At 40.7% G+C, this 72089-nt stretch overlaps 1 protein-coding gene across 1 annotated transcript; it reads left to right on the top strand.

Moving 5' to 3' along the window:
- Positions 1 to 33380: 33380 nt before the first annotated feature.
- LOC131248946 (protein POLLEN DEFECTIVE IN GUIDANCE 1) lies at positions 33381 to 65385 on the top strand. The gene is made up of 12 exons (XM_058249476.1): positions 33381 to 33679; positions 33747 to 34362; positions 38306 to 38457; positions 39271 to 39374; positions 48985 to 49073; positions 49233 to 49306; positions 49417 to 49567; positions 50084 to 50251; positions 62868 to 62965; positions 63078 to 63200; positions 64393 to 64461; positions 64764 to 65385. The coding sequence occupies exons 2-12, from the start codon at positions 33804 to 33806 to the stop codon at positions 64968 to 64970; spliced, it is 1794 nt and encodes a 597-aa protein (XP_058105459.1). The 5' UTR covers positions 33381 to 33679; positions 33747 to 33803; the 3' UTR covers positions 64971 to 65385.
- The last annotated feature ends 6704 nt before the right edge of the window (positions 65386 to 72089 follow it).

Here is a 72089-nt window from a genome sequence, read left to right as displayed (position 1 = left end):
TACTATGTGATTTATGGATGAAATGCCTATGTATAATAACATGTACACTATGTGTGTTGTTGAAAAGCTTAAATGAGTTTAATACTAAAATTGGTTGTCACATGCTGTATTTGATTATCACATGTGAATGCTATTATTTGGAGTGTGATTGGGGCTATGATGTAGTCCAGGCAATCGGTATTGGTTTACTGTCGGTGGCTGAACTGTTTTAGCCATGACGAACGCGTTCGATGAATCCGAGTTGTACAAAGATTATCGATAGTTGTTAGGCCACAAGGAGTGCGTATGCGCTCCATGTCGATTAATTCAACATGCGCTCATACCAGTCAAGCTTATTAAGTAACCCGATTGACCAAATATATGTTCACCATGTATGGACACTACTGCTTGAATCTAAGGTACCAACTTACCAGTGAAAAGCCCGTTTAACCTTGGAACCTCGATCCGCTAAGACTCATGAGCCGGGCATGGTAGTATGAGACACTGTGGTCGAGCTGTCGGCCTACGCTGGGGCAACGAGCCTCCCGGTAGTGTCCAGTGAGCAAACTCGTGTCGGATCGAGGAGATAGTACGTCTGCATGGAGTGCCTATGGAGATCATGTCGGATCGAGACACGCGATTCACATTTATCTTTTGGACACGTATTCAGGAAGTAATGGGTGTGAAATTGAAGTTCAGTACTGTGTTCCCTCCACAGACGGATAGACAGACAGAACGGGTGAATCAAGTGTTGGAAGACATGTTGCGGGCATGTGTGCTTGACTTCAAAGACAGTTGGGATGACTGTCTTCCCTATACTGAGTTCGCTTATAACAGCAACTTTCATGCGAGTATTGGCATGGCTTCCTACGAAGCATTATATGGGCGTCCGTGTAGAGCACTGCATTGCTGGGCAGAGGTTGACGAGAAGAGTTTGATTGGCCCAGAGTTAGTACAGGTGACCTCAGAGAAGGTCGACATTATCAGGCGTCGACTTCTTGCAGCACAAAGTAAACAGAAGAGTTACGCCAATACGAGAGGATGACGGCTGGAGTTTAAGGTCAGGGACCATGTATTTCTTAAAGTTTCCCCCATGAAGGGAGTCCTTCGATTTGGCAAGAAAGGGAAGCTCACGCCACGATTTATTGGTCCATTCCAGATTCTAGATCGAGTGGGTGTGGTAGCGTACCGCCTTGCTTTGCCCATACCACTTGCAGGTGTGCACAATGTATTTTATGTATTGCTGCTGAAGAAATACGTTCCTAATCCTTCCCACATTATCAAATGGGAGTAGGTACAGTTGAGTGAAGATGTTACTTATGTATTGCGACAGACGCGGATTCTAGATAGGAAGGAGTAGGTGCTGCGCAGTAAGGTTATCCTGCTTGTGAAGATACTATGGACACATCACACTGAAGAAGAGGCTACTTAGGAGACAGAAGCCGAAGTCCGTAAGAACTACCCTCAGATTTTCTAGGAGTACGAAAATGTACTAATTTCGAGGGTAATTTTTCTTTAAGGGGGTAGATTGTAACGTCTCAGAAAAATTCGTACAAAGACTCAAGTATCACCTCAGGCAGAAATCGCTAAGGATCAAATTAGGTAGAAATTAGATGAAAATTAATTGAGTACTAAACTGAATTAATCAGCAGATTAGTTCGAATCGCTTTCTTTATGAACTGCAATACCTAAAACTAGTAGAATCGCTAACTCTACATTATCTAAAAACATAGGATCAATCTCAAAACCCAGTTGCTCTTGAGAGCATCTTGAAACTTTCTATCAGACCTGGACCACGTATCGAAAGTCCGATTACCACAAAACTATACAGTTATGACCGCCTTACTGGATTTAACAATCATCTTGGGAATCACGTCCAAATAGCATCCAGAAACGTACAACTTGAGCCCGGAGCAAAGTGTGAGAGAAACGCGAATATCTTTAGAAAATAGACTCAAACTTATGTGAATTGGGCCGTTCGCTTGTAGACCAAACATAAGATTTCAGACCATCAGATTTTGACCCAACTACACCCTTAGATCAAGAAAATTTCCTAACACAGGTCAGTGTACTTGTGGCCCCGATCGAGTGATGATAGCCATTAAACTGAAATTGGTCCTCCACAGTTGATTCACAAATCCGATCGGACTGAAATCTTAACATGATGTAGATCCATTGTCAGAGAACTTTTCCCAGACCGTATGCAGGCAATGGACCTCCATATGAGCTCCGTTGGCCCGAAACAGCCGCTTTTTGGCTATAACCTAAGTATTTCATGGCCTTGGGGCCATTGACTTCACTTATGGGCCTATATAAAGCCCTAAACCCACCCCTCTCTCATTCCATACGAATTTCCTAAACCCTAGGAGAGAGAAGAGAGAAAAGAGAAGGAGAAAGTGAGGAGAAGTGAGAGAGAGTTGTGGTTTGTCGCTGGGATTCATTCCCGCCACTCCACGTATTAAATCACCTCTTCCGTCTCGCTACACTGACGAATCTGAATCCATTTTTGGGTAAGAAATCCTAACCCTAATCTGTTTTAGGAATTCAGATAGGTAAAATGGTGAAATAGCTAACCTATTTCATGTTATAGGTTACCGTTGTGTCATAGACAAAAGCATAAGATTCAAACTGAGTTCGATACGAGTATATCGGCGAAAGGTGTGGACTATAAATGTTTAGGTTATGGTTTTCAAGGCTTTCAATGTCAGTTAATGATTTATGAGTGACTTAATTGCTGTCATATGTACTTAGATGTGATATTTTTCGTGTATTACACATATATATGAACTGTGTTAAATATAATGCATCCCATGTGTTTGTTGAAATGTCTGAATAAATATGGAATTATGATTTGTGTTTGCCATGATTATTGATTGAGAGTACATGATTGTTCTATGTGTGGCAACTCCTTTGTGAAAGGATTTGCGATAATATAGGTTATAACTAATTTATTACGTGTATGTTGATGTGTAGTCTAAGTGTTTAATAAAATGTCTGAATGAGAAATTATTTGCTGGATTGCTTTTAATAAGGGTGTTTAGGCAGGATTCTCAATTCTCGTATCTATAGTTACAGTTTTCTTCATGTAACCTATACCGCTATTACGTGCTTTATGGATGAAATGCCTATGTATGATAACATGTGCACTATGTGTTTGTTAAAATGCTCAAATGAAATTTATATTTGAATTGGTTGTCACATGTTGTTTGTCCATTACATATGAATGCCTATTGTGTTTGATTATGATTGGGGACTAATACGTAGTCCAGGCAATCGGTAACGGCTTACGATTAGTGGCCGAACTAGTTTCGCCATAGTGGTTACGTTCGATGAATTTGAGTCTTGCGGTGATTATCGACAGTGGTTAAGCCACAAGGAGTGCATATGTGCTCCATGTCGATTAATGTAACGTACACTCATACCAATCAAGCTTTTCAAGGAACCCGATTGGCATAATATGTGTTTACCATATATAGACACAAATGCTTGAATCTAAGGTACCACCAGTGTAAGCCCGTTTAACCTTGGTACCACGATCCGCTAAGACTCATGAGCCGGGCATGGTGGTGTATGGGACACCGTGGTCGAGCTGTCGGCCTACGTTGGGGTGACGAGCTTCCCTGTAGTGACCAGTGAGCAATACAAACTCGTGAGCCGAATGTGGTGGTGTATGGGACAACGTATTCGAGTTGTCGGCCTACGCTAAGGTAACGAGCCTTCCCGTAGTGACCTCGAGTATAAAATAGGCCTACGCTGAGGTGACGAGCCTCTTGTAGTAACCTCGAGTGTGAATTAAGCCTATGCTGAGGTGACGAGCCTCCCATAGCGACCTATAGTGTAAACTCGCGAACTTGCCTATCGTATGTGATTAACTAGGATTGACGACCTTAGATGGATCATTGTTTGGGTCAATGATATAAAGAGAGGTACCTTAGCTTCCCAAACTTGCTGTATGAATAAGTCTAAGAACTTGGTTAACACGATCATGCACCGCATTGCATGTGCCTATGGCATGGGTGTTGAGCACAGTGGGAGTTTAGTATGCGCAACTGTAAGATGATGTCGCAGAGGGAGTGCAGGCGAGGGCATGCATCATTAGTGCATACTATTCTTACATTAATAAGAGTATTTAGGACATAATTGTTATACTGCTTTATTATTACTACTTGATTGAATTGATAACATGTTAACCTTTGCCTTATAGCTTCACTGAGTTAATCACTCACTCCCACTCTGGGACGGTGTTTTAAAACACCAACCAGACTCTGTTGTAGTTTCAGATGATGGCGAGGCTTACGAGTTGGAGCCGGCCTTTTATGACGACGAGGATAAGTTCTCCTACCTGCAACTCTCTGCGGGTTTATGTAGACCTAGAGTTGCGTCACCACGGCTACAGGGATATGGATTAGATGACATTACACTTTATCATTTTGTATATTTTGAAACTATACATGTAATTATTCAGCCTGGTGATATGATCATACTCCGGGGTTCATATCCACTTATACACTTTATATATCTATCACAGTCTTCCACTTGCTTAATTTAATCACCTCTGGAGTATGATATATTAATTTAGTATAATCTTATTCATGATCAAATGCACTAACTTGGACAACATTAAATCATCATTATGTATATTGCATAAGTGATGCGATGGATCTCAGGAGTTGGGCCTTTGCTCGACCCTCGAAATTTGGGGCGTTACACAAGGGTAAAGTACATGAAGGAATTTATGGAGCACACTAAGTCGAGAGGAAGATGAGACTTATGCTTCAATGCTATGGGTATTTTTGGTCAAGCATGTCTGTTGATTGTGATCAATATGTTAAAGGATGCAAAGCATGTCCGAAATATAGGCCGATACAACATGTGCCCATGATTGAATTACATTATATTATCAAACCTTAGCCATTTTGAGAATGGGCTATTGATTTGATATAGAATATTTATCATTCATCTTCTAAGGGACACAATTTTATTATTGTGGCGACTAATTATTTCACCGAGTGGGTAGAAGCAAGGCCGATGTTAGGAACAAATCATTAAAAATTTATTGAGTTTATTCAGACTCATATAATTCATCGTTTTGGAATTCCTGAATTGATCACGATGGATCAAGGAGTAGCATTTTCATACAAACATGTCAAGGCGATGGTCGATGAGTATAGGATTAAGTTGATGCATTCATCACCTTATTATGCTCAGACCAACGACCAGGCTGAACCTAGTAACAATGTTATTAAGAATATTTTAATGAAATATAATTTACAGGAATCCTAAACAATGACATGTTAAGTTATCAAAGACTTTTTAGGCATATCGTAATTCATTCAGAAGAAGTATAGGGATGAGTCCATTTAGATTGGTATATGGATAAGATGTTGTGTTGCCATTAGAAGTGACAGTCCCATCATTGCAGGTAGCATATCAAGTGAATTTGACTTCGACCAAATTCACAGAAGCTATGTTGGTTAAACTTGAGGACTTAGATGGAACTCGATTGAAGGCTTTGGATTCCATTACAACAAACAAAGCCAAAGTTGCTGGAGCGTACAACAAAAAGGTGAAAAAGAAAGCTTTTGGAGAAGGAGATATGGTTTGAAAAGTAATATTACTTGTCGGAACTAAAGATGATGCATTTCGTAAATGGTCACCTACATTAAATGGACCATGCACTATGGTAAAAGTTCTTCATGGAGGAGCTTATATTCTTCGTGACATAGATGGTAAGATGGTTAAAAATCCGATCAATGGTTTATTCCTAAAAGCATATTATATCAGCTTTTGAAAAGTATGAAAATATCAAGTTAATAATGGTTAGAATAATCTGTAACACCCCGTACTTTCGGTACTTGGGTGCTACCGAGTAACCTTACTTAGTGTAAGTACGAACCTAGCTCAAGTGATGTTCACATGCATTCCAGTCAAAATCCAACCGTTGAAAACAGTTCCTATCCATATATCATGCTATCCATCCATTATTCTTCGAGATGGACCATCACGTCGTTAAATAGCCTATCCTTAGGATTCAAAATTCATTGATAAATAGATCCAACCACTCATTGTAGGTTTAAATCTAGGGACCACAAGATCCACCGTTTGTCAAGTCGCAACTTCCTGAGGGATGATTTGACGCTTACCTACATGGTATAACCACCCAAGTCTAAAAGGAACAGTTAAGGTCGATCCATGTTAGCATGGGGACACTTAGAAGCATCAACGAATAACATACTTCAAGTAATTTAACAACTTATATAAAATTTAAAGCATAGCACACGTATAACCATACAAATAATATACATATAATATACGTTAATCTTCACTTACTAATATTCATATAATTTATATATATTAACAAGCTGTGATAATATAAAGTATATATGACAAAATATATAAATGATGATAATAATAATAATAACAATAATAATAATAATAATAATAATAATCATAATAAATTAATGTTGAGATTATTCTAATAATAGCATTTAGTGTTCTAAATTCATAGAACAGGGGTCCTAGTCGTCTAAATGAATCCTTGGACCTTTTTAACCATTGGCGTTCAGTTTCGGGAAGATCCAACCATTAGATTGACGAGAATCCCCAAGAAGGACCCTAAACCAAGATGTATGGCCCACCCAAAACCTTGGATCTGTCCCACCTTTGGTAAAAGGCTATGGAAGGGCCCACCAAATAGAATAGACGGTGTGGATTTATCATAAACATCATGGCGGACCCCACTTAGTGGTGTGCATGCGCACAGCGGGTGCACACTCGAGGTGCACCGGGCATGTTAGGCTGGTCGCTGACCCGTGCTTCTCAAAAAAGGAGAATTTCCTCCTTTCTTTCGGCATCAGCAGCAGACGGACATGCGTCTACTGTTTTTTATCACGGCCCACCATTTGGGCCCCACCTTGATGATCCAGATCGTCCATCGTGCGCGCGATGTGGGCCTGACCAAAACCCCAGATATTTCACACAAAGACGAGTACGCGTGTGACCACAAATCCAGTCGCTTATGGGCTGTTAAAAACCAGCTTTCCAAAAATGGGAAAACACCTTACTGCTACCACAAGGGCAATCCTCGTGAACTTAGCTCCCAAAAATCTCGGCCCTCTGAAATTGCGGTAATGACCACTTTAGTTGAAGTGGGAATATGCCAATATGTCCTAGAGGGGGGTGAATAGGACTTTTTAATATTTTATATTAATTAAAAATTCTTTCAAACTTATCTTGAGAAAATATGCATATATCAGAATTTCTTTAAAGTAACTCTAATGGCTTCCAAGCCAAATAGAGGATCCAGTCATAACACTATTTAAAAGATGAACAAGATGCAAATCCTAGTTTATGATGGATGTAACTATGTGTGAGGTGTGATCTCAGATAAATAAATTCAAAAGTATTTATGGAAATCACACAAGTAATCAAAGAAAATATCAATCTCAAACACAACTATTTTTATAGTGGTTCGACTACTTGTTTACTCCACTTCTGGCGGACACACGTAACCCTTGAGTGTATCGGATCTCACTAAAGGAGGTTTCACAACAGGTTCACCTCAAACCAGAAGTTTTAAATCAGGTTCACCTCTAACCAGTACAACCTACACTAGGCTGATACAATGTGTCTACATGACACAAGTTTATGCTCCCATGAGCAAGGGTCAACACACAGCACCCGACTTTTAGGCCACACAGGCTAAGTATCCACTCAAGGAGCCTCACCAGTTTATGCTCCCATGAGCAAGGGTCAACTTAAAGCACCCAAGTTTTAGACCACATAGGTCAAGGACCTGAGAGTTTATGCTCTCCACAGAGCAAGGGTCAACACAAAGCACCCCCACGTACACTCCCGCCGGAGGCCTCCTATAAGGACTTGCAAGGGGTGAGAAACACCTTAGACCCAATCCTACACAAGGAATGATCACAAGGGTCCTCTGAACTCTAATAATTTACAGATAAGTAGATGAGCCCCATTCAGTGCGTTGTCGAAGATCTCCTCCTTTGATGACGAAGAATCTTCAGCTCCCTTAAACGCAACTCAGAAGATGTACCAATACAAGGCGACGGGTTGGGTCAAGGTTATGATAGAATCCTACTCTATTAAATGTTTTCCTATAAAGGACATAGAGCGATTCTAATCATCTATACATTCAAGGCATCCCAGCTTAATGATTTACCATTAAGGTAGTAGCTGTAGGATCCTTGAATGCGGAAGTTCATTGCCTAATTCACTCTATTGAATGTCAATGATGAGGGTGGATTGGAGGATGAACTTCCATGAGAGAAAAGGCACAAAAGAACTCTCTATTTTCTCTACCAACAACCAAGGGCAAGCTCTCATTAAATAAGTAAAAGGTTCCAACGGATATAAAACGGTCACATTTATGACAGAGTTCGATATCATCGAGCAAGGTTGATATCATCGAGCGCATACTCTCGGTAGCATTGACCGGCCGCTTGATAACACAAACTCAACTGTTAAACGCTTTTGAAACTTTTTGCCAACTGGTCGAGGAAATCGAACGTGCATCGATGTCATCAGATTTCGAACTCCGATTTCATCGACACGAGGTTCAATTCCTCGACATTTGAAAATGTGAGAGCACTTGCCTTTAAAATATTTTAGGTAGATGATATGATCGAGCATCACTCGATATCATCGAAATTTGAATATCGATAATATCGAGGGTAGTGTCGATTCATCGATAATTCTAAGGAATTTTCTTATAAGCTTGCTGGACAGTTTATGTCCACTTTTGATGACATCGACCTTGCTTTAATATGATCGATATTTGAATATCGATTTTATCGAGTGACTCTCGATCCAAGAAAAAATAACCTGAAAAATTGCTAGATAGATTTGTGTCTTAATCCGATATCATCAAAGGGCTTTCGATATCATTGAGATTTGAATTCCGAGGATATCGAGGAGCACTTCGATATATCGAGGATTACATGATTTGCCTTAGTAGTACTTTGGACACAACAGACCAGATGTCAATTTTATCGAGTCGGCTCGATGGACTCAAGATTCAAACTTCGATGATATCGATGAGTCCATCGATCCATCGATAATTTAGTCAAGATATCTTTGTGGTTGCTGGACATCTTAGGTCCTCATTTCGATAAGATCGAGTGAGCTTCGAGGACATCGGCAACAGGGTTCGATTTCATCAAACCACTTGTCGATAAATCGACAAAGGTAGAAAACTTAAAGATTTTCCTGGAGTTTGAAAAAGTTTTCTAGCTAAAAAACCTAGGGTGTTCTATTCAATTTTAAGGGTTTTAATTACCTGATGTTTTGGGACATGGGGATGTGATGCTAAGACTTACTTGTGGCGAGTTCGGGCACACGTCTAGCTGAGGCAGACGCTTGATCAATCTTCCTATGGGGATCCTTTGTCTAGCTAACTTAACACTCATGCTAATTGACAAACCATGGCACTTTCACCCTCCAGTCTGAAAAATCCTAGCCATTCATCCCATTCACGAGGATTATGGTTTTCTTAAGAAAACCAGAAGCCGAAACCACTCTTCTTGGGTCGTTTTTAGAAACCGAACACCGGGGTGAGATCCTAGCCATTAGTCGAGCATCCAACAGCTCTAGCGAGTTAGGGTGTGAATAAAACACATGAGGAGATCGAGCAACAGGAGCTCACTCTCCATTTTTATAGTCGCACTTGAGAAACGACCGTTCTCTCCTTCCCTTCGAACTCACCACTCTAACCTTCCTTAATCTTTGAAAAAGCTTATTTACAAGCTTCCTAAGGTCCATACGGGCCATCTAAATGAAGCGGATTTAAGGCAGGAGAGGTAGTTTTCAAGACGCCATTAATGGCCGTCTTCTTCTTCTCCGTTCGAACCGCGCTGAGTCACGCCGATTGAGGGCTATTTCTGGTCAAATTTGGAGCTCCCTCTGGCCAGAGATGGAAGAAGGAAAGAAAGGAAGAAAATAGAAAGAAAAGAAGAAGAAAGAGGAAGGAGGCTGGTGCAGCTGTTGCACCGCACCACCACACCTGGACTTGGTTCGAGTTCAGGACAGGTTCAGGTCGAGTTACGTCCGATTCAGGCCAGCAATGGAGCCTGTTTGGGACTGGTTCAAGTGCTGCTGGCTTTTAGCAGAACAGAGTAGAAAGAAGAAAGGAAGATGAAGGTTTGGTGCAGCCAGGTGCACGTCCTCCTCTCCAGCAACGTCGGTTGAGTCTAGACAGATCCGAATGAGTCCTGACTCGTTCGGTCAGACTCAGTTCTGTCTGAGTGCTGTTGGGTTTGAGCAGCTCCTGTGCGTGGGTATGGTCGTGGCTTGCCACTTTCACCTCACTCTCTTCCCTCCATTTTCATTTCCTTTAGAGGAGAAACCCATTCACGTTATATCCATGCACGTGAAATCCAGTCTTATCTTTCTAGCCATGCATGAGGAGGCCCACGCCATGAAGATCACTAGGTCAAAAAAAAAAACAGGCTGTTTCACTCATCAGGAGCCGTACCATCGAAATCAGGGGTAGAGATGATGGTCTGACTTAATGTAGTGATGTTCAGGTGTGGCCCACCTAAGTTTCTACTCAGGCCCACCTAACGTTGAGAGACCCACCTCATGGATGGGTTGGATCTGATTTACATGTGTGGCCCACCTGATTTTCAACATCCATATGTATGATTGATTAAATGAATAGTTGTCCATTATTTTGAATGGGGTGGCCAAGGTCTGAACAAGATTGATTCTTGTATCATGTGTTCTACATGTTAGGACCAACCTTTTGGATGGACTGGATGTTGCTCTTAAGACCCCATAAATTTGAAGATTATATATGATGTTGTGGTACATGCATGTGGAGGTACCACTGGACCAATCATTAATAGTGGACCATAGCATTTATTAGCATCATGATGATGATTATTATTAATATATTAGCTGATATTAATTATAACACTAATGTTGATAAATATTTTATAATTATTAAAGTAACATTAAAATTAAGTGCACACCAACTAGGGTTCAAACCCTAAAAATCTAGCCTAGACCTAAGTAATCTAATCCATAAGTTATGATCCTAACCGTCAGTAGGTTATCCATGCTAATAGCTGTTATTACAAATAAAGTTACTGTTACTAAATACTAGTATTTTATTATGTACAATCATTGATTGTAGATCATACTATTTACCATATCACAAGGATTATTAATGTCGCATAGCTAACTTAATCATATCATTAAGGATAATGGTTATATTGTGATTCTACTTCAATTAACGTTCAAATCCTAAATATCTAAGCATAGAATTAAACTTTAAGATAAGACCCTAAAACCTTAAGTAGTCTAAACCCTAGGTCAATACTTCGAACATAAATAATGAGTTAAGTCTAGATCTAATAGTACAATTTCATACCTTATGATAGGATCTGAGCCTAACGGCGTGTGCACTTCCTAATAACTTTAACAGGCAAGTCGACAAACAAGGTAATAATTTCTTCCCCTTGAGCTTTCCATTTTCCCATTAGCTTAAGTATAATTTTATTTCAATTTAAATTGATAATTGATATCTCCATCTTAGAATCATATGTGAAATTGTTGGAATCAAATTGCAAGGTTTCATGCTTAATATTTATCCTGCATATTATCTCATGCTTGTGGATTATTTGTGGATTGCTTATGGAACTTAAACAAGTACATCAGTGGAAAACCCCCACCTATAAATGTACACCCATACTTGGGATGTAACCTGACTGGTTGTGATTGTAATGGACCTTCGTCTTAGTGGTTATCAAGTGGTGGTTTAAATTAATCAATGATGTGGGCCTACCATCTAGGGTTGTTGTGTCTAATGGTTTTAAGGATGGTTTTTTATTGCATGGTTTCGATATTGGCTCTACGTGGCTTAGTTTTACTAATCACCCTATGTGGCTTAGTTTTGATATTCGCCTTATGTGGTTTTATTTTGGTACTTGCCCTAGATGGGTTTGATGTTTTATTCTATACAACTCTGTGGTGGTAAGCCCCATATACTGTAATACGATTGGTCATTAGTCGACGGGTTTCCATTAAACATTCTAAGATGGTAGTCTCATTAGCCGGGGATGATGCTATGGGACCTATGCCCGAGCTGTCGGTCCATGTTAGTGACAAGCCCCCGTAGTAATTTTTAAGCTTATTTAAATTAACTGGTTGTAATTAGACTAATAATGAGTTGTCTAATCATGCATATATACCACAAACCAACATCTATTACTATCGTACGTGATGTATACATTTGTCCGACTGGATGCTTTTCCCAGGTCGATGATTGCATGGGTGACGAGTCCAAATTCTGCACGAATGAGCATCCTCGGGGCGATGATTGCATTCACGCATCCATACATCTAATAAGACCTGCATCATGTATTATTTTATATGCTTTGCTTTATAACTATGCGTACCCAATGCGGCGGTGTGTAATCTTGAGGGGAATTCACACTGAGTTGGCTACTCATCCATCAAATATATAACCGTACAAATCACACAGGTGGCTTAATTGAGTTTCAGGTTTAGACTGATAAGGAATAGAGTACCACTATTGAAGATGCATGATTGTATTGTCAAGAGTTACTACATGGTTTTACAGTTCCAGATTTGTTATACTTTGCTTTAGTTACATGTAATATCATTTCACTTGTAATTATAAGTTTAGGACATTTGTATGTATAAGTCATTATGGGCAACCTCTTATACATTCTAAATAAAATACAAATTTTCCTTTATGCTGACTTGTCCATTCTTTGCTTATCTATTAACATTGATAAAGAAAAAAATATTATATTTGGGATTTGGCTCTTTATAAGTTAACACTCGGGTTTTTGGGAAGCGAGTCGTATACTCGGGTCCTGAAAAGTCGGGGCGTTACATAATCACAAATAAAAAAGAGTCCAAAATTCGTTAGAAAACAAGAGTAAATAAAAATATAAATATAATATTCATGGCCGAACATTATTAAAAACACGACCAACTGGCTGATTAAATCTAAAAACCATACACAAAGGGAAAAAGAAAGAAAAATAAAAGGTAAAGGCTCGACTGGAGAACGAATTAGGCATGTGCAACCTTTATCTCCTCGAATTCCTTAACAGCGCGTTCTTTAATGAGTTGTGTTGTTTTTCATTGAGCCTTTCAGGATTCTGTGCTTTTCGAACTCGATCGAGAAAATGCAAGACTTGGTCGATTCGACAACCATTGACATCGGCCTTGTGCTCTACTTCTCTCCTCCATTCACCGCTTTCATGTGATCGAGCCTGGTAGAGATCAACCTGAGATTTAATGAAGTTCAAGAGGGTCTGGGGGTATTTTGGACATCTTACAGGATAGAGACGTTTAGTCTCCTGGAGATCATAGCTTATCTTTGTACGTTAAACTTGCAGAGTTCTTAACATCACCTTGTAATCTTATTGTTGTTGACTTTAGTGCATGCAGTGGTACCAAGCCAAGTCATATTAATCAGAAAGAATGTTCGTTTCCCTATGAATGGTGGTATGTTCATTCGAACGAGCGTCAAGATCTTCCAGATCTTTCTCAGATCCAAAATATGTGTCACCAATATTATAGAGCTTGGTCAAAGCATCTAGAAGTTCAGTTAAGGGAGCATTATCCCTTACAGTAAATCGAAGGTCATGAACGAATGAGTAAATGTTATATTGAAGAGTGTAGTGGCAAATTGTTTCAATATCCATGGTCATGACTTCTCTTAGAAATTTATAAGCCCGATTGAAAGCAAACCTGGGAGTAACAACCATTAAAGAATGGAAGAAATGTTTGAAGATAAGAAAAGTGAAATTGGATATGCAGTGGAATAGGCACCGATGATTCCTTTAAATAGGCATTTAGGATGAACAATCACGCCCGAAGACGAGGCTTCATGTTGGTTGAAGTGCCTCATTAATGGTGTTAAACGTTTCCTAGGGAGAGAAAAAAAACAGGAGCATGACTTCTCATGAGTAGCTTGTCATCAATACAGTTATGCACAAAAAATGCAAAGTGCCAGATAATATAATATAGATAAGAAGCTTTTCTGGTCGATTGCATTAAAGATTATACAAGTTGCATGGCTGATAGAATACAAGCACAAAGGAAATAAAATATTGAAAAACGAAAAATATGTAATTTCTTCCTAAAGCTTTGACCGCTTAACTTCTTATCGATGGAAACCAACTTTGGTTTTGACTTTAGAATGTGCAATCTCACTAATCAATGAAGTCTACTCTTGCATGAAGGCACCCAATTGATTAATTTTAGCTTTATGACCCTGTCGGCGCACAATTAAAAATTTTCATTCTTCCTTCAAGAATCTTAGTTTATCTTTTGTAACTGACATTTGAGCCTCTAGATCTGTCAATGATGCGTTCGACTCCTTCAGGTTCCCTTGTGCCGCAACAAGTTTCTCTTTAGCGACTATGATCATGGTTATCTTGAGGGAGGCGATCGAATATTCAACTTTAAGTCTGTCGATCGTAGCGATTGTGTCCTAGTGTTCGCGAATCAAACTTAGGATTCATACAATGTAGGTAGCTTGGCTGACAAAGTTTCATCCAACCTAGTAAGAGTTTGGTATCAATGAATGAGGAAGTTCAATCTCTCGATCGATCTTGATATGATTATGTCAGCAGTACCAGACCAAATAGTATTCGTAATTCTTCTTACAATTGCTAATTTTTTATTGAAGGTGTGGGAGACTCGGTCACCAAGATGTCATGTGAAAAGGCTTGGTCGAAGGAAGATAGTATGTCTTCTATAGGAAGTAATTCTTATGAAGAAGACAAGGTATGAGTATCATCGGCAGATGGGATCAGTGGACTGAAGGCGTCGACCGTTGTAATCTCTGTACTTCAAACATGAGCGGTTTTCAGCTGGTTGAGGTATCTCTTGCCCAAATGTTTTTACTTCATCTAGAGGAGCAATATGTTGTTCATCTACCGAAGCAATTGGTTGATCAGTCGGTTCTAGGGGAAAAGTAGACTGAATGGAAGGTAAGGCCAATTGCGCAACTGATTCTATTGATTTTTTATCTTGATCAAATATAAGTGATGTAGTTATGAATTGCAAAATGATAATAAAAGACTCCACGGATGATATACTATTACCTCCACTTAGCCTTCAATTTGATCTGATGGTTGTTGAATGTCACTTGTAGTCCTTTTTGAGTTAGACACTTAAAATATTTTGGCCTGGTATTAGGCAACGTCGGCAGGAGTGCTTGGAGTAGTTACCTCGGCCTGAATAGTCAATGTAACAATTGATTTTTCAGTGACCGAGAGTTCTCTGGTTACTGTGAAGGAAAACAAAAGGAAGTTAACAAATGGAACTACATCATTATAGGAAAAAGAGAAGGCATCATGTTGAAATAACATCCACCTACATCTGATCGAACAACAATAGTAATGTATCGGTCGTCCGGTGGTGAACTTTTGGTAGGATCAATGACCAAAGCTAGATCAATTGGAGCGCAAAAAAGTAGGAGGATTATGTGGATATGGTTTGAGATATCGGTCGAAAGGAAGATTAGGATCATTTAATCTTCCCTTTTCACGCTGCCATTTATTAAATGCCTTGTTAAAATGAGCATCTTTGTGTGTCTTATACACCTCTTCCATCTTCTAAGAGTATTTAATAAGAGATACACCCGACTAGAACTTAGTTATGTAATACTTATCAAAATCCACAATAACTTTGGTTGATGAGGAAATACTTGAAGTAGCTCGACCAAAAGTTGCAAGCAAAGTGGTATGATGGGCCTAAGCTCTGAGATCTTTAAAATGGTCAAAGGAATTGAGGGCGCTGAGATCGGAGTAGTTAGAACCATCATGGCTAAATCTACCATTGTGCTCTTCCGATGCTTCAGCTCGGGTTAAGCTAGTTCGATCGTTTTTATTAAAGAAAAAGAAGGGGTGATCATCTTTATTGGTGTTAGAGATAGGACAACCAATGTGATTGAGGTTGCCTTCCTTGATTGTGTTTTTATCTAGACAGGAGAATGTATGGCCGATTGAGTGGTTGACTTCTTGGTGCTTTCTTTATTCTTCTTTTTCTCAGCCACGAGTTTCTCCATCTTTGATGAAGAAGAAAGCTAGCCGATTATTAATTCATGAGACCCGTTGATTAGAGTCCCATAATAATTTTTTCACCAGGAGTGGAATAACTCTAGTTGCTGTGGACAATTGATAAAAAGAGGGAGCGTGAAGGATGAACCGAGGGTCTCAAATCCTTTATGGAGAGTTTGAAAATTGGTGACCAAGTCTGCAATAGGCTGATGAGTTGGAGGTTGGTTACAAGTCCAGTGCATGTAAGGGAAAGAGATACTTTGGGCCAAATGAAAATGGCGCACAAGAAGATTATGTCAATATTATTTAATGTGAGCCTTGCCATTAATGCCTGTGTTTATGGTGCTATCATATGGTAAGTCTCCGCATATTAAATTACTTTTTCAATCCGCCATAAGGTTTGTCATTTCAGTGTTGGTCGATTTGTATTCTTCTGTGAACCAGATTGGACCGAACTCCTTATCCTTGAAGGGGTAGAAGTTATGACTGGACTTGTTGAGGTTGAAAGAAAGAAAGAAATTCATATATTCAACAAAAAGAATAATTGATCTTTGAGCAAAGAAATTTGTGGTGGCCAAAGGAAGTAAATTCGATATCTGTTGGGGTGGATTTGACAAGTTTTGCTCCAAAATACTCGTAAAACCACATTTAGACAAGTCAGATAGGCCCACTAGATTGGTAGAATTCTTTAATGGTTGCTTCATACATGTTATGGTAAAGGTGACCGAACACGGAAGGGGCAAGGGAAAACTAACGTCCCTGAGCAAGCGCCTCGACCAAATGAATATATTCCTTAGTGATTTGTAGAGCGCTTAAACATAAGAGAAAATGACACATCCACATCAGTAGGAATGCCACATGTTCTTGTTCATCTGCTTCATTCTGAAACTTGCGTTGAAGAGCCATAAAGGTAGAATATGCCTTACTGGTCTTGTCTGGGAGGGTGAAGGGATGAGGATTCTTCAGAGCGAAGCTCGGATAAACAGGCTCCTCAAAAGGGAGCAGGTGAGTGAATGCACATATATCTGTGACCGACTTATAGGGCCACATCCAAAATGAAATGTATTAGTCGACCATCTCCACAAGGTCGATGTTGCTGTAAGAGAAAGTTTAACGCAGAGAAAGTTTAACGCTATTATAAATTCCTGCTTGCTTTCATGTATCACCATGTTGTGCTTCAATGCGAGCAAACCATTCAACCCAACCATTCATCGATTTCGGCCATGCTCGTGGAGTTTTGAATGTATTGGAGGGATGTGGAAGACCGTCCAATTAAACAAGTAACACTTCATTAGGGCATATTTGGAAAGTTGTGTTCAATTTCACGAAGGTGTTCATGGGCAGTGTTTAAATTATCGACAACAATATCGAATTATCACCAATAATATCGGTATCGCTGAGCCAGCAATACTGAAAACCCATTTATTTGAATCGCTGCCAGATATCACCAATAATGTCATCAATAATATCGGTTTGTTGATATTTTCAAAATATCACTGATATTTCACTGTTCCCACCAACCACGGGTGGGAACTGTAGCCAACTACCCACTTCTATCGATAAAATGGAGATGTTGTCGGCAATAAAATCGTCAAAATCGAAAACAAAAAACACAAGAAAATACCTGTTTTTCACCCGGATTTGTTTAAAGACGCGAATTTCAAGAGCTTCACAGCTGTTGAGTGTAGATCGACAACCTTTCTGGTAAGATTCAACCCCAAAAAAATTGGTTTTTCCGTCGAAAAATCCTCCGACAACTTCTCCAAAAAAGAATCGGCTTGCGGGCTATGAAAATCTCGAGATCTTGTTGGAAAATAGAGTTTTTTTTTAAAAAAAATTGGGATGAGGGAGAGGGATTTTTGAGTTGAAAATCTAGATATTTTGGTGGTAAGGAGAGGATTTTCAGGGTTTATACAAAAATTGGGGATCAGATTTCAATTTTAAGGGGGGTTTTGGCTTTGACGGTGCAGGTTGGTGCTTCGTGGGCCCCACCATGATGCATCTGTTGTATCCATGTTGTCTATTCATTTTTAAATATCATTTTAGAGCTTGATCCAAAAAAATGAGGTTGATTTAAAACTCAGGTGGACCACACCACGGGAAAACATTAGTGATTAATTGTCCACCATTTAAAACCTCCTGGGGCCCGCTGTAATGTTTATTTGATATCCAAGCTGTTGATTAGGTCTTATGTACCTGGGTGAAGGGAAAAAAGAAATATCAGCTTGATCCAAAACTTTCGTAGCCCGCAAGAAGTTTTTAATGGTAGACCGTAAATGTTCAATCAACATTGTGTGGTCCACTTGAGATTTTGATCCATCTCATTTTTGGACTGTTATCATAAAATGATCTAGAAAAATGGACTGATGGAATAGATGAAACAGATGCATCATGGTGGGACCACAGAGCATGGACCACTAGCGACGTTTTTTAACATAAAATGATTTAGAAACATCGGATTGCGTACTGAGTTACTCAGTATGCTTTTATTGTACTGAGTCAACTCATTTGGGCCCACTGTTAATGTATGTTATTTATCCACACCTTCTATCCATTTTTTCTACTAATTTTAGTGGTTCATCCCAAAATTTAAGTAAATCCAAAGATCAAATGGACCATACCATTGGAAACAGTGTGGAATAATGATTTCCACCGTTGAAACCTTCTTAGGGCCCACAATTATGCTTATTTGTCATCCAACCTATTCATAAGGTCGAACAAACCTCGATGAAGCAAAAACACAAATATCAGTTTGATGAAAAGCTTCTGTGGCCTCCACGAATTTTTCAATGGTAGAGGTTCAATCACACTGTTTCCTGTGGCGTGGTCTACTTGAGTTTTTTTATATTCTTCCGTTTTACGGTAAAGCCATAAAATTATGTGTTAAAATGAATGAACGGAGTGGATGAAATAAATAAATAACAGTGAACCCCACAGTGTTTACTCAGCACGCTAACGGTACTGAGTAACTCAGTACGCAATCTGCTTCCTACCGGAACCGGATTGGCTAGTGTACCTCACGCCAGCTATATAGCTGGTGTATTGACGTCAGCAAGTTCTATGGGTCTGATCATGAGGTATGTGTTATATCCAAATCGTCCATCCATTTTGCGTGCTCGTCTTAAGGCTTGAGACGAAAAATAAGATAGATCTAACTATCAAGTAGACCACTAAAAAAAAAAAAAGCAGTGGGAGATTGAACGTCTACCATTGAAACCCTTTTTAGGGTCACAGAAGTTTTAGATCAATATGAAATTTGTTTTTCCTCTTTATTATGGCCTTTGTGACCTTATGAACAAATTAGATGGAAAATAAACGTTATGGCGGGCCTTACGAATTGTTTAACAGTGAAAATCATTATCTCTATTGTTATTTGTGGTGTGGTCCAGATGATCTTTGGATATGATTCATTTTTTGCATAATGCTTTAAAATGATCTATAAAAATAGATGAATGGTATAGATATAATAAATACATCATTGTAGGGCCCATGTAACTTTGATCTCCTTTGAACTGTTCGTACAACTTGGAGCTCGAGGAATGTCAGTGCTCGTCTTGACACGACACGTACCTACAGGCTACAACAGCTATATAGCTGGTGTGTGGTACACCAGCCAATCCACTTTCCTTCCTACTAGCCCACCTTAGTGCGTACGCAGGGACGCAGTTTAGCTAGTGACACTGATCGATGCTCCATGGGCCCATTATGATATATGTCTTTAATCCACATTGTCCATCCATTTTTACACATCATTTTAATATTAAATCTAATAAAATAGGTAGATCAAAATCTTAGGTGGACCACACCATGGGAAAACAATAGTGATTGAATTTCTACCATTAAAAACCTCCTAGGGGTTAAGGCCCACTGTAATGTTTATTTGACATCTAACTTATGGTATGATCCACTTGAGATTTGGATATGGTTCAACTTTGGGCTCAACCCCTTAAATGAGCTGAAAAACGTATGGACGGTGTGGATAAACCACTTATTTTCACGGTGGGCCCAACTAAGTTTAATTAATACGATAAGAGCGTACTGAGTAACTCAGTACGCAATCCGATTCCTGAGCAGCGAGATGCTCCTGAAGCGACATCACCAAGTTCTGTAGGCCCCACCACGATGTATGTGTTGACTCTCACCATTAAAACATTTGTGGGGCCCACCATAACGGTTTGGATATAATAAGTGGACCCCACCATAGGAAACATTTGGGACATTGACACCCACCATTGAAACCTTCTTAGGGCCCACCATTGAACTATGGATCTGCCTCATTATTTACTTCGTGACATGAAATGATCTCTCCAAATGGATGGACAGTTTAGATATATAGCACATATTATGATGGGTCCACATAACTTGGTGACATCCGTAGCTAGTTAACTTTGATCATTCCAATGTTTCCATAGTTAAGATAACCTTGATCCGTAGTTAGCTAATAAAGTACATAAATCACCTTAGGTCTATGGAATTTACTCAATACGCAATCTGCAGACTCTTTCCTCAATTGTAAGTTACATGAAATTTTGATTTGATTTAACATCCTAACCCTTTAACTGATCTGGGCTTGTTACACCGAATATCAGTCGACGCTCTTTTTTGTCAATTATTTACAAATTTATATGCTATTAGGGAGCAAAATGTTGTCTGGATAGGGAAAAGGAGGAGCAAGAGACATTGGGTGGAAGCATGGACGGCCAGTGGAGGGGAATAAATATGGAGACATGCAACTATTGTGGCCAAGTGATACGGAGTGGGGGAGTGTCTAGGCTAAAGGAACATTTGACAGGGGGATACAAGAATGTGAAAGACTATCCAAGTGTAATAAGGCCAGTGAGAGAGTAGATGAGAAGAGTGTTGACTGAAGTGAAGTCACACAAGCTGCAACGGAAGGATTGGGAGAGGGATCTGAGGGAGGAGCTACGAAGCACTGGATGGGGACTAGGTGCTATCGACGAGCAAGATGACGACGACGATGAGAGGATTGTATATCCCGATGACTGTGTTACGGCCCGAGAAAGGAGGGATTTTAGACAAGTGATTCGTGAGTCTTGGGCTTCAGAGTGGGAAGGGGAGTAAAAAAGACGATTTGATGAGATTAGGTCGTTGTTTGGGATGTCTCGACATGAGGCTAGTGGGAGTAGCAAACGATTTGAGGGAGGCAGCGGGCATGACCTACAACGCATGCAAAGCACTCATGTCCCAGATGCACCCATTGTAGGTGTTAATCAAAAGAGATTAAAAAATATGTGGAGCAAAGGGCTCAGGGAGAAAGTGGGGGGCGATATATCTAGGTGGTTCATTTCGAGCCATATACCATCAAATGCAGCAGCTAGTCTTCACACTCAAAAATATGATTGAGGAGGTGTAGCATGTCGGGCCCGGCGTAAAGCCTCCCACGCCACAGGAGATTCTTGACGTCTACCTCGATCGGGAGCATGAGGAGATGTAAGCTTAGGTACGTGGATTCAAGCCAAAGTGGAAGTAGTACATGATGACAATCATGTGTGATGGGTGGACGGGGCTCACAAAATTGTTCATTATCAATTTCATGATGTACTGTAGAGGGCAGCTTGTTTTCCTCAAATCCATTGATGCATTAGCCAAAATAAAAGATCATGATTACATATATGATCTCCTAAAAGGAGTGATTAGAGATGTTGGGTCCTAGAATGTTGTCCAAGTTGTGACGAACAATGGCAATGCGTTTGTTAAGGCGGGGAATAAATTGATGAGGAAGTACAATCTCTATTGGACCCCGTGTGTCGCATACTGCATTGATTTAATGCTCGATAAGATAGGCCAGAGGGATTCTATCAAGAGGACCATCCAAGATGTGACGAGAGTGACAAACTTTATATACAATCACTCATGGTTATTGGCTGCAATGCGTGAGTGTTGTGGAGGGGACATTTTTAGACCAGGCGCAATACGGTTTGTCACAAACTTCATTGCACTCGACAGCTTATACAGGCACCGCGTGGGTCTCAGAAATTTGTTTAGATCCGAGAGATACTTTGAGTGGAATCAGAGGAAGACTAAGGGTGCAAAGAATGTTTCGAAGATAGTGCTTTTCGATTCCTTCTAAGATAAAGTTCATAACATTGTTTCCTTCCTATATCCGATCTATAAGGTCCTGCGAGCTGTAGATAATAAGATGTGGCCTACGATGAGGTCAATGTATGAGCTTATGAGAATTATGAGAGAGGGGATAATGACTGCAATCCCCAGTTCGTATTAGTGGGTGATCAATATCATCGATTATCGATGGACTGAGACTCCTGAGCATTCACTCCACCAAGATGGTAAGTTCGTTACGTTTACCTATCTTTTTTACCACTTGCACTTGCACTTTAAGCATCACTTCTGTTTGCATGTTAATACAACTGAGTAACTAATATTTAGGTTTCAACATACTACCCGAATCCTAAGTTTCATTATAAATGTCGGCTTCACGAGAATAGTGATTTGACGATGACTGTTCACGAAGTGTTCGAACGATTGTTCCCAGAATCGATAGCGCAAGCAAATTTTGGTAACCAGGTAATGCAATAAATTTTCTTCCTTATAGCCTCTAGAAATATGGGTGATTAAAAATAATGACCTGTGAATCTGTGTTTACAATTGTTGCGGCTTAGGAATGCGAGGGGTACGTTCTCATCTGCACAAGCAAAAGCATCGATTGAAATTACGATGATGCCGTGTGAGTATAATAACATAATTAAGTAATTGCATTTTTAGTTTAAACTTCAAAATAAAATAAGCGCCTCATGGATATATGATGAGTGGTGGGCAATGTACGAAGTCGACACGCCCGCACTGCAGTTATTGACAATCCGTGTTCTCACACAGACTGTATCCTCTTCACTATGTGAGAGGAATTGGAGCACATAGTCACTTATACATACCAGCAAAAGGAACATGTTGGCATATGAGAAGTTGTAGAAGCTCGTTTATTGCCACTACAATATAAAGTTAAGAGAAAAGCAGTTACGGGTAGACTGAGACATGGAGGAAAATCTGGACACACTGGACCTGTTGTCTATCGGTACCATGGCATAGATAGGTGATGATGATGAGGACCTACTTTATGAGTGGGTAAAATTAGCTGATTTAGATGATGCGGAGGGAGGCCCTGCTCCACATGTAGCCAAGGGAGTAGCCTCTCTAGGTATCGATGTCGATCAGGTAGTAATCCAACAGAAAGTGGATACAGACTCCTTTGATCCTTTAGTGAAGAGTTCGGCACGTTCCAATGAGGGTGATGAAGCATCTTAATGACCCCCTCCCCATCATCAAGTCGTAGTGAGTAATGATGATGATGATGAGACTCAAACCCCACTCGACACTGGTCCTGGGGACGTCGACGATGACGACGGTGATGAGGGAGGGGATGAAGGCACCGACACTAGTATAGGTGGTACTAGTGGGGGTGGGGGTGGTAGTGGTGGGGGATACACGATGGCTCAGAGCCAACAATCTCTTGGCCAGTTCACTGAGGAGCGGAGCTTTGACCATGCCACTCAGGACGAGGATCATGGATCTCATCCACCATCCAGTGTGAGAGCATCAGATCTCATATATATGTTCGAGCGTCATTTAAAGAAGAAAGCCGGACGCGCCGCGGCTGATGCTCTCACATGCTACTTGTCATCTATAGACATAAGTTCAGATCAGGGGAGCTCCACCTCTGTCCCACCTTATGCTCATGGGGGATATCATGGGTATGGCCATGACAGCTCTGACATTCAATCACGCTCATCTACCCATGGGTACAGGCAGCCAGAAGATAGTTCTTTGAGTCATGACTCTTTGACATAAGGATATTGGGGGTACCCATATGACTGACAATAATACTATCAAAGTGTCGGGGTTGGACTTGATCTGTTCCCTCAGCACCTTTCTCAGCAAATGCCGTTGATGTATGTCACACAATACCCACGTCTACGGGTACTCGTACAGTTTGGGGAGGATGATTATCAGAGGTACATAAGAGAGTTCCTCAATTGGTATGAGTAGAGGTTGACCCGGGAACAGTACTGTCAACATGTTGGGCAACAGTACTACTCTCAACTGCCACGAGATCTGGACAATGATTACGAGCCACCTCGTCACTCTATGTGGGGATGAAATATGGCAAAAAATGTGTATTTTTTTTAAATTCATTTACTTTTGCATGTCTTAATTATTATAAGTTTGCATTTGTATTATATAAACTCATTTTGGTTACTATTTGAGTGATTTCTTACAACAACGCATGCCTTTTAGCCCTAACTAAATGGAAGCTTATTATTTAATGTATTCTTTTTACAATTTTTTCATTCATGAATATGTAAATATGTGTATTTAGGCATGTCCTGAAGTTTCATTGAAAAATTTCAGCATTTTCTCCATGTTTTCCCTTTTTTCCCTGCATTTCTGGTTATCGGCGATCACGATATTATATATTTATCTCCGTCTAACGAAACTTGTAGCGATACCGACAATTCGAACACTATTCATGAGTGATTGCCGAATGAAAAGTAGGACCAAGTGGCAACACTGTAGTATCTGGGTTAGTTGGAGTATTGATGAAGAGATCAATAATCACACAAGATGATAAAGACATCAAGGTCATTAATGAATGATCCAAGTGGAAAGCCGAAGTAGAGGAAGAAGAGAATGCAACTATGGTGATGATTTGAAGAAAAGAAATTGGGAAGTGTTTATGTCAAAGAAAAGAAAGAGTAAGAGGGGTGAAGCATCGACTTTACAATTATTTATGTATCGACCGTGGTATGTGTGCATTAATGAAGATATGATCATGACTTCTTGTACGATATGCTTTTATGCTACGTGTCGCATGGACAACCTAAAAGTGTAAGGTAAAGAATATATCTTGATATAGTATTGGTCGAGTAGAATTAATGATGAAATAACATGTGGATTAACGATCGATTGCATTTATGGTAGCAGACAATGGAACAACGTCACTGTCACCTTTTTACCAAAGGCAAAGCGACATAGGGGGCAATGTTGTACCATATTTGTGGCAATTCAATAAAAGCCTATCAGAGGGTGACATGTGACATTGTATGAAAGATAAGAAATTGAAAAAAAAATCTTCAAAGATTTGGAGTGCTTTTTGCGGGTGTCACGCCCCAAACTCGGAAACCGGGCTCACAAAATTCTCGATCGCCGAATCCGGCGCCGACAGCCTCCGTAGTACCCCATTCTCGGCTCCCAGCGCCCATACGCCAGATTCCGATCCTGGGATCCTACAAGGAGGATTTTCAGTATGAATTTTTTTTTTGTGATGGAGCATAATCACAAGCATAACCAAGTCACAAAACAACAACACCACATATCCACTATATCAAAAACTTAAGTACAATGCGTATGAAAGGGAAATACAATATAATGAAAGTAAAAGAAACTCCAGAAGCTCGGCTGCACGCTCCAAGCTCAACGCTGCTGCAACTTAACGCCACCTGCACGCATCTATCGTGCATAAGCTTATAGAAAGCTTAGAGGGTGGTGAAAGTGTGTGTACGGCGAGTGCCAAGTATATAATATCAGAGTAATGCGGAAATATGCGGTAAGTCCATGAATGCTATCAGCTATATCAAAGCTATGAGATGCAAGGCATGAATGTTATCGGCTATACCAAGGCCATGCGATGCGAGGCCTATGTAGCCAAATGTCATATGCGAGATGCAAAGCAAGCGTGCCTGTACTCATTATATCAATACAGTTCCTCTCTGGATATCACCGGGGTCTAATACACCTCACACTGACTGCCTCCTCCCTAGCTGCACAGTCAAGCAAGTGGAAGAGACCACACTATCCGCCTGACTAGTAGTCTGCCAATATCTACCCGGCTCGTCGATAGCGGACTCATTTGCTAGCTGGTCAAACTCAGCCTAGCTTATAGCCCCCTCACTCGGGCGGATAAGGCCACACCCCCTTCCAACCGACCACGACACAGTGGGAGACGCGGCCTACTGGTATTCGGCACTCGGGCGCTCATGTATCCACTCGGTCTAGACGTTGGAGCATCTCCTGGTACCAAAAGGGTTCTGGGACTTTCACCCAAGGACATCCTAAGTGCCCACAGTGCTGGAACCAAACATTTCCGGTATCCGATACGGCCATCCACGATATGTCTGTGGAGCCACGGCCCTGATGTCGCTAGGGCGTGCAGTGATCAAGTCACACATATGCGAGATGCATGAGTCACACCGTACAATCATGCAGCAATCCTGCGCGTACCACGTGATCATGTGGGGCACTCCGTCTCATAAAGAGTCCCGTAAATGTCTCAGCCCAACGGCTTATGCTATGATCAAACATTCCTCATCTCAAGCATACAGATGATGCGTATGGGCATGAATCATAGAAGTGCACTAAGCATGTTATAAAGTAATGAACTATCAATAAGTATGGGCCTATCAATGGGCCTTAAGGAGAGTTACAATGCGGACATTTAACCAACATTGTATTTACAATGTGGACGTCAAACCAACATCGCTCCCAAGGCATGGCTCGCCATAAAATACCATTACATAAACCATATGGAATCACACATTGCAATGGACCCTAAGGACATCCCGTTGGGCCTCGACCCATGGGCCTTAGATACATCAAATGGGCCGTATCACATGGGCCTTACATTCATCAAATGGGCCGCATTAATGGGCCCCCACCAACGGGCCTTATGTACATTGCAATGGGCCATATCCCATGGGCCTTTGAAGACATCACAATGGGCCTTGTAACATGGGCCTTATGCATACCAAATGGGCCTAATCATATGGGCCCTAGATATATACCAAGGTGAGCCTCAATGGATGACCATAAGTAAATCAAGATGGGCCCCAATCATATGCCAAGGTGGGGTCCATTTGAACCACATATCTATCTTATTTTTTGTCTCAAGCCTTAAAATGGGCTTTCAAAATGATTGGACAGCTTGGATGCAGCACATGCATCATGGTGGGGGTCCACATGAAGGCCTACCATCAGGTATATTATAAAATATAATATATATATATATATAATATATATACAATGTAATATATATATATATATACACACACACACACACACATACACACACGCACGCACACACAGGGCAACTGTAGGGGTGGGTCCCACTATCCGGGGTGGACGGTGCGGATAAAACATATAGATCATGGTGGGGTCCACTGTCCAGAGAGTGGACAGTGTGGATAACCACATAAATCATGGTGGAGCTCACCGTCCACTGCCGTGGACGGCCTGGAGAGAACACATACACGGTGGGTTCCACCGTCCCGTGCTGGGGACGGTGTGAATAAAATACATACATCACTGTGGGTTCAACGTGGGGCCCACCATAACGTTTGCTTTCCATCCAACCTGTTGAGGAGGTCACGCAGACCTGGATTGAAGTGGAAAAACAAATTTCATATTGATCCTAAACTTCAATGGTAGAGAGTTCAATCCCACTGTTTCCTTTGGTGTGGGCCAACTGAGTCTTGGAAGAGGCTGAAATTTGGAGGGGGCCCACTTCGAGCAGGGTCCCACCTAATGGACGGATTGGATGGAAAAATATACATCACTGTGGGGCCCACGGCTGGAGCCGTGGGTCCCTGCTGGCCGCCCGTCAAAGAACGCAGCAGCGTGCTGCTGCTGCTGCTGTGTCAGTGGCAGCAGGCGCTGCCCCTTATATTATATATATATATATATATATTTTTGGAAAACCGGTATTTCTATGGTTTTTCACGTGTGGGGCCCGCTTCAAGGTAATCCACTCTAACCATCAGATTTCATAGTCCATAACAAGTTCATCAAGCCCAATATTGGACCTGTTTCAGCGTGTAGAAAAATTCGGAGAACTTTAAACGGTGGAGATCACTGTTTTGAAAGGTATGGCCCGCCAGAAGCTTGGATCAGTTTCATCTTCTGGCTCAACGCCTAAAATGATTTGGAAAATGGAATGGACGGTGTGGATTAGTCCCATACATCAAGGTGGGGCCTACATGGACAAACCCCTTCCAAAACTCATGAACCAAGCTCATATTTGTGTTTTCAATTAACGTCCAGGGACGTCCCTGGACGTCTGGACATTACACGCACATTGGGGTGGGCCCCGCTTAGGCGGGCCATCACATGGTGGGGTTGTGTGGATCACATGCACATGCAAGATGGGCCTCACCCACAAATGGATTGGGTCCAAACCATGCCTCATGGTGGGGTCCATTCGGGTGGACCATAAGGCCATTCCATCATACATAAAATACATACATAATAGGAGAGGGAGAGAGAGAAAAAGAGAGTGGGACACGCGTGATGGAGGGACCCCGGCACTATGGGCCCTCCGTTTCAAGCATCCAATTGTACATCAAGTGGGTCCCATTGCATGTGGGCCCATTAAATTGAAAATCAACGGTGGAGATCCTTTCTCCACCAAAATAGACGGTCTAGATGACCCTATGCATGCAAGGAAGATAAATATCATGATGGGGTCCATGGAAAATGACCCCATCATGGAATGATCATGAGCATCAAGGTGGGCCATTGGCCACACCTAGTGGTCCAAAGTGAGATCCATGCAATTGATTCGGTAGGCCTCACTTTGCCCATCATAAAACATGAAAAATCTAGTCTAATAAACACCCATCGGTCGATCTTCTCGGTTCGTTGAAATGCCGGTCTCCTTAAGCTTCACTTTGATGGTGGAAGATGAGAAGTGAAAGGCTAGGATGGAGGATTTGGGATGAGAAAGTGGGCCACCAAAATCACATTTCTCTCACATGGAGAAGCTTGGATGTGAGCTCACTTGTTGCTTGGGATAGAGTTGAGAAATGAGAGAGAGAGAGAGAGAGAGAGAGAGAGGGAGAGATGGGATGTAAAGAGAGAGAGTGATGGATGTGAGTGATGGGTGAGGTGATGTGTACTTGACTAGCATGGGTGTGTAAGAGAGAGGGTGAGAAAGGGTTGACTTTGGAGAGAGAAAGCATGGGTTGCTTGTACTTGACATGAGGTGATGGATGGGATTGATTTGACATATTGTAGAGATTCTCTTGGGATTGCAAACGCGCGGCGTTTTCTTCGAAATAAACGCCGGCTCATATCTTCCTGCCAGGGTATCGGATCGGTGCGAGAGACGTGGCGTCGGAACCGCGGCGACGGTGCGGTCGCAATGGTACAAGTCTCAAATTAAGCCGACTCAAATCTACAACATACGACTTAGGGTCGATCGCAACGTCGATTATACGTCACAGGTTGCCGAAATTCGACAGGAAGGATCGCAGGATTCGATGGAACAGTACGGACTAGGATACGGGTCTTACAATGGGCTTCCAGTGGTGTAAATTTAATTCTACATGTCAGTGGATGGTCGACAAAATGTTACGTTCGATATACAATAAGTGCGATCGAGTTGTTTGAGATATAAAAGGGGACTGAGGGCAACCAAAATAAAACCTTGGTCAACGAAACGAAACAAGCGGCCGAGAGGCGTTCAGAACAGGAACAATCACAAAAGAAAAACGTATCAAGAAAATGGTATAGAAAGAGGCTTTTTGACTACTGTAGCCATGGTAGTAATGGAAGAACAAGCTACAACAAAAATCTAATAAATAACAGAGGAACACAACCAATCAAATCTATAATCTACCGGATCAAACCAAACAAAGTTATCTATCAATTTGTCTCAAGAGTTAGAATAATCAAGTAGCGGTAATCCTTAGTTGTAATATTTAGTTGTAAGCTAAGTCTACACTCATATGCTGAATTTTTTCTTTATCAAATATTAAGCAATTCTTTCAAGAGAGGCATTCTTTGAGTTGCTCCTAGTGATCGATTATGAGTTTTTCTTTTTGTTTGATTTGCACTAGTATTCTGAAAGTCCTTTCTTGTGAAATGTACAAAGTAATACATCTTCGGAGGAAGAACTCCGCTATCTAATTATTGCCTGATTGTTGTAAACTTCTACAAGTAGCCGAGTAAGCGACTGATCTTCTCAGAATCTGGTCGCATATATTTATATTGGGCATATTTGCTTATTTTGGCGATTGAGGTTAAAGTTGATCGGTTTGGATCGATCCGCTGTATCGATATTGACACATTATATAACTAAAAACAAACTGAGCAACCAACAGTTGGACCCACTCGAAAGGACTTAAGCGAAAAATAAAGATCAAATAAACAATTAATTAATGGACTTTTAAGTTTATTTGAATTTGGATTATTTACTATTTTATATTACATATTACTACCCTTCAGTGTTCTCCATTGTTCACCACCATGTCAGGACATCAGCTCACTTAATCTCTTAGTTTATGGCCAAGAGATTTTATTATTCTATGGTATCTTAAATAGGTGAAAAGGTGATCCCAACCCTCATTCCTTGAAGTGGCAAAATGATATCTTTGTATGCATGATGGATGGTCCACCCATGGCATAAACATGCAATGTGCATGGCAAATCTAAATATTTAAATTTATTTATTTTTGGCTACACGTAACAAGCAATTATAATGCATCATCTAAAAAAACAACAGTGAAATGCCTTATTGAAGGGGAAGAAAATGATGAACATTAGAATATAAAACACTCCGTATCATCTGTGATCTGCAATTCAAAACAACTCTCAAGTTGTTGACTTTAACTATTGAATTTGGGCCATCTATTTGGGCCATCTTTCAGTGACTTGGGCGGTTTTGTTTTGGTGAAAATACCAGTAACTAAGTGGTAAAAGAACAATAATTATTTATACAGGCTATTTGGGAAGATTGGGACCAGCAAATAGAAAATGGTGCAAATCTCACCCTCCTTTCGTTACTAAAACTCTGTGGACCCCACTATGATGTGTGTTATATCCACACCGTCCATTTTTTTTTTTCATATTGTTTTAAGGTATGGGTAAAAAAAAGGGTGGGATCTAAAACTCAAGTGGACCACATTACACAAAATAATGAGTTCAATGGTGGCGTCATTTTTCCCACTGCTACCTTTGGTGTGGTCCACTAAAACTTTAAATTTGCCTCATTTTTGGGCTCTTGCCCTAAAATGATCTGGCAAAATAAATGTACGGCATGGATAAACATATACATCATTGAGGCACATATGACTTTATCTCATTTTATGAGATCTCAAAGGTGCTGATATCCACTTAAAATTTGCTAGGTAAATAAAAAATGCTTAATTCATTTAAATTATAAGTAAATACAACATACCAACATGTTTAAATTATTTATATGACAAGTCCTACTTTATAAGGTGGAAAGTCAATAAATAAAAGCTTTCAAATAAATTATTTAAATTGGTTGATAATTTATCTCTTTTTAGATTAATGATCTATAATCGAATGTTTGAAATATTGAGCCATCTTGATGCTTTTGAGAAATTCATCCCATTTTCCATTGTGCAGTATTCAAAAAAATTAAGGTAAATCATAAACTCAAGTGGGTCATATGACTCTCAGGAGTTTCAACTCCCGATCAAGGGTTCGAGTACTCATAGGTGGTGAAATTCCACCCGGGTGAGTGTGTGGGGTGTGTGTGCGTGTAAAAAATAAAAATAAAAATAAAAATAAAAATAAAAATGTGGGCCATATGACAGTAAAAAGTGTGTAGGGAAATGCCTACCACTAAAATCTCCTTGGGTCCAACCAGACGTTTATATGCTGCCTTAACAATGTAGCTCCTACTCAGATGATCTGAAAACACAAAAATATTAGCTTGATCTAAAACTTATGTGGCCCCTCGAATGTTACAATGGCGTACATTTAATCCTCACTATTTCCTATCTAGCATCCCTCTTCAGTCTTCGATTAGTCTATTTTTTGAGCCTAAGCTATATTATAATATGGCAAAATAGATAGACGGGGTGCATTTCTCATAAACACCACGGTGGGCCCCACCTAACTCAATTTGCAATACCTTCAATTGAAGGGGCAGGAGCTTTGAGTAGCCACCGTTCATCCATTTTTCTCCCTATCATTTTAGAGTATAAGCACTAAAATGAGGCTGATCCAAGGATCAAGTGGACTACACGATGGGGATTAAAATCTTACTGTTGAAAACTTTTTTTTGGGGCTACATAAGTTTTGGATGGAGCTTATATTTGTATTTCTCTTCATCCAGGTCTATGTTAATGAATAGGTTGGATGACAAATAAACATCATGGTGGGCTATATAAAAGTTTCAACGGTGAGAGTCATTACCACCAATGCTTCATGTGGTGTTGTCCACTTGAGCCTCAGATCTGCCTTCTTTTTACTCCTATAAACTATAAGGGCGTGTTTGGCCAAGCGCTGGATATGGTATTAGATGAGATTAAGAGGGTTATCCTGCGCCATCTCATCCCATCCCCCATTTGGGATGGCGGGATGTATCTCGCCCTCGTGAGTAGTGCCCGTAGCTAACATGGATTCTGCCAATCTTAGGATGTGACTTTTCACCTCTATGTGGGGTCCACCAAGATATCAATGAGATATCTACTCCATCCATCGTCTTCACCGGCCTACATTTAGACATAAACCTGTTTTAAGGTAAATATACAATAGTGAGTGGGGCACATCACAAGAAGCAATGTACATGCAAACGCATCCATTTGAAACGGTCTAAACAGGCTGCTTTATATCTCATGGGCTATACCAAACCCATGGGATCAAGGGCCAACACTGACACTACTATCATTACCTTAAAATCTATTCCATCCCACCTAATCCCATGGAATTGGTCCAGGCGTGTTTGGGTAGTGGGATTAGAAGGGATTAGGTGGGATGCGGTTCATCTGGCCTGTGCCAATTCCAATCCATGGGAAGAATGGAAAAGCTTGGAATTAGATGAGATGGAATTACATTGGTCCGTGCCAATTTCACTCAATGTCAGAAAGTTGTATAGGTCTCACTATGATGTGTGGGCTATATCCACAATATCCACCTTTTTTTGAGATTATTTTAGAGCATAGGCCAAAAAATCAGGTAAATCTAAAGCTCCAGTGGACCCTACCATAGAAAGCAACGGGGACTGAATACTTCCATTGAAAACTTCTTTGAGGCCACATAAGTTTTGGATCTACCTCATTTTTAGGCCCATGCCATAAATTTACGAGGTTACAAAACAAATAAACGGTTTAGATATATGTATGTTATTCTCAATAATTTTAAATAATGGTGGGTATTTTCATTCAATGTACCACCACCGTATTACCAACAAAGCATGGCATTAATCTTATCCCACGGCGAAAGGAGGCAATCCCTGCCATGGGTAATAATTATGTTTTTAGAATCCCATCCCACCGAATCCCTTCTAAACCCACCGCCCAAACACGCCCTACTGATACGAAAAAATTGAATGAACGGTTACATCCCGGTGACTACTCAAAGCTCCTGCCCGTTCCCAGCTGGAGACGTGCGGGCGTAGGACCCTATACACGTCTGTGTTTCGGAACGCTCTCAAAGAAACAACGGGAAAGACGGAGAAAAGAAGAAGAAGCGGGCTTCATATTTCAGAAACCCTAGCTCCTTTCTGCAAGGAACCCTTCTGCTTCTCTTGAAATCGCTGAATTCTCGTTCTCCAAACCCACGAACATCTCTCTCTGCACCGTCCATCTGGTGGGCCGTACCCTCAATCTGTCACAGTTCAAGAAAGCACTGAGGTGGGTTTCCCTAAATCTTTCATGATGATTGGACCTACTCAAAGTTTATATTTATGCAATTGATCAGATTGATAAGATCAGCCGACGGATGTGATTTTGCATCTCTCTCTCTTTCTATCCATCCATGGCCATTAGATCCACTGGCAGAAGCCTCTCCTTCAATCTCCTCACCAGTGACAGTTCTGGCGATGCTGCAACCTTCATCCATGGTACGATCTCTGATTTGGCCCATGACGATGTCGCATCACAGGATCCTCCACTTCTATCCATTCACAAACGCCGACGCCGGCGGAACAAAGGATCGAAGAAGACGTCCAGCTCGCTTCCATCTCCTGTAGATCGTAATGGCCCTCACGTGGATGGATTTGAATCTCATTGCAATGGACGGAGCATCTGCGATCCTCTGATTTCAGGAACTGGAACGGCCGTCAAGACAGTGGTTGCAGCTGTTGGGCCGAATGATGATTGCCAGTACTTGCATGCAGAGCGTCGGATTTCTGGGGTTGAATTGAGGCAGAGGGCTGTGAATGGGACTATTTCTGAAGAATCCGTGAAGGAGGAGAGTGGTGTGGGGCCGGGTTCGACAGGCCTGCAGCAGAGGCCTGAACCAAATGGGAATGTTGGGAAATTGGAAACTGCGGAGTTGTTGGACTGGAATCGAGTGATGGCGGAGAATTCAAATGGTAAATCTCCGTCTAGTTCTCTCTCCTCTCCACAGAAACACATTTATCTTGCTTTTGTCTCTCATCTCTTTCTTTTCTTTTTGGGAATTAATCTGTATTGGTTGTTGATTGATTAGTTGTATTATACAGTGTTCAGCCAGAATTAGCAACAACTTTGTTTTGACTAGAATTTTGTATGAGGGCCATGGTTTAGTGATCCGCATTGCTCATCTGGTGGTCCCTAGGTGGATGGTCACTGGATCATAAATCTCCTCTGTTGAACAAAGTTGTTGAACTGCTTTCACGATGTCTGTTCCCAAATAAAAGAACCCAGTAATTTGGGCTTGGCTTTGTATATTTTCTCAATTGATTAACCAATTGCATGCATGGAGGACCAACTAATATATGATTAGTTCCTTCTTCCTTCAACGTTGACTTTCCGAATTAGATATTCAATTACGAAATAAATGAAATGTGAAATTATTGAGTAATCTACTTCCCTTCGAATGATGAATCCCCTTAAGGTCTGTTTGGGTTTGTGAAAAGTGTGGGTAAGTAAATTGTATTTCTTGAGAAACTTTGTTTCTAGGAAAGTGTGGGAAAGGAACATTATTTATCTTGTTTGTATATCAACAACATTTTCTCGAGAAAATTGAGATTTGTTTTCAAATCGTATGTTTGGCAAAATAAAATTCTATTGAGAAATTATTTTGGTATCATGTGGTGCCTATGTGTCCAGAGGTGGGATGTATGGAATTAACAATTAATATTTCCTTTGTAGTATCGAAGTATTCATCCAAGGGGTGAGGGGCATCTGATGAATGATTTAGATGGAACATGCTAGACACATGAACCCATGTTCATCTTGTCCCTATAGTTTCTTGTGGTGTGGCTGACCTAAATTGTGGTCTGGGGTGATTTTTTGTCCCAATGCCTAACTTTGAGGGATGATCCCGATGGATGGAGTGGATTTGACAAAGAGAACATGGTGGTCCCATGTGAAACTCAGTTAAAGAAACTTATCCTGCTCCTTTTTTCAGAAAAAAAAAGGAATCCAGACTTGGAATGTGAGTTATTTCATACTCTCACAGGCTTGATATGCATGAACTTAGAAACTGTGTGTGCGGAACTAATTAACTGAAATTAAGCTGACTGGACTGTGAAAGCCATTGTCTCAAAGTCACAGCGCGAAAGTCGGATTCGCTGGATAATCCTAACCTTTGATTCATGGACACTTGTCTGTTCCTATTGAATATTTTTCGTTTTTAACTGTCCGATAGATTTTCACCTATCCATTGGGAAGATGATCCAATAAGGGTAATGCTGGGTTCATGACATGTCTAAATTGGAACCAATAATTTGCACAATTTATTTTAAATTACTATATTTCTTGCATGCAAATTCCAAATGCATGTATATCATCTACTATATTCTGCTGGAGTATCAAAGCTTTTCCCATTGTCAAAGTTGGATGCAGATTGCCTATTGGTGCTGCCTATAGTAGTGTCTCCACTGGTCGGTGCTCTGTGGGCCCACCACAATGTATGTGTTTTATACACACCATTCCTCCATTTTGCCAGATCATTTTATGTCATGAGCCCAAAAATGATGCATATCCAAATCTCAGATGGACCATACCATAGGAAACAATGCGGATTGAATGCATATCATTGGAAACTTCTTGGGGGCCAAAGAACTTTTGCATCAAGCTGATATTTGTGTTTTCTCTTCATCCAGGTCCGTGTGACCTTATCAATAAGTTGGATGGCAAATAAACATTATAGCGGGCCCTAGGAAGTTTTAAATAGGTGTGTTCAATCACCACTGTTTTCCTGTGAAGTGGTCCACCTGAGATTTGAATCTGCCTATTTTTGGGCTCATGCCCTAAAATGATTTGAAAAAAAGTGGATGGTTGGTGTGGATAAAATATATACATCATGGTGGAACCCACAAAGCATCGATAGTAGCAAGGTACTTTAGCAGGCAGTTTGCATTCGACAGAGTTTTTGCGACAAGAAAACGTGGGAAAGGAAACATCCTTTTCGAAGGGACTGGGTTAGAAATTAAAAGGCTGAATTTTAGGAAAAATTAACTGCTTAGGAAACCAACCCCCCCCCCCCCTCTCATGGCTCCGGTGCTTACAAACAACAAAAAGAGAGTTTCTTGAGAAACCATGTTTCCTTTCCCACCATTTCACTGAATCCAAACAGGCCCTAAAGGAATTCCATGGAACTCACAAGGGATTTACTTGTTGATTTATCCTTCCATTCAATCCTTTAGGCCACTACTTCACCTTGCATGAAATCCCAAGAGCTAATTTGCTCTGATACTGATTTTGACATACCCGGAAGCGCAAAGTGTGATTAGTAGGGTAAGATGCTTAGCAATCAAACCAAGATCAACACATGCCTCCAATGTTAACATATGTAAGGCGAGGAAAGTTTTCTTCATACTTGAAGCTAAAGAGTCACACATCCCATAGGGGTTATTGATAGCCTACAACTAAAACCCTAGTGAAAGGGAAGACAAAAGTACCCCTACTTAAATCACTAGTCATGATGACCCCTTAAGGGAGGGCATTTTAGTCTTTTTACATTTATTCAAAGACACAAATTAAAGACTAAACAAACACATGCTTCCCCTCATGTGGGCTTCATGTAGGATCACATGTTTGACCATGCTGGCCCTATTTGTGTGATCGGAGATCCACTTACATCATCCATCCTTGATCCCCTCTTTTAATTGCGAAAATAAGGAAACATTTGGGGAGGATGCCATATCAAGAACATGAGATGCTTAGGGTATATTGAAACCCTAGCCTTCTACTCTTATTATATTAATGAAAACGTGAATGCTATGGGCCTTAATACATTAACCTGGGCCAAATGGGCTTGATTACATTGTCTTGGGTCCAATGAGCCTTATTCAACTATCAACTTTTCAACACCCCCTTCAAGCTAGAGCATCCTAATGAGGCCCAACTTGGAACAATGGTTAATATAATTAAACTTAAAAAAGAAAATTTTCTCTAATATCCACCCTCAAACTCAAGTTGCTTTGAAAAGACGAACTTGAGTTTGGAGAGACACATAAAAGATTTCTTAAAAGCAGAAAAAAAGTAGCGCTGCTGTGGAGATGAGTAGCGCTGGCTGTGATGAGAGGCGAGCGAGCATATGAGAAAGTGAAGGCGATAAGACGACCAATAACTTCAGATAAACAAGCTCTTTTGCAACTTTAGTGATATGAGTCATTGGAACAACCATCCGGCACAAATGAGTCTGGATCAACTATCCAGCTCAACCAACTGGCAACTGCCCAACACAATCATAATTCTGGACAACTATCCAGAACAAATGAGAATGGACGAACTGTCCAATATAAGCAAACAAGTCTAGATCAACTATCTAACTCAACCAAGGCTGGGCTTACTGCCCTGCACAATTATAAGTCTGGACAACTATCTGGAACAAGAAAGAATAGGCCCACTATCTAATATAAACAAACGAGTTTTCATTATTATTAATCTATTGTCTCTAGTAGAATGGTGCAGCTGGTTATGACGCATACTCCTAGGATAAAACCCGGGTTCTACTCCTGGCAAGGATCTGTTGCTGGAATAACTTAGCAGGTTATGGATGCCTACTCTTGGGGCCCCCGATGCGGGGCCCAACCAGAAAATTATTATTATTGTATCAAGTAAATAACCTTTTAACTACCTCTAGGAGGCAGTAAGTGGTCATAGGCTCGTAGCCTGTTTGCATATTTGAGTCGAGCTTATTTTAGTAGTTTATACTTCAAATCTGGTTGACCATGCACTACAGACCTTAATGACATAGCATTGCGATCTAAAGCTGGCCATGGTGTTTGGGAAACTTTCTGTACTTCCATTCGCCTTTTGACATTCATTTCTGCACTGCTAGTGCTTGAAATATATTACTTTAGCATTTAATTGATTGCCATGCAGATCTGTCATCAGTGGAGAAGCTGCCATTGAAATATTTTATTGGAGAAATTTATGGAGGAAATTCCCTGCGGAGCACAACATCTGTTGGGAATGAGAAAAAACGACAAAGAGTTTATAATACTATGTTCCATGTGCCATGGAGGTGTGAACTGGTAATAACTTATCTCCTTCTCAAGGGCGTAGTATGTGTATCTTAGTTTTGAACCCATTTCCCATTACATATCATCTACAACATAAGATTCACCTCCTTTCTTCAGATGCAGGACAAGATTTGTTTGTCTATATTAACTGTTGTTTCATTAGAAACTTCGTGAACTTGTTAGTGATTAAATGCATATGCTCAGTTGATGTAGGATTGAGCCTCATGCCTTGCAGTTAATACATAAGGGTTGTTATGATCGTTATGTAGAAACCCTAATTGGGCTCCTGGTCATGCCCTCAGAAATCATCACAGTATGTCTACAAGGAAGACATTTCCAAAATAAATGGATGAAACATGTTTCCGAATTCTATGAAACACTTTTACTGAAAATGGTAAACCTACTTTGAGCAAAAAAGTTTTCAACACACACACACACACAACGGTTTCCTTTATTTAATTAATTTTTTAAAGAGGTATGCTTTTATAGTAAATATATTCAATTGAATGAAGTTCAAGATATATGTGTAAACCTGTGTTCTGAACCTTATAATTTATGAATAGGAGATAAGAGGTCGGTGGGATGTTGGAGCTTTGGGCATTGCCGGGGTTGGTAAAGACCAAAAAAAAAAAAAAAGACAAAAAGGAAAAAAGAAAGAGTGTATTAGATAAGGACTCTAGAGGACACGCATGTTTTGAAATTATTGGAGTGGATCTGGTGTCTATGTTGAACTATTCAGTGCAACATTGTTTTTATGCGGCAGTTTTATCTATCGCTATACTATCCTGTGCAAAGGAGTGTCTGATATTTGTATAATTCTTGCAGCTTATTGATGTTGGATTTTTTGTCTGTTTGGATTCGTTTCTGTCGTTGCTAACTATCATGCCAGCAAGGATTGTGATGACCCTTTGGAGATTTCTGAACATCAGGTGAGACTTCAATCTTTCAATAGTTCTTGGTTTTATGCAATTAATCATTCTTCAATGAAGTCTGCATGGGGATAAGATTAGCTCATATACTAACTTTTCACCCCCTTTTGCTTGTTGATAAAGTTAATGTTGTGTCATAATATTGTCATTTACTGATTTAGGTTTCTGTAAATATCATTTGGATGTGTGACTTATTTGGATAGCTTCATGCATTTTCTTCCAGCCATCAGTAGCAATGAAATAAATGTAGAAATGAGTGTTGCCAGCTGTGTGTGCCTTTTACTAGTCTTGTGTTCTATCACCCTGACATGTTTGCAATAATTTCACCAAGCAGGCTTTTGAGTTGGAAGAATTCTAGAATTTTACCTACAGGGAAGGACAGGATCACAATATTTTATGTGGATGTTCTAGCTTTAGGGTCTACCATAAAAAGCATGGATCAATTTTACCTAAATTGTCAACGCCCCTACTTTTTCTGTTCCAAATTTGGCGATCTGACATTTGCGATCCGAATTGCTATTTTGCTGAGCCAGAACTATGGTTCTATATTCCTAGTGTAGATAAACTTGTAATGTCATTCTACACAAACCTAGAGATTTGTAAGGGGATATAAGCCTTACTCCACCCTAAGCAAACAAGCCATCTGCAACAAACCAACAGAGGTGCAAGCTGCTGTGCTCTAGAGAAAATTATAAACTCAAGAGAACACAAAGATTTGGAAGGGCTGTGCCTGTGCGGTCCCAAAAAACTGCCTGACAAGTATCCTCATGAAGCTGATACTAGAAGAAAAGGTCAAAGAAAGATGAGTTTACATGCACAATTTGCTAACAGATCAGCCACCTTGTTGCCTTCACGATCAACATTACTGATCTGGAGACGCATAAGAGACGAAAGGTCCATAAGCTGAGTGCAACTATACCACAACTGCCAATGTGGGCGTCCACACAACCAGTCATAAACCAGAATTTTGGAGTTAGATTCAATAGCAAGAATTTTAAAACCCTGCTGAAAACAAAGCTGCACTCCATTTATAAAGAATGAATCACGGCCTCTGAGTTTGTGCATATCCCATAATAAGAAGCAAAAGTGAAAGCAGTGGCCAGAATAGTCCCAAAGAATACCTCCTCCACTGGCTCCACCCAGGTTACCCCTAGATGCCCTATCTACATTCAACTTAAAATAGCCAAAGAGAGGAAGAATCCAATAAACGACTAGCATACAAGGATGGGTCGGCAAGACAGCAACCCCCAAGAAACCCAAACAGATCATCTCATACGACGAGCAGGCAGATGCATGCTTTAAATCACAGATGACAGACCATAGATTAGCTCTGAAAGAGGACCCTATTGATTATTTCCTGCGGGGAGTGATACTTTCTATACGAGCATTCCATTATTTCCAGAGCTTCCATAGAATAAATAAGGGACAATGCCCCCAATCTATCCAATCTGAGAGAATTGGAAACCAAAGCAAACCATTGACAACACCATTCCACAACAGACTGGTCAGTGATAAATGGAACATCGAATATCAAGCCAAAATACTTCCAAACAGATCTGGCCAGCATGATCAGTAGACAGTATTGGCAGCAATGCAACAAACGCAACGAGATACCAAATTAATTCTGCTCTGCCAAACAGATCTCTCAGTCTCAATTTGACCAAGAATGCTTTCCAGACAAAGAAGCAGATTTTCAAAGGCACTTGTGAGCACCAAATCTATTTAAAAGCATCATCCAACCGATATTGGTTGTGGACTAAGTTCCAAAGCAGATGATAAAAATTTGCCACTTGTAGAAGTTCATACATGCCTGTCTTTAACACTGAAATATGAGCATTAGACATGAGAAATTGCTCAGCAGCATTAGGAGGGACCTATGAATAATGTTCACCATTTCATATTTAAATTATGTTATGGGTAAAAATAGACTGACCAGACAACTAGAATTGTATGAAAGCAACATAAGGCCAATAGCTCGGAAAGGAGGTTGTGAACAAGATCGGCATCAGATGTCGAGCATGATCCCCGCAACCCATCCGGACACCAACTACAAGTAGTGATCTCGGCTCTAGCTGACATCTCACTATCATGACCACTGAATGACCATAAGTGCCGACCCGACCTCGAAGTAGGCACCGACCACAATCAACAGTTCAGCTCGGTCTGCAGGACCTTGGCCAACCCGACTTAGAGGTCGGCGTCGTCTGTCAACCACAATCTCCTCGGAAGCCAACCACTAGGAGATCTCCTTCTTATACAAGGATGATTAATTCTCGAAGATCTTTGCCGAGAATCGTGTTGAGGATAACGCCTTGTATCTCGGGGACGATTCCTTGCATGATATACGACTGCATGGCAAATTCACTGCCATATACGTAACAAACACCAAAGTACTATAAATAAGAACCACACCTATGACTGAAGGGATGCACAAAAACCCTAATTCGACTGGACCTAGAGTGCTTGTTCTAACTTTGGCATTGGAGGGTCCCTTGCAATAGCCAGGGTCTCCATTGTTGTTTGATTTTGCAAGTACATGACGGTCTAGCAGGGACGACTAGATTTCAGCATCAACAAATTACAATACCAATTCATATACAAACTATACCGTATAGACCCCATTTACTGTAGTGACCCATTATTTTCACCCTGTGTCCTCTACAATATTTACAAGGTCAATATCAAGAGAACTCAGACCAGTCACTACAAGGTGGTTTTATTTATGCAGGGAACCCAATCATCCACATGGTTTGCTTCCCTCCAAGTGTGGGATATCTCTAACTTTGTAAAAGTTTAAAACCAAATTGTGAGAAGCTGAAGTTGTACTCTTCATCTATTTTACCCAGCATATAATTGCCTATCGCCTTAAGGCTGTTCCCAACAAAGATTCTATCTCCAATTTTCCTTAGTGAAGAGGATGAATTTGCTGAAAACATTCTCATAGCATCAGGCCATTGGGATGCGGATGGTGTGAACAATCAGAAAGTCAATGGTGTTCTGGGCATTTGCCATATATGTGGATTATGAGGAATGTGGAGAGCAGGATATGCCCATGAGTTGGCTGGTCATTGGGTACCTGGATTCTGAAGTGGTAAGAAGCATTATATATGGGCATGTGTCATCTGTAAAGACTGTAATAGGGAAGATGTTCATCTGGTTATTTGGTCTTGGCTTTTTAGCTGGTAATGACATGAAAAAACTTTTTGTTTAAGCATCCAAAATTTGGCATGGTAGATTGACTAGAAACAGGAGCTGAAGGGAAGTTTGCCCAAAGCTTTTTTTATTTTATTTTAAATTGAGCAGTAGAGATCAACATGCAGAAATAAGATCCTGCCCTTTGGAAGAGTACTAGTAGAGAAACAGAATTTACCATGAACAGTATTAAGAGAATTGTTAGCTTTATGTTGCCTTGCTCATATTTAAAAGTTGTGCGTCTTTTCCTTGTTTAGTTCTTGGGGCCAATCAATGGACTAGCAGTGGATTGCAACTCAGCCGGGCTGGGCCAGGCCGTGCCGTGCATGTCCAAGTCCAGCTTATGAGTCCAGACCAGGGGCATGTGAGTCCAGCTCATGAGACATAAGACCTGGCCTTGGATGTAAGACTCAGGTCGTTTCCACCTATATTTCCTCTTCCTCTTCTTCTTCCTCCTCCTCGTCGTCATCGTCCTCTTCTTCTTCATCTTTTTCTTCCTCCTTCCTCTTCATCTTCTTCCTTCTTCTTCCTCTCCTTTTTCTTCTTCCTCTTCCTCTCCCTGCTTCTCTTCTTCCTCCTCTTCCTTGTCTTCTTCTTCATCCTCTTCCTTTCCTCTTGTTGTTGTTGTTGTTGTTGTTGTTCTTATTCTTCTTCTAAGGCCAGCCCTGCCTGGTAGAAACTTGGTCACCAGTCCCTTTTTCTTCAATCTTCGGCCACCGTGATTAGATTACCTGAGTACTTGGTAGTTGGCAGTTTGTGAGAAGTTGAAGAATGCCTGTTTCTTCACTTTCCAGCGACTGTGATTAGATTACCTGATACTTGGTAGTTGGTAGTCTGTGAGAAAGAATCCATTATTCTGCATTCTTTTTGGTTATGTTGCTTCTGTTGCCATGAGGGTGCAATGTATCTTTAAATTCCTGTCCTGGCTATGTTCCAGATTCCTCGTGCTTGATCCCACAAACACTTTTCGTTTAGTTTTATACATGGCTTTGCCACTGTTCTATCTGATGTAAGTGAGAATCAGTTGGAGTAAATAAATTACCAATAATCTTTCAAAATGCACGTGGCGAGCGATCTGTCACTCCATCGCCTCGAGCTGCGCCTTCCGTTAGTCCACCCGATTTCATCACACGTGGCACGGCGAGCTATTGCAACGAAGTCCCTCCACTCAATAACGTTGTGGAGGTGGCCCACCCATCCAACCCTTGCGCTCTCGGTGCGTGTCCATCTTTCTCCCCCATCCCCACACCTGCCCCCTATCCTATCCTACAACCTGCCCCCGATCCCACCTGTCAAGCAAGCGAGGTGACCGCCTCTCCTTTAGATCTCAACCGGACACTTGTCCACTTAAACTGCACCCTTCCCCCTCGATCATTCACTTAGCCCTTCTCTTAAGAATCGTCAAGTCTTCAGGAGATGGTGGCTTCCAAACCCATCGTTTTTGGCTCCCTCGATAGTGGACATCAATTGCAACTGGTTCCCTTCGACTCCTCTCCCGATCCCCTCCTCCACGACGATCGTTCCATATATTTGCCCTCCTCCCTAGCATCCCCTTCTTCCGATTGCTTTTCTCTGCAGTACGAGGGATCAGATCTTAATCTCCTTTCTCTCTTCCAGGAGCAACCAGGAACAGGCGTCATTATAGCAGAACCCCTTCAGACGAGAACAACCATCTCTGAAGCTGGATCGACGGAGAAAGAACAGAGGGCCATGTTGAGTAAGAAGATGCAGAGAAAGAGGTGGATTCGAGAAGCCATGGGTCATATCGGTAGGTTATTGGGTTTATCTTTTGGTGATCGACCCGAAGATTACCTTGCCCTATTTCAGTGTGTTGAGAATAGGGGTCGTCCGTTGGATCCGCCCAGATTCTCTCAGAAAAAATCTTAAAGGGGCAGAAAGAGCAGAGTTAGGAAGAAGGAATTGATCAGATCAGATTCCACCTCGACGATCTCGATTGTTGCTGGGAATCAGGGACAGCAGGGAAGTGAGGTTCCCCCATGAAGATTTTATCCTGGAACGTCCGGGGGTTGGGGTCCAAACAAAAAAGGAGACTTATCAAGTCTTCTTGCAGCAGGAGTAACCCTCAGATAATTTGTCTGCAGGAAACTAAAGGTGAGAGCGATCGATGATAGACTCATGCAATCTATTTGGAAAGCCGCGGATGCTAATTGGGTAATTAAGGAAGCTTCTGGAAATTCTGGCGGTATTTCCATTGCCTGGAGAACGGCGTACTGGTCCCTGATTTAAAGTTCGGTGGGTTCTTTCTCTCTTTCAGCTATCATTCGGAATAATACTTCGGGCTCTGATTTTCTCATCCGCTCGGTCTACGGACCCACCATCATCAATCTAAGGAGTGAGTTCTGGAAAGAGCCATCTTCTATCCGTCAGAGCTTCAACGGGCCTATTCGTTTTGCCGGGGATTTTAACACCATCAGGTTCTCTTCCGAGAAGTCTTCTGGGAATCATTCTTCCTCTCAGTTGGCGGCCTTTTCTGATTGGATCGACAATAATAATCTGATCGATCTCCCCCTCTCAGTTTCCCGATTTACTTGGACGAACAGGAGGTTGAATCCAACGTTACGTAGATTGGATCGTTTTCTTATTTCCAATGAATGGCTGAGTCTTCAGCCTTCTTCCTTCTAGTCCATTCTTCCCAGGACAACTTTTGATCACTGGCCTTTGCTTTTATCGACTGAGGAGGTGGACTGGGGCCCGAAGCCATTTCGTTTTAACATTTCGTGGCTACATGTGACAGGTTTTGATGCTATGGTTGCCTAGTGGTGGAAAGACGTTCAGCACCAAGGCTTTGTGGGCCACAGATTTGCTTGCAAGTTGAAATCCCTGAAAGACAAACTCAAGCTATGGTCCAAAGAGGAGAAAATCCGATCAGAGCAGGAGCAGGACTCGATTCTTACGCAAATCCAAAAGATCGATTCCCAAGCGGAAAACACTCTTATGTCATCCTAGGTTCTGGCAACCAGAGTTCAGCTAGTTCAAGCTCTGTCAGCTCTTATCTATCGGCAGGAAATCTCCTGGAAGCAGAAAGCCCTGGCGAAATGGGTTAAGGAAGGTGACAGGAATACCGGATTCTTTCACAATATTGCCTCCATTCAAGCCAAGGTCAATCGCATCAGCTGTGTTATTTTAGAAGGGCAATGGACTGATGACAGAGATACGATCACTTCATCAGCGATTTCCTATTTCCAAAATCTTCTTCAGAAAGAGAGATGAGACAGACTGCGGATGGACAATCTTCCTTTCAAAACCATCAATGATGAAGAAGGCAGGCTCCTCGAATCTCGGTTCTCTTTGGAAGAAATCCACAATGCGGTGAGGGAGTTACAGGGCGACAAATCCCCTGGTCCAGACGGCTTCCCCATCGTCTTCTTTCAGGTGTTCTGGGACCTCCTCAAGGATGATCTGCTGGACTTCTTTAATGAATTCTTCGAAAGAGGAAGACTCTTAAGAAACATCGATGCCACTTTTATCGCGCTGATTCCGAAACACCCAGGGGCTGCCCAGTTCAAGGACTACAGACCTATCAGTCTTATTGGAAGTTTGTACAAAATTCTGGCTAAGGTGCTCGCCAACAGATTGAAGACTGTTATTGGTTCAATAATCTCTCCAAACCAATGTGCATTCATTCCAGGAAAACAAATTACTAATGCTGCCCTTATCGCCAACGAGAGTGCCTTCATTCTGGTTTTATATCGAAGAAGAAATATATTCTCTATAATCTGGACATGGAAAAGGCGTATGATCATGTCGAATGGGAGTTCCTTCTTTATTTGATGAAGCGGATGGGATTCGGAGACCGATGGAGAAAATGGATCGAGGAGTGCATCAGCTCCGCTTTCTTTTCAGTCATTTTAAATGGATCACCGAAAAGATTTTTCAAAAGCTCTCGCGGTCTTAGACAAGGCGACCCCCTCTCCCCTTTCCTCTTTCTCATCATTGGAGAAGCCTTATCTACCATGATTTTGAAAGCTCAATCGGAAAATTTATTCAGGGGAATTCAAATGAAAGGGGTCATAGATCCGATATCTCAGATCCAATTTGCGGACGACATTCTTATCTTCTCCCAAGCAATGACCGAATCCATTGCCAATCTTCGTACGACGATTAGATGCTTTGAAGCAGTTGCTGGGCTGAAGGTGAATCTATATAAGTCCAAAATATATTGGGTCAACTTAGATGATCAGGAGTTGCTAGTTCTTGCTGATCTTTTGGGTTGTGCTTTGGGATCTCTCCCATCTGCCTTCGTCGGTTTCCCTTTAGGCATTGGCCAGCCCAAAAAACATCAATGGGAGAAAATTCTTGACAGATTCCGCTCTCGGCTTGCCAGATGGAGGCGCCATTATCTTTCCATTGGTGGCAGGCTTACGCTAATCAAAGCAGCGCTTTCTAATCTCCCCACCTACTTTATGTCCCTTTTTCGGTGTCTTTCCTCAGTCCTTAACTCCATCGACACGCTCAGGCGGAATTTCCTTTGGAGCGGATCGAAAGATAGGAATAAGTTCAATCTCATGAAATGGAGGGAAGTTTGTAAACATTTTCGAGATGGCGGAGTTGGAATCAAAGACCTTAAATTGATGAACCAGGCCCTTTTAGGTAAATGGATATGGCGTCTTGGAGTAGAAAAGGATAGTGTTTGGAATAAAATCATTAAAGGTAAATACGGGAACTTGATAGGCGGATGGTGGACGAATGACGCTGCTCCTCACAGGGTCTCTGCGATTTGGAGAGGAATCAGTCGCCTAAAAGAGAAAGTGATCTGTTTGATTGCTTTTGAAGTGGGCAGGGGAGACAGCGTTAGGTTTTGGCACGACAGTTGGCCTGGGGACATGCCTCTGAAGGATAAATTCCCTCCAATATTTAGGGTGGCGAAAGACAACAATACTTTCATCGCTGAATATTATTGTCGGGTAGATGACAAGGTTATTTGGAACATCCCTTGTAGAAGGAACTTGCAAGATTGGGAAATCGATCACTGTGTTCATCTGTTGCAGCTTCTTCAATCTGTCTCCCTCAACTAGGATCGCGACGACTGCCTCACGTGGAAAGCAGACAAATCTGCTTTAACGGTCAGGTCATTCTTTAAAATCTTATCGGCCAACAATGTTCCCGCCCCCTCGCAACATCCTCATTTCATATGGAAATACGCTGCTCCACCAAAACACCAGGTTTTCAGGTGGCTGGTGGGGAACAACCGAATCCTCACCATCGACAACCTTAGGAAAAAAGGATTGATTGTGCCGAATGTTTGCCTTTGCTGCATGTCTGCTGAAGAATCGGTGAACCATGTACTGATCCACTGCCCCTTCGTTTATTCCGTCTGGTCAACTTTCCTGTATTGCTTTAAAATTAAATGGTATTTTCCGAAGGATGTGGATACTCTCCTTAAAGCTTGGCACGGGGTCGGATTAAGCAAATTCAAATCTAGGATTTTGTGGATCGGTATTTTGGCGATTTGGTGGGCCCTCTGGTTAGAAAGGAACAATAGATGCTTTCAGAACGACGCGAAACCCCCACCCCCCCCCCCCCACATTGTCTCTTCCAATGCTTTTTGTTTCATTGCTGAGTGGATTTCATTAGGGAAGGGCCCAATGTTGATCTTTCTTTTCTTGTGTCCTAAGGGGTTGCCAGCTCGGCAGTCCTTCTTTGTATCTTTTTCCCCTTTTTAATGCACGTTATCTTTCAAAAAAAAAAAAAAAATGCACGCGCAGGAATCAAATGAGAAGATAATTTCCTCCTGAACCAAAAAAAGGAAAAAAAATAAAATAAAAAGAAAAAGAAAAGAAAAGATCTGATGCCTTTTAAGTATAAATCATCTCAACAATTTTCAATACAAATAAATCATCATAACTTTCCAGGCATAAGAGCTATGCCCATGTATAAAGGTGTGTAAACAGTCTCCTGTACAATTTCTAAGTATTTCCTAGTTCTTTGCAATATGGATATTCTAAAATCAATAAAGACGAAATAATGAAGACTCCTAAGACCTTTGGATTACTAAAAATACCATGACCATGTGTATACGGCAGCTGTATGCAGAGCTAGCAGCCGGTTGAGAGTTTCACCTACAATGTTGGTGTCATTAGGAAATAATTAGAATTGGTTATGCTGTGTATAAAACATTGGGGCTGTATACACAGCTGTATGGTTGTGTATACAGCTCTGTACAACAGTACAGTTGTATATATGTTGCCATATACACAATCATATGGTGTATCCTGCATACAACCCCATATGCATGCTATTTTGTAGCATGTTAACTGTTCTGAGTAGATGGACCACTCCAATCTGGTGCAATCCATTTTTGGTCACCTCATGGATGGGCTGGAGTGTGACTGCATCACTATCGTTACTTAATTGACTTTAAAAAGGTTACAAGTTAACCCAACAATGTTTGTGGCAGGCAGTTCCAGAGGCCACGTGCAGCAGAATTATCTGATTTTGGCTGTTTCGTCATATTGGCTTGTGGAGTGACCCTTTTACAGGCAACAGGTGGCGTATTTTAAGCTGTTGGTCTGGATTAAAATTGTGTTATCATCTCCATTTCTCATTGACCTCTTATAGAAATCAACTAGGTGTCTGGTGGCGGGGAAATGCACTGTTCTGGTTTAATTTATTGACAAAAATTCTTTGGATTCCTTTTTGCATCAGATATCAGCCTGATATATCACATTATTCGTGGACAAGGAACGGTCAAACTCTATGTAGTGTATAATGTCTTAGAGGTGAGAAACTTGATTCTGTAGCTACATCAATTTGCATTTGCTGATTGACATGGAACATTGGTGATGGCACTAGACATTTGTTTAAACTGATCTTGGTTCCTTCTTGACAGATATTTGATAAGCTCTGTCAATCTTTTGGTGGAGATGTTTTGCAAGTTCTGTTCAATTCTGCAGAGGGAGTTGCAAGTTGTCCGCCAGAAAATATGGCATTTGAGCTGATGAGATTTATACTTGATCAAACAATTGCTGTCATTTCATTTAATATCCTTTTCCTTTTACATGGCAGTGTTCTTTATTGAGGTTTGCTGGAGAGGTTTGGGAGCCTCTTTGGAGATGGATACTCGTTTCTCGCCAACATCTCTTACTTGAAGTTCACCTAAACTCATTGGAACTGTTAATTTAGTCAGCTGCTGCATGAAGGGGCGACAGCTGAAATACTACAGCGATTGGACCATATTATTTATTGCATTAGGGGGCCTGGAAATGGATTGTTAAGAAAAAAGCAAAAAAATAAAATATCTACTTTCAATAGGTGGATTTGCACCAATCAGACGACTCAAATGTCAACTTATCATATTTTTAAGCTATGGGCTCCCTACATGGTGGCCCACCTGATCAACAGTTTTGTTTGTACTGGACATCTAACATTTGCCACATGTACCCTGGAGAAGGCAGAGAAAGCATTCATCTTCAAGAGGCTCATGATTCTCTATGGAAAACCCCATGTTTTTCTGTTGTCATTTAATTAATTTGTTTGATTTCCTTAGCTTGCCATACTTTTGCATTCATTCATCTTGTTAGCTCAGGGGGTTACTCTATCTACATGCATTGTTTCACATAACAATGCTCTTCTGGCTATGCTGGTGTCAAATAATTTTTCCGAGATCAAAAGCAATGTTTTTAAACGTGTCAGCAAGGAAAACCTTCAGAGTTTGGTTTACTCTGGTAAGTCTGCTATCTCTTCATTTTCTCATTCTTTGTAATGTAAAGATAATGTAGGAGTATTCTACTATTTCTCATCCCTTGAAGATTTTGGATGTTAATTGATGTCATCATCATCATTATCTAAGCCTTATCCCAACTAATTGTGGTCGGCTACATTAATCTTATTCCACCATTCCACTCTTTCAAGGGCCATAACTTCGGTTAGGCTTTCGCCAAATCTTTTCTTACTAACTACACTCATGTCATGTCCTTTTGGGCCTTCCTATTGCCCTTTTAGAGCCTTCAACCTGCACTGTCTCACTCCTTGTAACCGTCACAGTTGTCTCTGTCGCACATCACCAAACCATCTAAGTCTACTTTCCCTCATCTTATTACCTATTGATTCCACTCCCAAGTTCCCTTGAATGCATTAATTTCTAATTCTATCTTTCCTCGTCTTGCTACTCATCCATGTGAACATCCTCATTTCAGCTACACATCTTATGAAGATGTCGTTCCTTGGCTGCCCAACACTCTGTCCCATAAAGCATGGCTGGTCTTATAGCTATCATATATAATTTCCCCTTTCAGTTTTAAGTGGTACATGATGATCACATAAAACTCTAGAGTCTAGAGGGACATCTCCATTTCTCCCACCCAACTTGAATTCTATGGGCAACATCCTTCTCAATCTCTCCACTAGTGAATGGCCCAAGATATCGAGAGTGGTCATTTTGTTAAACTTCTTGGTCAACAATCTTAAGTAATTCTCCTTTTCACTACTATTGTCACTAATTGCACTTAATCCCACTATTTTTAAATCCTTTAGATTCTTAATCACTTCTCCATAAATCTAGTTTCGTGTTTACTCCCTCCCTCATCTTGTCAATCAAAATTGTCTTATTTGCAAACAACATACACCATGGGATCTCTTCCTGCAAATGCTTCGTTAATACATCCATAACCAATTTGGATGTTAATTAATGTAAAAAAAAAGAGAGTGCGCACACTCAAATTGGAAATGAGAACTTAGTCTCTAATATTAGTTCTGTTTCTGTACTAAGTTGTAGAATAGCTTATTTCACAACACTTTCCGTGTGGCTCACCTCAATGTAGAGCCCACGTCCAATCCATCCATTACGTGCGCCCCCTTATGTTCTAAATCCACAAAAGCAGGTTGAAAACTTAGGTGGGTCACAACATTTACAATCATGTAGTGCGAAATACCAAGTCTTGGAATGGTGTAGGTTTTGGGATGTCCATTCATCCTGGAGCGGCACATCTTTTGAATGGATTTGATAGCATATACAAAGCACTCAGGGCCCCACAATTTGGAAGGTTTTAACGGTGGATGTCCCCATACCAATTGTTCCCGAAGGTGTGGCCCACCCGTGTTTTGGATTGGGCTGATTTTTGGGACAGGGTGAACATGAAGGGGCGCATGCTATGGACGAATTGGATATGGGGCATCATCATGGGCCCCACATCAAAGTGTTGTAGAAAGCTTATTCTACAACGTTGTAGAGGATCCGTCCTCTCTGTTGAAAGACTGTAGATCTTTTGCACTCCTAAAGGCTTGCAATGTCTCTCCCTTTTACCTTTTTAAGAGAGATGTGCCCATTCCCACGTAATTGATTCGATGAAGGATAAGATCCTTGATCTGAGAATATTATGCAAAGCATAATAGGGTTTCCATTTTGTATAAGTGGGGTGCACTATCTAGAGATGCAAACCATTGGTCTATTGGTCCCACCATTGACCATGCTCAAAAAATGTCCCAGGTCTAAAGATCCTAGCTATCAATCCGGGGTCTTTTTATATTGAATGTGGACCCTTGTTGTATTTCTCTCAGTTTGTACAAATGGGCCCATGATTTAGAGATACAAACCATTGGTCCAAGGACCCACTTAGCCACCAAGTGGGGCCCACACTTTAGAGATACATTCCATCTTCTATTGGTCCCACCATGGATGGACCACGCCCTAAAAATCTCCCAGGTCTACCAATGTTGGGCATATATATATATATATATATATATTGAATGTGAACCCTTGTTGTATTTCTTTGATTGACTTTCTATTGCATGCCTTAGATCAAAAGGCTAGGATTTTCATATCGAAGATATTTAAGGCATGCTCCATCCAACCTGAGCCCAAAAGAGAGATGCTTTGGATCACTTAACCATTGGTCTTGCTAATAAAAATTGGCAAACAAATTATGGTATACATTTCCTCGTTTTGTGGATATATAATTACTTAGTTGCTTTACTATTTGCAGCGTGATTCATAAAAGAGAGAGAAGAAGAAAAGATGAGAAAGAATGAAAGGAGGAAGAGAACTGAGAGATTAGGATTTACACACCCCCCATCTCTCTTGTTTATTAACATGATTTTCAATAATTACAATGATACCATTAGTAACAAAAGCAAGAATACCCATTATATCCTAAACATGGATGGGCTGAAGAATGGGCCATGGAACTTTCGATAACAGCACCACCCCCCCCCCCCCAAAAAAAAAAAAAAAAAAAAGGAAAAAAGAAAAGAAAGCTGGAGCATATGTATCATGAATGATAGCTTGACAAAGAGACGATCTAGTTAAGTACGACCCAAAACTTTTGTGAACATATCTGCCAGTGCTTGAGATTTGACCAATGGTATGCAAATTTCCTTGCTAGCAACTATCGCCCGAATGAAGTGGTAGTCGACCTCAATGTGCTTGGTCCTTTGATGATAAACCTATCTCATCCAATAAAACCATCACATTATTTCATGCGGCAAGTTGATGCCCACCTTGGATCAGGCCACCTCAATGCCTAAGAAATACTAAAGATGACCCAAGTCCTTTATGTAGAAATCCTATTGTAAGAATTTCTTCAACTTGTCAATTATTGTACTGTTATTGCTTGTCACGATGATGTTGTCTACATATACAACCAATACAATACTGCCTTTCTCACTTTGCCTACTTTGCCTTACAAAAACAGAGTAGTTGGCCTAGCTTTGCTTCATCCCAAATTTGACACCACCTTACTGAATTTGTTGAACCAAGCTCGTAGAAATTGTTTTAACCCACAAATTGATTTCTTGAGACAACATACTTTACGTCACTTTCCATGAGCGACAAACCCAAGTAGTTCCTCAATTTAAACTTCTTTAACCAGATCTCCATGAAGAAAAGCAATTTTCACATCAAGCTGATACAGTTGCCAATCCAAATTTGCAGCAATAGAAACAACCACATGTACTGAGTGAAGCTTTGCCACATGTGAAAAGGTCTTCAGATTGTTGACTCAAATGAGAGTACCATTTGGCAACTAATTGGGTAATGCAGGGGCATTTTCACACCGGGCTTGAGTGGGGTGGCCTGTGAGATGCAGGGGCACACTTGGGGTGGGCGGCATCCGTGTGAGATGGGTGGCTTGTGTGAGGCAGAACCCATGTGACGTGGGGCCCATTGCCGGGGGGTGGTTGGCCAAGGACCTAACCCATGAGATGTGGGGCCTGAGCTATGAGATAAAGGGATTGATTCACCATGCTCTATCAGTGCGAGATTTTAGAGCAAGTGGTTAGTTGTCCTGCATCACAGTGGTATCAGAGCGGGATGTCTCGTGTTTGAGACTCCTCATCGAGGGGTGATTAATGCAGGGACATTTTCACACCGGGCTCGACTGGGTTAGCCTGTGGGATGCAGGGGCACACTCGGGGTAGGCGGCCTGCGTGAGGCGGGTGGCTCGTGTGGTTTGGCCGAGGACCTAACACATGAGATGTGTGGCCTGGACTATGAGATAAAGGGATTGATCCACCATGCTTTATCAGTTTGAGCTTTTGGAGCAAGTGGTTGGTTGTCCTGCATCATCGGGCTTTTAAATGATCCACCAAGCCATTAGGATTGTATTTTACTGTATACACGCAACTTCACGCTTTCCAACAAGTAATTCAGGGTTCGACCGAGGACCTAACCCATGAGATGTGGGGCCTGGGCTATGAGATAAAGGGATTGATTCACCATGCTCTCTTAGTGCGAGATTTTAGAGCAAGTGGTTAGTTGTCCTGTATCAAAGTGGGATCGGAGTGGGATGTCTCGTGTTTGAGACTCCTCACCAGGGGGTTATTAATGCAGGGACATTTTCACACTGGGTTCGAGTGGGGTGGCTTGTGGGATGCAGGGGCACACTCGGGGTGGGCGGCCTGCCTGAGGCGGGTGGCTCGTGTGGTTCATCCGAGGACCTAACCCATGAGATGTGGGGCTTGGGCTATGAGATAAAGGGATTGATCCACCATGCTCTATCAGTTCGAGCTTTTGGAGTAAGTGATTAGTTGTCCTGCATCACCGGGCTTTTAAATGATCCACCAAGCCATTAGTATTGTATTTTACTGTATACACCCAACTTCATACTTTCCAACAAGTAATTCATCTAATGTCTAAGTTTGGTTCTGATAGAGTCCAACCATCTTTTCTATCCATCACAACGCAAAGCCTTCTAGAAAGAACAACAAATAGACAAATAATAAATACATAAAATTGTTGTAATGAAGGAGACAAACCATTGAACAAAACAAAGTTAGAAATAGGATGTTGAGTACATGAACGGATAGCCTTACAAAGAGCAACAGGTAAATTACCATCATTTGATGGTATAGGCAAGGACTCATAATATTGATGATCTTTTGAAGGATCAAGGGGGATTAATAGAAGTCATGCTCGTATGTACTCAATCTCTAAGTTTGGAACGTTTGAGAAGAGTGGCTATGGAGCTTTCTTTAAATTGTGAAAGACTACTTCCTCAAAAAAATATGGAGTTCATTCAATGTGACATCAACTGACACAACAACTTCATGAGATGTGATTATAACATTTGTATCCTAGTTACCCAAGAAAAATACACTTAATAGCCCTTGTTTTAAACTTGTCATTGTTTGAAAGGAATTTCTTTCTTGTTTGATTATGTTACAGACAGTGTTTCAAATAGCCCCCGTAGTGTAGCAGTAGAGTACGCTACATAGCGTAGCGTGGTTGTAGCGCTACGTAGCGTCCCAAATAGCATAAATCGCCTGTAGCGCACGCTACAAGGGTCGTAGCGTACGCTACAACTACGTAGCGTGTAGTGTCCATAGCGTAAGCTACAATGTATTTTTTTACTATTTTAGTTATTATTATTATTATTATTTTTTCACGTTTTCTTTGTTTCTAATGTTGAGGAATGTGACATTTGTATTGTACTTGATACTTTTAACCTATGGGATTTTTATTTCTTTTCATAATTGTGACTTGTGGTTTCTATTAGACATTATTAATTAAAGTGGTTTGCTTAGGAAGTTGTTGATGTGATAATTATTTGATTTGGCTTATGTATGTAGATTGACTTTTGATAAATGATAACTAATAACTTTTTTGAACATGCTTATAATTGATAAAATGAATCATCTTTTAGGCATTTTTATATTTTTTTTCCCTTTTTTTTCACTATTTATTATATTTGTCCTATTTTTAAATTAAAAAAATAGAAATATCGTGTAGCTTACGCTACACGCTATGTATTTACGCTACACGCTATAGAGGGCTGAGCGCTACGCATCACGCTACCTCTATTTAAAACACCGGTTATAGAAGAATTTAATTATTTTTTTCTTAGTTTTGATGATATTAGCCCTTGTTCCAAGTTGGGCCTCATCAGGACGATCTAGCTTGAAGGGGAGTGTTAAAAGGTTGATAGTTGAATAAAGCCCATTAGGCTCAAGTACATGTAATAAGGCCCATAGGCCTCATCCACGTTTTTATCATTATAAATAAGAGTAGAGGATTGGGGTGCATCTTACGTTCTTACTATCTCTTTCCTCCCTCTCTCGTTGTTTCTCTCTTCCATCTTTCTTCTTCTTCTCTTTTCTTTTTTGCCCTTCATTTTTTTTCTTCTTATTCTTCTTCAATTCTTCTTTTTTGTTTTGAAGAATTTTTCTGAAGGACTTGTTGATTTTTGAGTTGCCTTGACAAGGGTTTGCTGGATTTTTCTTGTTGAAGCAAATTTTTGTGTTGCCTTATCTAGGGGTTTGTTGGATTTTTTCTGTTAAGGGAGATTTTTAGGTATTTTTTGTATTCCCTTCCTAATCCTCGGTGGTTCACTTCTTTTTCTTTTTCTTTCTTTCCTATTTCTTCCTCTTCAACTTGGTGAGATCTATTCGTCTAATCCTTGTCAACAAGTGGTGTTTCCCTTCATTCCCTTCCTGATCTTCAGCGGTTCCTTTCCTTCCTAATCTTCTATTCTTTCTTTCCTCTCTCTCTATCCTTTTACAACTTCTTATCAAGGTATTCCATATCGGTATTGGTTGGCGTAACGGTCCCACCGATACCGATATGGATACAGGGGCGTAACGGCCCGTAACGGTGCAATTTTTTTTTTTTTTTGCCAAAAAAATATGAAAAAATTGGATTAAATCCGGAATATTCCAAACATTCCAAATATGCATTCATTTATAATTTGGAACATGTTTATGGTGGTGTAACAGTCCACTCTTTGGTGAGAAGTTGTATTGGTCTGCCTGATAAATTTATGAACCTGACAACCTAGTTTTGGCTATAGATCTTTTATATTTAATTATCTGACTATATGATATCAATATAAATTAATTAGAATGAATCTAATAACAAAATATCTCATATTTCATATTTGTAGGTATTGGTATATTACATACCTTGTGATTTGTGTACGTTTTATTTCAATATACAATCTAGGGACTTTTATGTCCTATTATGTAATTCATATATCTAACAAATTAATATGATTCTTCACAATAAATCTTAAGAAAAAATTTGAAATTATATTCAAGTAAATATAGTGTTGTCGATTTAAAGCTGATTTAGTGAATCATTCGATACCCCAAATCAACGTTAAATTCATGCAATCTATTGGCACTTATCTCACTAATGGATTGGTGGATATTTATTGAACAGTGAAGAATGAAAAATATCAAATGATCATATTTCAAAAAAACAAGTGTTTGCAAATTAACGGTGAGAATCATTTAAACAATTTAATTTTGGAATTGTAACTTGGCAACAATAGTGCCATAATTTAATTTATTAATTTTGAGTTAATGTATGCCTCATCGACAATTTTTACGGCCATGTACATAGGGCCCACCATGATGTATGTATTGTATATCAATGACATCCATCTGTTTTATCAAATCATTTAAAGGCAGGGTCCAAAAATAAGGTAGATCCAGATTTAAGGTGGACCACTAGTGGGTGAGGCCTTGAAATTGGGGTCCACCTTGATGTATTTGTATATCCGTGCCGTCAATCTATTTTGCCAACTCATTTTAAAGCATGATCCAAAAAATCAGGTAGATTTAAATCTTAGGTGAACCACTAGTGAATGACGCACTGAACATAGGACCCACCTTGATGCATTTGTTGTATATCCATGCTGTCCATCCTTTTTGCTAACTCATGGTCCAAAAAATGAGTCAAATCCAAATCTTTGGTGGACCACACAATAGGGATTGAATTCCCACAATTAAAACTTATATTATTATTATTATTATTCGTTAATATTATTTTTTAAGTTGCGAACTTCTGTTTTCTTTGATACATGTCCATGCAACCTTATCAATAGTTTCAATGGTAAATAAACATTACAATGGGTCATAATAGGTTTTTAACAGTGGGCATTCAATCCTACCGTGCGGTCCACTTGAGATCCGGATCTACTTCATTTTAGGGACCATGCCTTGAAATGATCAAGAAAAAGTGATGGGTGGCATAGATATATAATATAACACATAAATCAAGGTGGACCACATGCACAAAAACAATGCAAGTGCACGGTGGACATTCAATCGTACTGTGCGGTCCACTTGAGATCTGGATTTGCTTCCTTTTAGGGACTATGCCTTGAAATGATCAGGAAAAACTGATGGGTGGCATGGATATATAATACAACACATAAATCAAGGTGGGCTGCATGCACTAAAATAATGCAAGTGCACTAAGCGGCATACGCCGCAGACTACCGATAAAATAAGGTACGTGGCTGTAAAACAGCCACGCCGGTCGCAGATTAGCTACCTACAGGTTTGAGTAGCGAGACATGCTACTGAAGTGACGTCACCAAGTTCCGTGGGCCCCACCATAATGTATGTTTTATATCCACACCTTCCATCCATTTGTAGAGATCATTTTAGGGCACTATCCAAAGAGTGAGTTAAATCCAAAGCTCCAGTGGACCCCAGCACAGAAAACTGTGGGGATAGTGACGCCCACCATTAAAAACTTCTAAAGGCCACGAAAGTTTTAGATCAAGTTGATATCTGTGTTTTACCTTATTTCATGTATTTTTTTAACTTTTGAACGGGTTGGATTTCAAATAAAAATTATGGTGGGCCTTAGGATAGTTTCAACGGTGGGAATCACTCTCCCCACTGTTTTTTGTGGTGGGGTCCACTACATCTTTTTATCTGCCTCAATTCTTTGGCTCATGCCCTAAATAATATCTCAAAATGGATGGACGGTGTGGATACAACACATACATCATAGTGGGGCCCACAGAACTTGGTGACGTCACTTCAGTAGCCGACTCGCTACTAACTTGTCAGTATCTAATCCGTGTTCGGACACGCCCCCCATTCATATATTTTGAGACTGTGACAGAGGGAGAGAGAAATGAGAGGGAAAAATAAAAATAAAAATAAAAAAATGAGAAGGAAAGAAAGGGAAAACGAGAGAGAATGAGAAAACGAGAGGGAAAAAGAGGGTGGAGAGGGAGTTGCACTAGAGGGGAAAGAAGAAGAAGAAGAAGAAGCAGGAGGAGCTACAGCATTGCCGTGATGAATTGCAGCAGGGCCGCAGAGAAGAAGAAGAAGAATAAGAGGAGGAGGAAGAAGAAGAAGAAGAAGAAGAAGAGGAAGCGAGAATAAGGTTAGGCTTTTTTTTTTTTTTTTTCCCGTTTTTTCTTGTAGGGTTACTACCCGTTACAACGGTTATGGGCTCGTAACGGTCGTTATGCCTTGTAACGGCCGTTTCGGTTCCGTTTTTTTGCACCTCTCCGTTTCAGCCCCGTATTGCGTAACAGTAACCGCTGTTACCGTTACGTATCGGCCATTACGGCCGAAACGTAACCGATTTGGGATACCTTGCTTCTTATTAACCCTTTTCCCTTCACTATTCATTCTTCAACAAGTGGTGGTTTCCTTTTTTCCCTACACAACAGCGACATCTTATAAACCCTTTTCCCTTTGCCCTTCATTCTTTTCTTGTTTTGAGAATCGCGAAGCCTTTTCTTCACTGACTCGTTGTAATTCGTGATTAGGGGATGTCTTGCAGCTGAATTTTTTATGTATAGAGTTTTTCATCATGTGTTGCTGAATTTGAAGCCTCTTTGATATGCGGTTGAAGCTCTTGCTGATTTTTCTGTTGTCAGGTTGAAAACGTTGGAAATTGTTATTCTATTCATTTTGTGAAGAATATTTCTAAGGGATTGGCTGTATTTGCTGAATGGTTGGAGGTATTAATGGACATCTAAGTTGGAGGTGCTGTGTGAGATGTGTTCTCCTTTTCTCCACCACCTCCTTTGATGACTTAACAACTTCGTTTCAGGCTTCCTTTGCCAAGATGTGTGATTTGACCAATATTTATACTGAGTAGTTGGCTTGGACCCGTTTATGTGCCGAACAATTAGTTCGTGCTTGTTTGGACTGAGTGGTTGTCTTGGCTCAGACTTGTGATTGTACTAGGCTTATTTACTTTGGGTAGATGGCTCAGACTTGTTGTTTCTATTGGATAGTTGGTCTATTCTTATTTGTTCTAGATGATTGTCCAAACTTATGATTATGTTGGGCAATTGGCCTATCCTTGGTTGAGCTGGATGGTATATCCAAACTCATTGTTTATATTGGACAATTGGTTCCATTTTTATTTGTTATGGATAGTTGTTTGGACTAATGATTGTGTTAGGCAGTTGACTCGGCCTTGGTTTAGTTGGATAATTGATCCAGACTCGTTTGTGCCAGATGGTTGTTCTAGTTTCTCACATCATTTAAGTTGCGGAAGTGCCTGTTCGCTTGAGGGTATTAGCGGTCTCATCACCTCCACTTTCATTCGCTCGCTCGCCTCTCGTCACAACCAATGTTACTTATCCCACAACTGTGCTACTTTTTTTTTTTTTTTTTTTTTTTTTTTTTTCTTTTATGAAAAATTTTAGATGCCTCTCCAAAATCAAGTTCCTCTTTTTAAAGCACATTGAGTTTGGGTTTTGGGGGGATTGTTAGAGAAAATTTCTTTCTTTCGTAGGTTTGATAATGTTAGCTCTTGTTCGAAGCTAGGTCTCATTAGGATGCTCCAGCTTGAGGGGGAGTGTTGAAAGGTTGATAGTTGAAGGTCCATTGGGCCCAAGTCCATGGAATAAGGCCCATTCACGTTTTTACTATTGTTGATAAGAGTAGAGGATTGGGGTTTCAGTAAACCCTAAGCATCTCACATTCTTGCTCTCTCTCCTCCCTCTCTCGCATTGTTTCTCTCTTCCACCTTTCTTCTTCTTCTTCCTCTTCTTGGGTTTCTCCCTTGGATTGTACGAAACACACAATTGAACACATTTAGAGAAATAGAGTAGGAATGAATTTGAGGACACAAGATAGGGAGAGGTGACTTTCCATATAAGACCAATGAAGGCATTGGATTTATAAGGTAGCATTTGGCTAAAGACTATATCACTCCAAAATGTCTTCAAAACCTTCATATTTAACAACAACGCTCTAGCAATCTAAGTAAATGACAGTTCTTATGTTCATCTACCCCATTTTGTTTTGTTGTGTGTGTGCACACGAAGTTAGGTGAATAATGCCATTAGATGAAAACCTGTTAGAGTCTTAAGATAAATATTCCCTAGTATCATCAAAATGTAGAATGCAAACCTTATAATTGAATTGAGTTTATGGTCCCATATGAAATTCTTTAAAACAAAAAACATTTCCGGTTGATCTTTCATCAAATATAGCCATGTCATATGAGAATAATCATCCATAAAAATAACAAATGGTCTTTGTAAAGAGAGTAATGTAGAATAAGTCTAAAAATTTTCTAGAGTGTTCCGGGCCATTGGATAACCACCACATGGTTTCATCCTAGCCAATGTAAAGTAGCTAGAAGGTTCACAGGTCTATATAACGAGGGGTCCTTCATTTGTAAGCAACCTCAGAAACCTCAAAAAGTTGTAACTTGTAAAATCTTGAGTTCGAGTGCAATGCAAGTTTCCTTCTTCAAGTCCCTTATGGACTCTCTTCTATTTCTAGTTAGCCTAGCTAACACTTGGGCCATTGGCTGACTCATACACGAAGGAGTTGTGAGTTGAGTGCTACATAGTTAATGATTAGGGAAGCAGTCAGGCCATGACACTGGATTCTATTCTCTTACTAGGCAAAACATCCTTATCAAAGATTCCAAATGAGGTACTAGGTGGTAAGATTGCATGGTCCTCACAATTTTAAAGAAACTTTTGGGACTATGAATAGTCATAGGATTTACCTGCTTGATATTCTTAATGAGGGCATCTTGTACCCCTATTTGGAGGATGAGCAGGTTTTGGCCCTGTGCTCAAAAGGTTATTTTTCTTCCAAATGGTGATTTGTCTGGTGGTGAGCCCCAAGCGGCCTTGGAAAATGTGTAGGGGATTTGTGCTCACCCCACCGGCCCACCCCCGCCCAAGGTCTCTGGTAAATGCTCCCGTCCTTGGCTTGCAGCCTTGGTAGTTGTTAAAATCCATGGTAGAGAGAAGAATAGGAAGAAAGTAGGGAAGGTGTGAGAGAAGAAATGGTTGAGAGAGGTCAAGACTAGTCTCTCTCCTAAAGTTTTATTAATAAAAAACTCTCCTAAAGTTTTATTATTAAAACCCTGAATACACCAAATGGTATGGTTTCCTGCAGGAGTACCCGTTACAATGCACAACACACCACATATGCACATCCACACTCCCACCCACCCACTCCAGCTTGCCCACAATCTCCTGAAGATGAGAGGAGTTACAAGTTTTTGTTAGGATATCGGCTAATTGATTACTTGATTGAACAAATGGAGTGCACAATTTCTTGGTTGACGCTTTCTCTCTCACAAAATGGCATTCAACCTCAGATGTGCTTGGTCCTTTCATGGAAGACTAGGTTAGAGGTGATATGAATTACAACTGGAGGTAAAGATGGGCTTGATGAGATCATTGGAGCACTGCTTGGTGGTAGGAGCACGGAGAGATTTGGAAATAGGTGTTGGCCCGATGCATTCCATAGACATCCGGAATGAAGGTGTTGGAACAAGTATATGGTGTTAATGCTAGTCTTTTGGAGCAAAGAAACAAAGTAAGCCAAGGCACTTGCTTGATAATGATTTGGATGTACATGCAATGAATTTGATTCACGTCAACAAAATTTTCGAAAAAGAAAAACTTGAACAGGAATTTAGAGAACCCCATAGATACAGGCACATGACCCAACGTTAAGCATCACTGTAGCTTAAGGTTTGTAGCTTTTCTGAACCACAGCTGGCTCTTTTTTTTTTTTTTTCATTTCGCTTTTTGTTTTCCTTTTTCTTTTTGTTTAGTGTAGCATTTTCTCCTGGTTTCACCATGCCTATTATGCTATATTGTTAATGACCAGACACGGTGGAGAGGTTCCACATCACAGCGTTCGTCTTATTTGTGCTAGCCCAAAATATTTTGGAGTCTGAAGGGCCCTGGTTTGGGAATTTCCTTTTTGTAAGTTCGTTGCATTGCTGAACATGGCTTTCTTTCTACGGAATAATTCAACTTCCAATCCAACAGTTGAGAAGTGTGGATACTGATTGTTTGTACCTTTGTTCTGCCTTAGAATGCCCTCCTGGTTTACATGTGTGAAATGTTTGTTGACGTAGTCAAGCATTCATTCCTTGCAAAATTCAATGAAATAAAGCCTGTGGTATATTCCGAGTTTCTGGAAGCCCTCTGCAAACAGGTATTCTGCTGACCTATCTCCATTTGTTTTTTACCAACGTCTCAAGCAATTGAGTGTTTGATTACAGCTCGGGGGATTCAATAGCCTTCACCCTGTTGGTGAGGTGTGTTGACCTTCACTCACATTTATCAACAAAGGTGCTCAACGATCCATGCCATCCATTAAATGCCCACCTCTTGGATAACCCCTGAAAACTTAGTTGCATGCATCTTCTACCGAGGTGCTGCTCCCAGTTCAAATCACACTTTGGACTCGCACTCTCTCTCCTGCTGCCTAGTTTACACTTGCTATCATTTTGAAACAAAAGTGACGCTTTTTGCAAGTTGCAACTATAGCTCAAATTCTGTGTTGATAGGATGATCTGTAACCATGCAATGTGTCTCCTACAAATTACAATACCCATTAATTGGATGCTCAATACAACTTTAGTAGCATTTAAGTTTCTCTACCATCCCATTGATGGATATCGTTGATGACCCTCTGGATGTTCAGGTCATCCAATCGACTCGGTTTTTGGACAGTGGTCCATACGAGAGATGGCCACTCTAATGGATGGCCTGAATCGATGAGCACTGTCAGCAATGCGTCAGTGTAGGTTCACACACTTCACCCACATGGTCGAGGTTTAGAAAACACATCTGCAGAGATGATATTGAAACCTGACCCTTTGTTATATCCATATGCTCCGCACCACAATTTGCTTTGAAACCCGATAGGGAATTTATACTATTTACATTCAAATATTTGCTTGGCCCAATAAACTGTACATATAGGGTCCATATTTTGATGATCGGAACTGTTCATATGGTGGGCCTGTTGGTGGATGTTAGATGCCCCAAATAGCACCATGTGATGACCCTAACTGTCCAATTGGGGCCCTTGAAATATGAGGCATTATTTGTAATTGTCTGTTTTTTGCTTATTATTAGGATCTGATAGGGGAGAAATTAGGCCCATCCCTTTATGGGGTGTCCACCAGACTGGTGGATTGATACCAGAAAGGTGGGCAGATAAAAATGTCTTTTCTTTTGATTTTGCTTCTTTTAATGCCTTTCTCCCAAGAACCTGATAAAAATTTTGTGATTTCATGGTCGGAAAAAAAAAAAATCATGATATTTATGAAATAGTCATGTAAACCATTTATCATCCTGTTGTTTCATTTATTTTTGCTGTTGGTTTTCCCCATTTGCAGACTCTGGGCACTCAGTCAGAGGAAAGCCAGTCAAACTTAACTTTCATTCCTCTAGCACCGGCATGTGTGGTATGCACCATTGAAAATCTTTTCTAGTGTTTTAAACCTTTTAAATGAGGACTTCTCATCGGGTGCCTTGGCTATACACATCTATCCAGTGTATTACTGTAGTGCATCAGCACCTATCCATTGGGCGTCGGGATTCTCAAATTAGAGCTTGAGATGACAGTATACTGACTAGGATCTTGAGGCATGATGGATGGTTGCTGTGACTATACACACTAAATATGGTGTATAATCTACCCATCTTGGATCTTCTCCATGGTTCTATACTAGCTTGAGGTGTGAGACTTTATGCCCACTTGGCTTAGGTAATCCGAGTGCTAAGTCCAATATACGCGGCTCACATTCCTTACGGCCCGCTTCCTTGGAGACTTTTCTGGATCTTTATCTTGTCAGGCATGACCTACATCATGCTTGTAACACTCAAGATAATGGTGGGTTTGGGCCTACGCCTCCATGCCCGGTGGTACGTCGATAGGTGCTTAAAGAGAAGACACCACTTACACATGGACTAGAGCAGCAGCTTCTTTGGTGGGCCACATGCTAGATGTCATTGCAGGTCCTGGGTCATCGCTTGGGCCAGTTTTGTATAACCTACAGTAGATCAATGGAGCATTTGTATATGAGAGACTCTTGAGAAGGCATCCTTTGCCTGTGCGCTTCGACCTGACCTGTCGGTAGGGATTTACAATTTTACTTTCCATTTAAAAGAAGGTATGCGGCATGTGGTAATTGTATACATTGAGTTCATACGTGAACATGCTCAGCGGTGTTTAGTAATGCATTTTTCTTCTTGACTGATAATAACAGCAGACGGATTAGGGTTTCTTTGCCTTATAACAGTTGTTTTTTTAAGGTTTGTTTGCCTTATAACAGATTATTTATTTAGTCAAGTCAGGTATGAAATGCAAGTCAAAGACATTTCGGTGATGAATTAGAAAGATTTGTTGGTGCAGATGCCCCACTGACAGACCATTCAGTCAATGGGCATAACCCCATGTAAGTTGGGTTTTCATGGCCCACCATGTAAAGCTCATAGTAACCGTCCCAAGGATGTTAACCTTATAAAAAATTTCAAAATCTGGGTGATATTTGTCACAGTGGTTCACTGAGCAGGTAAGGTGCATGTATATAAAAACAAGGGATGGGTAAGGGCCATTGGTGCACATTCAATGTATATGTGATCTAGATAATGTGGTGCACCGGCCTAATATTTGGGCCATGGGCATCTAAATGGTGGTACATACATGATGAGCGGCTTGGATCCCTCGCTTCACATTATTCATATTTATTTAGGTTTTCACGCTTGGGAGGGTTATCTGGTACTCTTACAGGGCGTGATGCGTGATATGGAGGCACTGAGAACTTGTATTAATGACTATCTTACATTTACGTGGTTGATCTATTATAGACTTTGATTTGCGGACATTTGTTTGCTGAATCAGGATCTTGATTACATTTAATTTCAACCATCCAATAAATGTCCACCAATCTTCTACTTAGGTCATAAAATCAGTGTAATGTTTGGTTTATGATGCATCTGAATTGGGGATCGCAATTTGAGTTACGTGTACAATTCCTTGATGCCTGTGTATCAACTATATGCTCTAACAGAGTATCAAAGCTTTTCCGGGAGCGGATTGGGTCTTTGGAAAGTACGCTGGCGGGTCCTTTTTTAATGTAGACACAACCTTTTACCTATTTCACCTGCCTCGGCCGACCACAAAACTTTCGTACCAAAATAGACTCTGACTGTACGGACAAAATATTTCGGACGAAACTAACCCTCTTTTTTCACCTGCTGCTTCTTACCTGAACCGAGGGTAACCGAGCGGTATTTTTGTCCGTCCGTATCCTAGAAATCTACTTCGGTCCATCCGTTCGGCAGCAAGAAAAATAATTACCCTAAAAAATAGGGTCTACAGTCGTAATTTTTTCCTGGCGCTAAAGTCATGCCGTATCCTATTAAAACACATGAGGGTGGATTCTTACCTAAATGCGGTGACTTTGACTCAGCCGCTTTTATTTTTCTTGCGCATGCACGCATGAGCAAATATCCTTCATGTATTGACAAATAATTAAGAAAGTGGCATAAGCCGGCCTATCATTAATGCGCCGTCCGCATGCACCTTGAGCCCAAGCTATTATCCTTACCCTTTTATAAAGACATTTGGTTTTTATCACGTTATACAGAAAAACTAATTCTTATTCTCTTTCTCAGGTTTTCTCCAAGTTCTTTCAGCATTTTTTTGGACAAATTAGATAGAGCATTTTGAGTTTGTGTTGCTGAGATTGTATGTGCACTTGATTGAAGCCTGTTATATCCTGAGAGCAAAGATACTGAGACTCAATGTATTGAGGGTCTTCCTTATGGAGACAAATTTATCTTTAAGATAATAATTGTCAGTACCTCGATTCTTTATATAATTCCTTCATTATTTCTTTTCGTGATATTCAAATTTTCTTCCTTCTCTTTATTGAAACCAACAACTGACAATTTGATAGCAAAGAAAGAATTGTATAAAAAGTTAAACAGAGGAAGTTGCATGTGAGCATTTCTTAAAATAGAGTTGTTTCATACTTTTGTAAATAGATCATGATGCACCATTATTGAACAATCCGGATTGTGAGACCCACTGTAGAATGGGCGATCTCAAAATGTGATTTATTAGACAATCCTGACCATCGACCAGCTACCATCCATGTATTGAATTTAGGCTATGGACTATTCTCCATTTATAACTGTCCATTAGATGTCCACCAATCATCCAATTAAGATCACAAGTTTAGCCAACTTTGGGCTATGATCCCTCAATGGATTGGCCACAATTTAGATGGGTTTACTCGGTATCAATATTTTCGTTGGTGGTTTTTTCAATAAGCTAATGCTTTAAATATTGTCAGTAAGGTTATTTCAAAATACTTAGGGCTTGTTCGATTTTTCAGTCCAATTGTAATTACCATGTAAATAGGTAATAATTATTTACCTAGGTAACTACATGCAGACATGACAACTTACTTTTTTAATACTTAAATCAACTTACTTTTTTAACACTTAAATCAAGAATTTCAGGATCTTTACTCTTGCTTCGGTGGTAGACTCTCAGGAGTTTCAACACCCGGTCAAGGGTTCTAGTATCCACAGGTGGTGAAATCCCACTACAGCGTGAGTGTGTGGGGGTATGTGTGCGTGTGTAAAAATAAAAAAAAATTGAGAATTTTATGAAATCAATGAGGGGCCATCGTGATGTATGTGACTTATCCACACCACTCATTTCTTATGTCAGCTGAATTTAGGGCGTTCTTATGTTAGCTGAATTTAAGGCGTGAGAAAAAAAATGAGGCAGATTCAAAGCTCAAGTGGACCACACCAAAGTAAACAACGAGAATCAAATGCCCACCATTAAAAACTTCTTAGGGCCCTTAAAAGTTTTGGATCAAGCTGATTTTTTGCATTCCCCTTATCCATGTCTTTGTGACCTTATGAACGAGTTAGATGATAAAAAAAACCTCAATGTGGGCCCAACGAAGGAAACAACTTTCAACGATTGACGAATTAAGGCCATTGTTTCCTTTCATGTGGGCTACTTAAGCATTGGATCTAGCTCATTTTTTGGCTCATGCCCTAAAATGTTCAAATAAAATAGATGAATGGTGCTGATATATCATATACAGTACGGTGGGGTCCACAGATGTAAGAATCTACCGTCATTGTGGTGGCAATCATATAAACGGTTCGGGTCTTTGAAAAGGACCCTGGCTAAAGTCCTGCCGTATCCTATTAAAACACGTGAGGGTGTACCCTTCTTACCTAACGTTTAGATGTAGACCTGCCTTGGGCCCAAATATCACTCTCGACTGAGACTGCATGAGCCAAGAATCTTTTAGTCCGACCAATGGCTCTTTTGGCCGGACTTGGATTCAGTAGTGAGCCCTCCAGTACCAACTTCAGTGTTGGAAAAGTTCTATGGCCCACCATGATTTATGTGTTTTATTCACATCATTCATCCATTTCCCCGGATCATTTTCATTTTAGGGCGTGAGCTCAAAAATGCTCAAATGAGGTACATCAAAAGCTTAAGTGGACCAAACCTGGGAAGTAATAGGGATGGTGATGCCCACCATTGAAACCTTTTTAGGGCCCATTGTGATATTTATTTGCCATTCAACCTACTTTTATAAAGTCACGTAAACCTGGATGAAGGGAGAACACAACAACTTACATGACCAGCTATCAACCAGAGAATTTGCATTTTAGAGCTAACGTTTGTAGCTAGTCCAACTAGGGCTTGTTGGTTAGCTTATAAATGAAAGTAAATGAATTCGAGTAAATGACTTACTCAATTGTGTTTGGATGAGAGTAAATGAAATGTATTTAAAATTCAAATATTCTATTGGGATGGGAGTAAATGGGAGGAATTGGAATGCATTGTGATTTTTCAATATATTCATAGGAACATAAGTGATACCAACTTCAATATCTCAAATTAGTGTATATATATGGTATTTAATAGGGTAACACCTATAGTATGGTGGGGTCTACGTCAGTGCTGGACAGTGGAGGTGAAGCACATACATCAGGTATGTCCAGCGCCTATCTAGACATATGGACGGTGTGGATAGTACACATAAATCATGGTGGGGTTCTCGTTCGAGCCCTTGGATGGCGTGGACAGAATACTTGTGTCAGGTGGGGTCCAGGGGCGGACTGTGAATACAACACTTACGTCATGGTAGCCCCCACTGTCCCAGCTGGACGGTGTGGCTAAAACTATACATTAGGGTCGCCCCACTGTCTAGACACTGGATGGTGGATGGAATATATACATCTCGTGGGGTCCACATCCCATGGACGGTGTGGACACCCCATGCATGGTGGACCCCATGGAAGGATGGTGTGAATGAAACACATAGATCATGGTGGGTCCATGGATCAAGCTAATATTTGGGTTTTCCCCCTCCATCAGTGTCTGCTGCTGGACAGCAGCAGGTTCAGCAAGGTGTGGCCCACTTGATCCACATCTGGATGATTAGGGGGAGGTGTGGACTGTAAAAATGAAACCCATACATCACAGTGGGCTCCATCGTGGATGGATGGTGTAGATGATACACACACATCATGGTGGGTCTCACCATCCAAGTTGCTGGACAGTGTGGATACACCACATACATCAAAGTGGCTCCACCGTGATGGATGGCATGGATATATCACACGCATCAGGTGGGTCACACGGCATCAAAGGGGGAGAGAGAGTAAGAGAGAGAGAGAGAGAGAGAGAGAGAGAGAGAGAGAGAGAGAGAGAGAGAGACCCCGCCACTATGGGCCCTCCCTATACAATGCATGCATCAAGATGGGTCTCACCATATGTGGGCTCTCAAATCATAATAATTAACGGTTGAAAAATCATAAAATCACCCACCCATCGGCCTTTTTCTTGGTCCCTCATCTTCCTTAGCTCCAATGCTCAACTTTTGACGGTGGATGATGAAGTTTTGATGGTGGAGATGAGAGATTGGGTGGTAGAGAAGTGGGCCACACTTGGGTTGCTCTTGGACGTTGGATTTTTTTTTTTTTTGTTGCTTGGAAAATTATTTGAGAAATGAGGGAGAGAGAGAGAGAAGTGATGGGATGATAAGGGTGGAATGGATGTTGTAAGGAATGGATGGTTAGGGTATGGGCTTGGTTGAAATTTGGGTGAAAGAGGGATGGGTGGAGAGAGAGAGAGAGAATTGACTTGTGAGGGGTGAGGTGGCATGGGGTATGGGTGGTGTACTTGACTTGTGATTGATGTATACTTGATTGATTGATACGACGGGTTGTAGAGATTCTCTCGGCATTTTCCTTGAAATGGACGCGGGCCTATATCTTTTGGCCTAAGTATCAGATTGGCGTGTGAAACACGACGTTGGAACTGCGGCGACGACACGGTCGATAGGGTAGAAGTTTCGAGTCGAGCCAACTCAAAATCACTGGATGCGACTTAGGATTGTATACAAATACCAATTTCAGGTTGAGGGTTGCCGGAATTCGATTGGGAGGACCGAGGAAGTCTAAGGAATGGTACTGTTTAGGGTATGGGTCTTACATCATGCGACACTGAAGTAACTTCTTTCTAAGAATGATGGTAAGCCCCGCTTGATAAGATGGATCCCCCTACTCTAGGAATTTGATTTGGAAATACTAGACAAAAGGGTAGGAGAGAACGTAGTGGCTGACCATCTTTCAAGACTTGATCTCCTAGATTCCCTTGAGATGACACCTATAAACAACATGTTCCCTTATGAACAACTGTTTAAACTCTCCCAATTACCTTGGTTTGCTGACATTGCGAACTATCTTACTACAAGTTTCACACCAACATATTGGACTGCACAAGCTAAGAAAAAAATTCTTCAACGAGGTACATAAGTTTTTCTGGGATGATCCTTATCTATTTAAATATTGCCCAGACCAAATTCTAAGGAGATGTGTGCCAGATAATGAATATTAAAGTGTTATCTCCTTTTGTCATTCTTAGGCCTGTGGTGGTCACTTTTCTTCTAAAATTCTTCGTCGATGTACAAAAATACTGGGATGATCCTTATCTATTTAAATTCTGAGACGTTCCCTGATGAATATAAAAAATTCTTCGTCGAGGTATATAAGTTTTTTTGGGATGATCCTTATATATTTAAATATTGCCCAAACCAAATTCTAAGGAGATGTGTGCCAGACAATGAATATCAAAGTGTCATCTCCTTTTGTCAGGCCTGTGGTGTTTGCTAAAAAACCACAATCAAAATTCTGCACTGTGGCTTTTACTGGCCCATGATGTTTAGAGATACTCACTAGTTTTGCAAACTTGTGAGCGTTGTCAGAAATTGAGAGGATTGTCCTGGTGAAATATGATGCCACTAAACCCAATTCTTATCATTGAAGCATTCGATTACTAGGGCATCAATTTCATGAGACCATTTTCCTAATCTTTTAGAAATATTTATATATTGTTGACAGTAGATTATGTCACTAAATGAGTCGAAGTGATCCCGAGTCGGAACAATGATCATAAAAAGGTGATTAGATTCTTAAAAGAAAATATCCTTTTCCGTTCAGAACGCTTAGGGCCATCATTAGTGATGGAGGCTCACACTTTTGTAATAGGCCACTTGAGAACTTAATGAAGAAATATGGCATCTCTCATAAAGTGAGCACTCCATACCACCCGCAAACTAGCAGGTAAGCTAAGATTTCTAACAGGGAAATTAAACAAATTCTGGAAAAAAATAGTTAACTCTGACCGTAAGGATTAGTAAATTCGCTTGATTGATGTCTTATGGGCTTACCGTACAACTTTTAAGGCCCTCATTAGAATGTCTCACTTTAGACTCGTATATGAGAAAGCTCGCTATCTACCTGTAGAACTGGAGCATAGAGCCTACTGGGCTATCAAAAATTTAAACTTTAATTTGGCCAACGTTGGCTCGCTGCGTAAACTTCAATTGAATGAACTCAAAGAAATCCGAAACGATGCTTATGAGAACTCGAGAATTTACAAGGACGGGATGAAGGTGTTCTATAATAAGAACATCCTTCAAAAATCATTCATAACCGGTCAAAAAGTCCTTCTGTACAATTCCCGATTATATCTTTTTCT

This window comes from Magnolia sinica, chromosome 6, assembly GCF_029962835.1.
Source record: "Magnolia sinica isolate HGM2019 chromosome 6, MsV1, whole genome shotgun sequence".
In the NCBI taxonomy this organism is placed as follows: Eukaryota; Viridiplantae; Streptophyta; class Magnoliopsida; order Magnoliales; family Magnoliaceae; genus Magnolia; species Magnolia sinica.
Note: the sequence above shows the minus strand (reverse complement) of the source record. Positions and strands in the feature narration are given on the sequence as shown.

Excerpts from the sequence above, each read along its gene's own strand:
- LOC131248946 (XM_058249476.1), top strand. The coding sequence starts at position 33,804 with ATGGCCATTAGATCCACTGGCAGAAGCCTCTCCTTCAATCTCCTCACC. Across the intron at positions 49,074-49,232 it reads GACCCTTTTACAGGCAACAG|ATATCAGCCTGATATATCAC; the intron begins GTGGCGTATTTT and ends TTTTTGCATCAG. Across the intron at positions 62,966-63,077 it reads GGTTTGGGAATTTCCTTTTT|AATGCCCTCCTGGTTTACAT; the intron begins GTAAGTTCGTTG and ends GTTCTGCCTTAG.